Raw genomic sequence first — 72089 nt, 5'->3', positions numbered from 1 at the left:
ATAATGAAAAAGATATCTTTTTTGGGTGTTAGTTCTAAAAGGTCTTGTAGGTCTTCATAGAACCGTTCAACTTCAGCTTCTTTAGCGTTACTGGTTGGGGCATAGACTTGGATTACTGTGATATTGAATGGTTTGTTTTGGAAAGGAACAGAGCTTACCAAAAATTGGATCAAAGCACACGTGGGAATAAAGAACAGCCATGAAAATGCAGCTCACCAGCCTGTCCTGACCACCTTCAGCACAGTAACCAACACAAAGGCTCTGACTGCTGCTGCCCTGGCCTTGACATATGCTGGAGTCCCCAGGTTGGAGGGGAGGGCTGTGCTGCAGGGTGGGGAGCAGCTGGTTTCTTCCCACTGCGGCCCCACAGGGACTTCCCCCAACCCCCTGTAGCCAGACCTCACTGCGTATGTGGTCACTAGCAGTCCACCGTAGGCAGCGGGCTTCCTTGTAAGGGAGGTTTTCCTGCCCAAAGACCCAGCTCCAACCTCTGCTGGACAGAATTCCAAGGGCTGAAGAGAGTGATGGAGGAGCAGTGGGGACACCCTGGAACAGACTCCTTCCCTCCCAGCTCAGCCAGGGGTAGCAGCAGGTTCTCAGCCAGGTGGCTGGGGCCTGTGGGGAGGCCTTTCTCCAGCAGGAACCCATCCAGGTCCACAGACAGCAGGTGGAACGTCTTGCAGTCACCCGGCAAGGTCTGCTTCCAGACTTGCCCTTGGCTGTCTCAGCCTGTTCTTCTGACAGCTTTTCCTTCTCTTTATCGTGGTACGCCTCAAGCCAGGTCTTCTCCAGTACCTTCTCCAGGACCAGTGAGAGGTAGCCAGGCCCTGGCTGCACACCATGGCCTCAGGTGGCTTCTCTTCACCCTGCCTCCTGGGGATGGAATCCCGGACCCTCCATGTTGGCAGGTACTGCGCAGGTGCTGCTTCCCACCCTTCTCTTTGGTGTGTCCGATGTTGCTCTGGCGTGTTAATTTTATCTTTCTATTAAATTTATTTTAGTCTTGTTAATAAAGCTGTCTGCTCTTTGAGGGCGGAACACTAGTGTGTCCACCGTCCATGTGCCTGCAGTGCACCTTGGCCACGATACAAGGTTCTCCATGGTTGCATGTTGGCTTCTCTGAAGTGGGACTGGGAAGTCCTCCAAGTTCTACTCCCTTGGCCAGGGCTGGGATTAAGGAGCCCAAACTCATTCTGCTTGTTGCTCCAGGCCAAGGAGTCCGGAGACAAGTTGTTGGAACAAGGATAAAGACTCTCGTCAGAAAGCTAGCTCACAGAAACGGCAGCCTCACCTGTCAAGAGACATCTTCCATTTGTCCGAATGTGGGCGCCTTTATTTATAGAAGGGGGCAGGGCTTACTGTGGCACTAACCAATGGCTGAAGGGGCCACTAACTGTCGCTGGTTGTCAGTTATTCACTAATGGCCTCCTGCCTGGGGCAGAGGTTTCCCGTGGCACCGGCCAACGGTGGATCAGAGCTGCCCCAGCTTGTGCCGGTCTTTTGGCCTCTGCACCCAGAGCAGAAAAGTGCCACAGCAGAAAGCAGCCAGTCAGAAGCAGCAACTGCTCCAGCAGTCGTTCTCTAGCTATCAGTGGAGCAAGTCATGCAGGCGGGAGAGGCGACAGTGGCCGCGTAGAGACAGCCGAGGTACCATCAACTGGGATCACCGTCTGAGGCAGCCAGCGCCAGGGGCTCACCCCACAGCCAGCCTGTGACCGCCAGGGTGGCCCCGGATGGGCAGCAAGAGCAGCTGGCCTGCCTGGTGGCAAGGGGGGCTGCAGGCAGAGAGGTGCAGGGAGTGGCCTTGGCCTCAGCGGAGATGAGTAGGACGGTGCAGTGGAGGCAAAAGCCCATCACGTCTCGGGTTTGGGATATGGCAGCCACCACTACACTGGTGGCCTTTTTGCTCAGAAATCCCAGCCAGGCCTGGATCTTGTATCCTCTGCAGGACCGCTCTGAGATGTGTTTGGTGGCTTGAAGAGAAAGAAAAAAAAAAAAAAAGGAGCCCTTGAAAACCAGGTATTTACTGAACAGGCCCTCAGGGGAACTCTGGTGTTAGAGATATAACAAAACCACTGCTGGCAAGGAGCTGATGTTATTTTCCTGTTCTCCTTAAATTTTATGAAGAGCAAGGATATATATTTATTCATTTGCCAGGTTTCTGTGTTAAAACTTATATACCAATGAGATGAGATAGCAAATGATTTTGGATGTGTTGAATACTGAGAAGGAAATAAAAGAAGTTAGTGTTTAGGGAATGACAGACTCTCATAGGGAGAGAGGGAACAGGGATTTCGTGCATCAGTTCGATTAGATAGAAGGGGACTGGGATAATAAACAGGTATCGTGCAAATATCTGGGAGATCCAGATAGCTAGGACGAGTTCAAAGCTGTTGGTGAGGGGAAGAAAAGGGTAAACAATGAGAACAGTTAGAAAGCTGATGCAGTAGCCCATGAGAGCAGACCAGTGCCAGGCAAAACTGAACTCTCTAACATATATTGCTTATTTATAACCTCAAATAATTCCTTGTATTTCAATTGATTACCTATGAATAAGAGGCAATCTCTAGAAAGTAAGGAGCAAGCTCATGATCAGAGAGTAAGTGAGGTATAGATGTATAACTATTAACAGAACTCAAGTCCAGGGCTAGAAACTCCACATTGTTTTTAGGGCAGCCTTCAGCTCTGCTTATCCCCTCCCCCCAAAAAAGTGTGTCAGAATGCAAATTCATTTGGTGTGAGTCAGAATTCGGGTTTGTTCCACTGAGATATAGACCCAAGTCACTTTTGTGCAGCCTTTTTCAATTGACTAAGCAAAGGGTTCCATGTTTCAGGCTTTAACAATTCCTTTAACTTAGGAGTGTTATTATTATTTAATCTCCATATGGAACAGAGAACATCAGGGTTGCAGCTGGATTCTAGGCAGCAATTACAAGGAATTTTGGGAATGCTTGTCATGAGAAGAACGATTAACTAATTATTCTTTAAAACATTTATTGAATACCTGGTCAATGCCAAAAATTGGACTGGGCCTGGTGATAAAATGGTAACAACATACAGGGTAGTCACTACCCACATGGAGTTTTCCATTTTCAGTGGTTGCGTAGGCAGAAATAAATTGTATAAGTGAGGCACACATGACACAGAGCTCATGAAGGGAGATTTAACCTAGTCAGTTAAATCTGGGAGGATTTCCCAGAGAAAACTATGCTTGTACAAATAATAGAAAATACTTTTATTATTTTTTATTGAAGTATAGTTGATTCACAATATTAATTTTAGTTTCAGGTGTACATCATGATGATTCAGCATTTTGAAAGTTTATACCCCACTAAAATTATTATAAGATAATAGCTATAATTTCCTGTGCTCTACAATTTATCCTTGTTGCTTATCTAGAAAATTATTTTTGAATGCCTCTGAAAACCCAAGGCAAAATACACTAAAGAAATGAAGTTGAAGTAATATTGAGGAAGAAAACTGGGATACTATTCCACTGTCATCAGGCCTCCTGCTGTGTTCTTTTTTTTAAATATAAATGTATTTATTTTAATTGGAGGCTAATTACTTTACAATATTATAGTGGTTTTACCATACACCAACATGAATCTGCCATGGGTGTACATGTGTTAGAACTGACTCAAATGTATTTTTTTAATGGCTGAGTGATATTCTATTGTGTATATGTACCACAGCTTTCTTATCCATTCATCTGCTGATGGCCATCTAGGTTACTTCCATGTCCTGGCTATTATAAACCGTGCTGCAATGAACATTGAGGTACATGTATCTCTTTCAATTCTGGTTTCCTCGGTGTATATGTCCAGTGTTCTTTGAACAGAAGCTCTTTCCTGCCTTAAGGCCTTTGCACTTGGCTGCTGCTACTGCTCCTTAGTCTGACTGCAGCCTCCTTCATATTCTTCTTATGGTCACTTTTCCACGACCCTCCTTATTTTGATTAGTCCCTGCTTATCGCTCTCAAAACACCCTTTTGTTTTCTTCAAATGTGATGATCTTGTGATGATCTTTTTCTTCCATTTATTTATTTCTTTCTACTAGATTGTAAGCTTCAAGAACCTGGGCTCCTGGATCTCTGGGTCACATCATCAGGCCCAAGTCTGACACATGGTAAGTGCTCAATAAATATTGAAGTGCTGGATAAATAATGAAGGATAAAAGTTTGCACAAGAAGGTTTATACTGTTAATTTATTTTGCACGATATTAATCATGTTATATTCCCTTCACCTAGCAAAATTCCAATAAAACTCCCTTAAAGATGAAGCTGCTGCACAATCCTTTATTGAAGATGAGAAATGAACTTTGCATAATCTGAGATTTAGTTTTGTAAATAAGCCCCTGGAAATTTACTTTGAAGCACATAAAAAAGATAGATTAATGGATAGAGAGACAGATGGATAGATATAAAATAAAACAAGTTTACTAAAATATAACATCAAAATTTTGATTATAGCTAAACTGATGTTCACTGATAAATTCTTTCAACACAACTGTCTTTATGCAAATTTTCATAAATGAATGTGGGAAAGAAAAAGCACCCAAGTATATTCCTCCTCTGAGTAGAGTTTATGTTTAATTTACACTTTCTGTGTCCTTCAGGTGGATGATTAGCAGAGAAATAGTCAAGAAAATTCTTTACAATATATTGTTTAAGCAACAAGTGATATATTTGGTATGATTTCCAGAAGAGAGTTGTGCACTCATATGGTTAATTGGAAGTTGGGAAAACTAGAGCCCATGGCTCACTATTCCTCTGGCTTGAGATCTGGTTGCTGGTTCCAGGGGCTTGAGTAAAGTCAGAAGTGAAAGGTGACTCCCACGTGTTACCTGTTGTAACAGGAGAAATCATTGTTTCACTTGTTACTCATAATTCTTTCATCTAAGGAAATGTGCCCTTGGCATCATTAAGATACTTCAGTGTCTTTCTGTCCTGTGAATCTATTTGTCCTTATGGCTGCTCTTGCTTTTGATGGTTCCAGGATGCGAGAAACCCTCATTACATTAATAACAATAACCAGCATGTGAATGAGTGTTCCTGGCTTATGAAAGTATTCTATTTGCCTTACTTTATTTGGTTGTCCCAACAATGCTGTGTTGCAAATAGGCCAGGTAATATTATGCACCCACCTATTTTACAGATCAAGGCAATGTGTGAGAGACATGGCCAATTTCATGGTATGGTATTGAGGAACTGAAATTAGGACTGAGGTTCTTGACTTCTAATCCAGTCAGTCACCCTTATCTAATGCCCGACTGAAAATGTAGACAATTTTTCACTACCCGATTTTATCAAAAGGAGGGAGGCTAGTTCAAGGAAATAGAGTATCAGAGAAAAGCCATAGGGAAAGTGAACTTTTCCCAGGTTGGATTCATGCTCAGTTCAGTTCAGTTCAGTGGCTCAGTTGTGTCCGACTCTTTGCGACCCCATGAATCGCAGCACGCCAGGCCTCCCTGTCCATCACTAACTCCCGGAGTTCACCCAGACTCACGTCCATCGCATCAGTAATGCCATCCAGCCATCTCATTCTCTGTCGTCCCCTTCTCCTCCTGCCCCCAATCCCTCCCAGCATCAGAGTCTTTTCCAATGAGTCAACTCTTTGCATGAGGTGGCCAAAGTACTGGAGTTTCAGCTTTAGCATCATTCCTTCCAAAGAAATCCCAGGGCTGATCTCCTTCAGAATGGACTAGTCGGATCTCCTTGAAGTCCAAGGGACTCTCAGGAATCTTCTCCAACACCACAGTTCAAAAGCATCAATTCTTTGGAGCTCAGCCTTTTTCACAGTCCAACTCTCACCATCCATGCATGACCACAGGAAAAACCATAGCCTTGACTAGATGGACCTTTGTTGGCAAAGTAATGTCTCTGCTTTTGAATATACTATCTAGGTTGGTCATAACTTTCCTTCCAAGGAGTAAGCATCTTTTAATTTCATTGCAGCATTCACCATATGAAGTGATTTTGGAGCCCAAAAAAATAGTCTGACACTGTTTACTGTTTCCTCATCTATTTCCCATGAAGTGATGGGACCAGATGCCATGATCTTCGTTTTCTGAATGTTGAGCTTTAAGCCAACTTTTTCACTCTCCACTTTCACTTTTATCAAGAGGCTTTTTAGTTCCTCTTCACTTTCTTCTATAAGGGTTTCTCTTTTTAGTTCCTCTTCACTTTCTTTCCCTCTTTCCTTTCTCCCTTCCAGCCCCCTCCCTCCTTCTCTTCCTTCCTTCTCCACATCTTCATTGAGTGTGTCTATCATGTCAGGCAGTTTCTACTCTTATGGATATTGCAGGTTACAGTGGAAGACTAATTAAGGAATCATAGAAATGAATGTAAAATTATACCTCTAGTAATTACTATGGAGTATATCACAAGGAGGCCTTGAATTAATGGAAAGACTTCCCTGAAATCTTTACCAAGCAAAGGACTCACTGCCTGAAGCACATGGAAACCAATACTATGGCACCAGCTTTTGAGAAGAGTTTTATTTTGAGGCCAACTGACAAGGAGACCTGGGAAGGGCTCAAATCTGTGTCTTTGATCTGGGGTTTTGTCAAACATGAGTTGGTGGAGGATGTAGTAGTTGGCAGAAATGTTGGTGGACCAGGTTTCAATTAGTGGGCTTTGGAACTTGTCCATTTATGATAAGATATGGTTGAGGCTTCAACATGAGATATTCTAGGAAGGAGAACACTTCACTTCTAAAAGGATTCTGGCACTCAAGTTCCAGTCATGTCCTGATCCTTTGGTTCCCTGGGGGTGGTATGGGGACTTAGTTTTTGGGTGTTATTTGAGGTAAAAAATTCTTCTCTTGTGCCTACTTTGGCTGCCTGAGGCTGAAGCTGAGGGAGGGTGTGGTATAAGGTGGGCCAGGGTTCCTGGAGGAGGGCAAATGCTGGTAATATGTTGGCAATCACCAGGTTTCAGATTGCAACTTTATTCCAGGAGCAATGGGAATCCACTGAAGAATTTCAGGTAGGACTGTAACATAACTCCCATGAGTCATTTAGTTTAAATGGAAGTCTGCCCAATTAAGCCATCTTTATTCATGTGGCCAGTGAGCAGAGGGCAGACATCATCCACAGGATTGATCATCTGAATTCTAACTCTGTGCTCAGTGATCTGGGAAATTGTGAAAGTAATGGGCCTTGGGTGTCCTCCTCTGAGAAGCTTATTGAACAAGCTGTTAAAAAACAATTTCAATTGAGTAAATTTGAAGACTTAATTGGTTTTATTAAATGACTTCTGAATCAAGCAGTATCCCAGTTAGTAAGCAGAAGGGAGTTCTGAGGGGTTGTGCAAATGGAAGGTTTTTATAGGAAGAAAGGAGAGGCAAGGAAGACATCAGCAAAGTATATTTAGGGCAGACACCTTTTTTGGGGGGAGGGGAGAGGGATTACAAGGGTTTTTATCATGCATATATATATATATATCTTCTTTCTCTGGGCCAGGGGCAGGAATGGAAAAGGAGTAAAATGCAACAGATTACCACCACATTGCCTACCCCCAAATTCCAGACTAGTTAATTAAGATTACATTTCTGGGGAAGCCTGTAACTGCAATTATGTTAGGTATTGTAGAGGTTTGGTATCATGGACTTTAGCACAAGTGACAATTTTGGGGCTTGTGGTTTTCTCTTTAGCACCTGCACATCTGCATTATATTTCTGGGTACATGCAGTAAGCCTCCTTCCAGAGGGCTCCAGACTTCTTCAGGGCCCTGCAAGAGGGGCAGACAGAATCATGAGTAGATGAGACTCAGGTCAAAGGAGCTACTTCATGGAATATTTACTCTTTTACTTAATAATTTACAACATTGTCATTTTTAGCTATATCTGAAAGACCTCATTCTATCTTGCCTGGTGGAGGGAGTCAAATACACTGACATGTTTTTGAAGGTGAGTTCACATTTTCTGTATGGAGGAGATTGAGATTTTCTTTTGTTTTATGCTTTTCTGTACTCCAAATCATCACTTTCCTTTTCTCCAGTATTAAAAGAAAAAGCTCTGCTGAAAATAAGATAAACCATATAACTATAAACCAACTCATCCTGTGTCCACCTACCTCTCCTACTTTATAAAGTGAAATATTTTTATAGGCTCTGGTGATACAACAGTGAATAGGAGTGATGAGAGTCTTGTCCACCTGGAGTTCCTGGTCTGCACTGGGAGACACATATTACCCAATATGATATTTAATCATGATTGTGATAAAGGTCAGACATGAAGAGAACCACGCATGTGACATGTTTAGTTTTGGGGGCAAGGGAGTACTGAGATGAAGGAAAGACCTTTCAGGTGAGCTTTGGAGAGTGAATGGAAATTGAGAAGGTGACAGGAGGGGTCTGGCAAGTTGGAAGATTATTCTAGGTAGAAGAAAAGGTGACCAGTGTCATGGCAAGGGGCAGGGAGTTATATAGCAACCGTAGGGAGGCCAGATATCTGGAGGGCAGGAAAGGAGGAGGGCAGTGGTAGAAAGTGAAGATGGATAACTGTTCAGGGATCAGATCTGACCAGGTCTAGCCTTGATGGCTTATTTATTTATAAGATACTGTTTTTCTTTTTCCTAATCTTAAAAAAAAAAAATCAACCAAGGTTTTGGCTGTTAATTTAATGAGCACAGGATTCTCTAGGGAACTATGAATGCTTCAGGATGAGTATGGATTCTCAATTCCTATAGGAAGAGTCACGCCTGCCTGTCCCATCAGACCCTGAAAGCATCTTAGTTTGCAACCCTGGACCAGATGATTTGAGAGTCCCTCCCACCGGTTAAGTTCTAAAGCAAAGACAAATAATACAGAATCCTGGTTTATAAGAAGCTTGAAATTTAGTAGGGCATCGAGGAATTTTCACTAGGAAGTACCTAGAAAGCAGCAGGTAAATGGTAGGAATTACTATTATCATTTATGTGTTAGTGTTGTTCCTTATAAAGCCTCATGTCCATGCTGGGCACATGAATGCTCCTTAATAAATAGCTATTGGCTGAATGATTCATAAAGCAGTGAAGAGTCTGGGGACCAGCAGTGAAGGGAAATGAGAGCTGTGGGTTGAGGGACTGTTATTAACTGACAATATCTCCAAATGCCTTCAACATGGGCTTATTCACATATTGCAGTCTATGCTTGGCACACAATGACTTCACCAGAGGTACCACCTTGTGATAATTATGGCATGGCATTGTGGGAAATAGACTGGAGAAACAGAGAAAATAGATATAAAACTTTCAGACCTAAGGAGAAACTCAAAGTTCCCATTCCCCTTTTACAAAATAAAATGGTATCAGCCATGCAAACCCAACCTTGACCTTGCACAATACTTTTGTTCTGGGAAGTTAAAAAACTTGCTGGCAGACTCATCTTATCCCTCAATCCACTACAAGTCTTGTGGTGGAAGATGTTTAGGAAGAACTAATAGAATATGTTTTAGCTCCATCAACTGTTTATTTTTGGCCTGATCAAATGAAAGTATACCTTTTAGAACTTTATACCATTTAGAACTACCCAGAGAACTGGAGATACTGAACTGCCCACCCTACCCCTACTAATCTCTGTCTTAGTCTCTGTTTTTCTAACTTCCTGAGCAAGAATAGATGAATGTATATTGCTGCTGCTACTGCTGCTAAGTTGAGTCAGTTGTGTCCAACTCTGTGCGACCCCATAGACGGCAGCCCACCAGGCTCCCCCATCCCTGGGATTCTCCAGGCAAGAACACTGGAGTGGGTTGCCATTTTCTTCTACAATGCATGAAAGTGAAAAGTGAAAGTGAAGTTGCTCAGTCGTGTCCGACCCTCAGCGACTCCGTGGACTGCAGTCTTTATATTAAGTCATGGTAAATAGCTAAAAGTCCCAGGAAAGGATTAAGAAGTGAGGAGAGATGGATTTTTAATTCCAAGTTTTCATTAGTCAGCCAGATGACCATCTTGGATGTAAACCTCTCCTTTAATAAAACTATGAGTAATAATATTTTTTGTTTGTTTTGCTGAAATTTTCAAGCCCTAATATGAGAAATAGAATGAAAAAAATTCCTTGAACAAATAAAGGTCTTGTTCCTTCTTTGACTATCATAGACTCACATGGTTTAGACAAAGAGAATGTGGAAGGCCTCTGCCCTGACACTCTGGAGAAATTGACTCTCAATGTTTTAACTTGCATCAAGGCATGAACTACCCATTTCCTCTCTGTAACTGACCCATTGGTAAAGTATTTCCAGATACCATTTAGAAATTGCAGCAGGGATTCCACTTCATTATTTATTTTGTAAACTTGGCTCTAAAGACAGATAAGTAGATATTTGAATTATAGCATAGTTAAATTTGAACACAAGTTGGTTACTCAAGTGTCCTCATTTTTCATAGGTTTTGCCAACAAAGCAAATGCAAAGAAATCAATTCCTAAGCCCATAGGAATCTGGAAACTGAGTCACTGATACTTTTCCAAGATTTCACTCCATTTACTCATAACTGTGACACTTCATTTCTTTCTTCTCTTCTTTATCATTGTTGTTAATTTAAAAATAGCATCCTTTAGAGAGTCCTGGCTCATTGTTCTCCCTTAAGATTGCAAGTCTAGTGCTCCGCTCTGGACTATGTGGAGGGCAGTTATTAGTGACAGCCCTTGCCCTTTATTGTGAACTATTTCTCTTAATCAATGGTGCTCAGTTTGGAAGTTCAAGTGCCCAGTGAACCAGTCATTGAAAAAGGACTGTTCAACATTTCAGGTGTCCAAGACCTACAAAGAAAAAGCTTACATTAGATGCCAATGTTCATCACAGCACTGTTTATAATAGCCAGGACATGGAAGCAACCTAGATGTCCATCAGCAGATGAATGGATAAGAAAGCTATGGTACATATACACAATGGAGTATTACTCGGCCATTAAAAAGAATACATCTAAATCAGTTCTAATGAGGTGGATGAAACTGGAGCCTATTATACAGAATGAAGTAAGCCAGAAAGAAAAACACCAATGCAGTATACTAACGCATATATATGGAATTTAGAAAGATGGTAACAATAACCCTGTGTATGAGACAGCAAAAGAGACACTGATGTATAGAACAGTCTTTTGGACTCTGTGGGAGAGGGAGAGGGTGGGAAGATTTGGGAGAATGGCATTGAAACATGTAAAATATCATGTATGAAACGAGTTGCCAGTCCAGGTTCGATGCACGATACTGGATGCTTGGGGCTGGTGCACTGGGACGACCCAGAGGGATGTCCTCTGGACCCCCCAGAGGGATGGTATGGGGAGGGAGGAGGGAGGAGGGAGGAGGGTTCAGGATGGGGAACACATGTATACCTGTGGCAGATTCATTTTGATATTTAGCAAAACTAATACAATTATGTAAAATTTAAAAATAAAATAAAATTAAAAACAAACAAAAGAAAACCCAAACAAACAAAAACAAACAAAAAAGATGTAAATGAACCCATGTCAAACAAGATATTTAGTTCTCTTTTTTTAATTTAAATTTATATATTTTAATTAGAGGCTAATTACTTTACAATATTGTGTTGGTTTTGCCATACATCAACAGGAATCCGCCACAGGTGTATACGTGTTCCCAGTCCTGAATCTCTTTTAATCCATCATTCAACAAGTGCTGATTGAGTATGCATTTTGTGTAACAAACCATGAGGGATAAAAATTAGTCCCAGGTCTCAGGGACCTTACAATTATAAAGGAAATAAGACATTTTGCTAAGAAGTATAGATAAGGAAATAGATATGAAGAAGTAAATAGGATTTGAGAGGACTAAGTCATTATCAGCCCTCAAAATCAGAAGACTAAGGTGTCATGAGTAAGGACTTGGGTAGATGGAAATGGGATTGTAGGACTCTGGTAGAAATGATAGGAGTTTGAATAATATTACCACAGAATAGACCTAAAGGACTTCTAAATGCAGAATAAAGCATACAAAGGCTTTAATCAAGGGTTTTGTGCATAGAAATACATTTATTAATATATACAGTAGCTTCCTTTTTAATCTAATGTATTTTATTTTATACAAAGACAGACAGATAAGAGGTTCATGGGATTCTCCAGACTACTTACAATGCTTATGAATGTGATTTTATTCAGTGTCTTTATAAGATTTAATTCTTGTTAGTGTTGTTGCCATTTTGAATGTTATTTTTGCAGTTTCTCTATGTCAGAAGTTTCTCGAAGTGTATTTTAGAGCACCTAGGGTTCCCTAGGACACTTTCAGGGGATATTCAAGGTCAAAATGATTCCCATAATACTTCTAAGACAGTATTTGCCTTTTTCATTTTCATTTATGCATGCATATAGCATGGGTTTTGCCAGAGGCTATTAAACATGGGATGATGTCATCACTCTGATGTTAACTTTTATTGGCTTTATCTTGTTATTTTAAAATTAATTAATAGACATTTTAAAGCTCTCAGTTTCAATTTCAAATACAATAAGTATCAGTGGATATAACCTCTACAAACAAAAGCTCTTTGATGTCCTCAATACATTTTAAGAGTGGTTTCTTGACAAAAAAGATTGAGAACCACTACTGTGTGGAATGTCCACTGAATTTGGAAACGAGCATGGAGAAGGAAGCAGTATGATGACTGGATTCTCCAGTTAATCATGGCACACCCGTGTCAGTCTTAGGAGCCGTGGTATTCTGAATGGTTCATAAATCTTTTAATCGTTCATGGCATTGTAGCTGAGAATGCCGAGTCTCCTCTCGGGCCCCACTATCTATACGATGAAATGAGGGGGATTCCAGGGTTCTTCCTTCTGTTGTTCTAGGAGTGTGAGATTCGTTGAAAGACTGTATCATGTTGGGGCAGGTTTAGTAAACCTTGCCTGTAAAGTGCCACACAGTAAATGTTTTAATTCTGCATCACAGCTACTCGATTCTGCTGTTTTAGGATGAAAGCTATCATAGAGAATATGTAATGTATGAGTGTGGCTGTGTTCCAATAAAACTACAAAAACAGACTGGGATAGATTGGCCCTTGGACTATAGTTTATTAGCCTTGATTAAGGGAAAAGCTTCTTAAATCAAACCGTGTTGGTTTAAAACCTGTTTCTAGGGAACTCCTACGTGGTCCACTGGTTAAGACTGTGTGCTTAACACAGGTTTGATCCCTAATAGGAGAACTAAGACCCTGCATGCCACACAGTGTGGCCAAATAAATAAAACCTGCTACTACAACTTATTAGCTGTGTGATCTTATACAAGTTATATAACTTCTTCATACGTCAATTTTATCATTTGTAAAGTGGGAATACTCTGAGCATCTAGCTACATCCCATGTCAGTTCAGTTCAGTCACTCAGTCATGTCTGACTCTTTGTGACTCCATGGATCGCAGCATGCCAGACCTCCCTATCCATCACTAACTCCCGGAGTTTAACCAAACTCATATCCATTAAGTCGGTGATGCCATCCAACCATCTCACCCTCTTGTCCCCTTCTCCTCCTGCCCTCAATCTTTCCCAGCATCAGGGTCTTTTGAAATGAGTCAGCTCTTCACATCAGGTGGCCAAAGTATTGAAGTTTCATTTTAGCCATAGCCTTGCTAGACAGACCTTTGTTGGCACAGTAATGTCTCTGCTTTTTAATATGCTGCCTAGGTTGGTCATAACCTTCCTTCCAAGGACTAAGCATCTTTTAATTTCATGGCTGCAATCATCATCTGCAGTGATTTTGGAGCCTTAAAAAAAAAAAAATCAGCCACTGTTTCCACTGTTTCCCCATCTATTTCCCATGAAGTGATGGGACCAGATGCCATGATCTTAGTTTTCTGAATGTTGAGCTTTAAGCCAACTTTTTCACTCTCCTCTTTCACTTTCATCAAGAGGCTCTTTAGTTATTCTTTACTTTCTGCCATAAGGGTGGTGTCATCTGCATATCTGAGGTTATTGATTTCTCCCAGCAATCTTGATTCCAACTTCTGCTTCCTCCAGCCCAGCATTTCTCATGATGTACTCTGTATATAAGTTAAATAAGCAGGGTGAAAAGAGTACAACCTTGACGTACTCTTTTTCCTATTTGGAACCAGTCTGTTGTTCCATGTCCAATTCTAACTGTTGCTTCCTGACCTGCATACAGGTTTCTTAGGAGGCAGGTCAGGTGGTCTGGTATTCCCATCTCTTTCAGAATTTTCCACAGTTTATTGTGCTCCACACAGTCAAAGGCTTTGGCATAGTCAATAAAGCAGAAATAGATGTTTTTCTGGAACTCTCTTTCTTTTTCGATGATCCATCCAATGTTGGCAATTTGATCTCTTTTTTTTTTCTGCCCTTTCTAAAACCAGCTTGAACGTCTGGAAGTTCATTGTTCATATATTGCTGAAGTCTGGCTTGGAGAATTTTGAGCATTACTTTACTAGCTTGTGAGTAGAGTGCAATTGTGCAGTATTTTGAACATTCTTTGACATTGCTTTTCTTTGTGATTGGAATGAAAATATCTAACATGCAAAACAGTTGACAGTGCCTGGCCCCTGGCAAGCCTCCAATAATTATTATTTGAGATAAGCAGATGGATTTGATGAACGCTTTCCCAAGAACAACATTATTACCTGAGTGCTGAACCAGTCCTGGTTCCTCTCTTTGCTCCTTTTCATTGGTATGCGGCTCATCCAGGTAACATAAGCAATCCAGGGACTTTCAAGCAAACTTTAAGAGAATAAAAGGAAGACATGATCACTCCTTGGGGAGTTTCAGTTCCAGTTACTGGGCTTGCATAGCCACTGGCAGATATGGCTGAGCATTAGAGGAAATGGCAATGACTCAAAGGCTCCAATATAGTGGTGGTTATTTGTTTTTCATCTTTGCAGACCTTTTATATCTAAAGATGACACACTAGGTATTCAGTCATACTACCTGTCTTGCAGCCTGATGTACCAGAGCAGTGTCCCCAGTATTTTCCTTAGTCATTGGTGCAAGGCTCAGAAGATACCTAGATAACTGAAGGTCAGGCTTCTCTGGTGGCTCAGTGGTAAAGATTCCATCTGCCAATGCAGGAGACATGGGTTTGATTCCTGAGTCATGAAGATCCCCTGGACAAAGAAGTGGCAACCAACTCCAGTATTCTTGCCTGTGAAACCCCCAGAGCAGAGGAGCCTGGCAGGCTGCCATCCATGGGATTGCAAAAGAGTCAGATATGACAACTAAAGCAACAACAACTTAAGGATATATGCAATGTGATTAACAGGTTGGCTATTGTCATAAAATAGAAGTGGGCACAAGTTCTGATTTGGCACTGCCACTGGCCCTTATTTGCTCTTAAATAAGTGATTTAATGTCTCTGAACTTTAGTTCTCTTACCAGAAAAATGAAATTGATACTATCTGCATTGTCTGGTTTTGCAAGTTTTATTACATTAAATAAGATAATGCATGTAAAGTGAGTGAAGTAGTTCAGTCGTGTCCAACTCTTTGCGACCCCATGGACTGTAGCCCACCAGCTCCTCCATCCATGGAATTTTCCAAGCAAGAATACTGAAGTGGGTTGCCATTTCCTTCTCCAGGGGAGCTTCCTGACCTAGGGATTGAGCCCAGGTCTCCCACAAGGCAGGCAGGTGCTTTACTGTCTGAGCCATCAGGGAAGCCCACAATGTAAAGCCTTTAGCAAATTGCCTGATGCATAGTAGCTACCATTATTGTCATGAATAGTAATGCAAATGAATGAGGAAGGAATACATTGGGAAGTTGAATAGGGTTATTCAGTTTAAAGTCATTTTGATTCAGGGAAAATTTCTAATCATAAAATAACTTTTTAAAAAACTGGCCTCCTATTATCTTTGGTAAGAATTATGATGTCCAGCTGGATTACTGTTTGAAGGACTTGGTGATCAGGCAGAATACAGTTGACCTTTGAGAAACATGCAAGTCCAGTTAAATGTGGATATTTTAAAGTAGACACACTGTACCACAAGATTAGGGTTGCTTGAATCCACAGTTGTGGAACCACATATATGGATAGATGACTTGAATATCTTTGGATTTCGGAAACTGAGGTGGGTCCAGGGACTAATCCTCCTCAGATGCTGAGGGACTACTATACTGCAATTGAGAATTAATCACGTGGGAAAAAAGGCAAAATTGGGCAAATTCAGTTTCCAAGAAACTCATTCAATTATTTCAGATGTTTGATCCCACATTTTTTTTGGAAATGTTTCAGTTACAAGAATTCAGCCAGCCATCATAATCTGCTAATCATAAACAGATCAGATAAGAAAGGTAAGAGGACCATCCAGGTAATAAGAGTAGGAGAATATTATTTTTTCCTTACTTGACTAAATATATGAGTACCATGGTTCCGAAGATTCCATAGAAAGGACCAAATGTGACGAAATAGTGGATATAAAAGCTGCTGGCCCAGGTGATATCCTGCAGGTAGAAGTGCTTGAAAGTTAAGCTAGTGGAAATAAAACCAGCTAAATCGTATATCCTAGTACTGGAAGGAAGCTGAATCTGGAAAGGACTAAGCATTTACATTTCCCCTTTTCTACCAGCCTGATCTAGTTTTAGAGAAGGAATCAAGTTACTCACCTCCCAGTACCTTCTGTGATACATCTCTTTAATGGATTGCAGGTTCAGATATACTGGAATGAAAAGGAGGGGCCAGGCTGAAAAAAAAAAAAAAAAAAAGATGATCAACAAATGAGCTGATATGATTCCTGTGGAAGCTAGTGAGAGTTAATCTCGTTAACATGCTACTCCTGGAATATTGTCCCTGAGAAGGGATGCAAGGTGGAGATCCACAACCACATCCTGGATGCTGCTGGGCTTTCAGAGTCTCTGAGGCTGAACCAGGACTTTGGTTCAAGCTCCCTTAAGGAGACTAGGGAAGCTTTGCAGATCTGAGTCATTCTTGATGAAGGCATCCTAGAAGAGCTTCTGCTGTGAGCTTTCAAGTTTTCTCAAGGTCCCTGGAATCTTTCAGTTCTTCACGATCCTTTGTGTTGGACCCTGTCACAATATGTCAAGGTGGCAGATATACAGCAGGCATACTGAGTCTGGTCAGATAATTATTTACCTGCTTCTCCCCCAGGACCAGTGAAGTTGTCTGGAGCATGTAGGAGTCATATGGAGACCCTTCATATTTTGACAGCTCCCTTTTTGATCAAACTTTAGTTAGATGCTCTGAGCCCCCTTCCTGACTAGGCTTCATACTTGACCTGTAAGCTTTCAAAGTCTGCGAACTGTCAGAACAAATGATTTTGCCCACCCTACATGCTAAGAGAGTCGCACAAATGCTAGAAATAGTTTCTAAGGACAGTTTAAAGCTATGTTCCTGGGATGACTCCAACCCCCTTAAAATTCTTGATAAATTTCAAGACTGTCCAAAGAAATTACTGCATGTTCAGAACATCCTTTTTCTTCAATCATTTGTTAGAAAACTTACAATTATAAAATTCTTACTCTGTCCCTCTGGGATGGATCTTCCCTGACCCAGAAATGTCTTTCTCAAGGACTTGGGAGTCATCCCTCTGAAGTACAATCTTTGAAGATCAGGCTCTGTCCTGCAGCCTCTGGGAGGGTAGGAGTTTGACTTTGATAAGCACCAGTTAGAAGACACACATGGCTTAACCACAGGACCAGCTTCCCCTCCCTTTATCTTCTTTCCTTAATTTCCTTTAGCATGTCCCAGTGTTCTGGAGAGTTGAGCTCAGTTTATACTGAAGTACCTTTCCCTACTACAGAAATCTGAATGAAAGCTGTCTCTCCACCTTTATGAAATGTCAAGCCTAATTTCTCTTTGACAGGTTGAGTATGACTCATTTGTACCTGTATTACTAAGTTGAAGACATTTGAAATAAAATGACAAAATGAAACAGCTCCTCAGGACAATGTGGTTTGTAAGCTGGACATTCTTCAGTGAAGCTACAATATTAATCCATTCCTCATAAGCTAAGGCTGTATTGTTTTACTACACACAGGAGGAGAATTCAGACAAGAGACTCCAACAGTTTTTTCTTATGTGAATACATATCTGTCTGGGCTGGAATAGTTACCTTTCAAACTGGGGCATCAATGTCCTCCACACCCTTTTTGGTCATGAAAGAGGGTAACTACATTAGGATAAGTCCTCAGAATTCTAGAACTGGAAGAGGCTACAGTGGTGGTCGATCCCCATGTCACAGAAAATGGACTCACAGGCTATCTTGGTCAGGCATGAGACAGATGATCACTGGTGGCCAATGTCTGGGCAAACCAGATCATCTGCAACAGTTTCTCAGTCTTAACACTGTTGGCATTTTAGTGTCAGATAATTCTTTATTGTCCAGGGCTGTTCTGTGTACTATAAGACATTTCATAACATCCCTGGCCTGTGCCCCATGGATGTCAGTACCATTACCCCCCTTTGTTGTGATAATCAAAAAAAGTATCTGTATGGTGTCAAATGTCCCACTGGGGGCAACAATGCTTCTAGGTGAGAACCACTGATCTATAGGAAATGTTTGAAATCTTCCTTAATTTGGATTTCTTTTGCAAATGAGTAAGCATGTTTTAGATGAGCATATTTTGGGGTCCTAAACTTTTCTTTGTGAACTTAGTTAACAAAGAAGTTGGACTTCTTTGTTGGACTTCGTTAAGAGCAAAATATTTTTGCTTCTAATATTTTTATTGGTATTAGCATTATTCAGCTACCTTATTTTCTCTCAAGCCTAGAACATATCCAGACCTATCTTATTATATATATATATATATATATATATATATATATATATATATATATTTGTGTGTGTGTGTGTGTGTGTGTATTCACTAAAATACCTTCTACAATTGTATGTAAGCTGTGGAAACAGTCAACTTTCTTCCACACAGAAGCTCTACAGGTGACTTTTGTTCATGAGACTCTGCTTTTTCTGGCACCTACTATCAGTGCTTGAGCATTCTTTTCCTATTTTTCCTTCCTGTCCATATACCACTATCCTTTTCTTCTTGATAAGTATTGTATTTAGTTTATCCAGGACAAGAGTAACAGTTACCAGACCCCTTGATTGGCATCCTGCCTCCCATCCTTCTTGGAACATCTCCTTCCTTGTACAGTAGCCAGAATGATGAGATGCCCATTAAGAATGCCTAATTTTTCTTCTATTTTCCTTTTCAGATTTCACCCAAGTAAGCCTGAAATAAAACATGCTGCTTTTTTGAGGCACAAGACATGATCAGATCATCTCTCTGTGGGAGGATTTCAATCATGCCTTCTGGCTTGACAACTGTTTGCTTCAAGGACATGGGATGATAAGGATTGTGGCTCCCTGGTGATTCACCCATGTGGAAGTACAGGTGCTGCTTCTCGTAGTTGAGGTGTTGGTTTTGTTCTTGCCATACTGAATAAAGAGAGAATAAAACTAAGAACAATATAGACTTCTGTTATTATACTCAAGGTTTGTGTGTGTGTGTGTAGAATCTCTATAGAAAGAGCCATCTGGTCAGAGTTCATTTACTGTCAAACTGAAGGCACTGAAGAACCAGAATTGAAGAGGGAGGAAATATTGTGGTGTCTTTTTCTTTATTTAATTGTGGGCAATTCTTGCAGGGATGGTTTATTTCATTTGACTTCAGAGATTGTGATCGTTTATTATTCTTCCCATGGGAGCCATTTTGAACTTTTTGTCCTGGTGTGGAATGGAATGATGATGGAGGAGAAATATTTCTGATAAGTTTTCAAGGTCTTCTTCAACCTATGTGCTTAGAATTCAGCTTGAAGCTCAGTCTGTTTGTATCCATTCATCCATTTAACAGATATTTTTTGAATGGGTATGTTATAAAACACATAGTCATAACCTCTAGTATCTACTTCATCTTTTCTTCTTTATTTCCATTGTGGATCTCATGCTGTGATTTATTCATTTTAAGGCATGATAATATATAATCTTACCACTGGGAATTTGAGTAATTTCCTAGGGGTCTTCTTACTTAATTTAGTCTATGCCCAAATGCACAAAGACAGCAAATATCTTGAGAGAAGGCATAGAAGTAATGGTTTATCTCTATTTCCTAAGAGGCATTTAATAAACATTTAGTTGAAGGAATTAGTGAATGAATGATAATTCAAACCTCCTCTATAATTTTACCATATGTTCAGTCAGTTAAAACACTGTGAGCTGTGTTTGATTTTTTGCTTTTCCCATTCTTTTTATACCATCACTTCTACATATTTCTTCTGTTATTTGGATATTAAACTTGACCCTTCTTTCTCTTACTATCATAAATTAAAATATATGTCATGGTGTTAAAGTTATGATAATTATTTATGATATTTAGTTATGATAATTAGTTATCATAATTAGTTATCATAATTAATTATGATACTTACTCCCAAGCTTCTGGATATTTAAGTGGTCAGAAACTTGAAAGAGGGAGTCAGTGGGAAACTTTGGAGAGTTGGTAAATGTAGGTGAAGGATTGATTTTTGAGTATTGCTCCAAAAGAGAAGTCTAACTTTTCCATAGTACGAGAATAGGACCTTGCCCTAGAGGATTTAATTAATACTTGTTAAAGGAATAAATGGTTTAAGAAAGTGGTAGAAAGACTGACAGTAAAATGGGAAGAACAGAAATGCTTAGGGCTTATCAGAATTAGTTTTGTTGTGAAACAACTGAATTTTAGAGATTAAATTATTTTAAGTAATGTGTTGTGCAGTTGCTTTGAAATTAAAGTATACAGGAACCTAAGGCTTGAGGGATATGTCTCTAGAATGATGGAGAAGTGATGATGTCTCCATCCTCTGTGAAGAGGCAGCATGTGAACTAGATACGGTTCTATAGAAGCACTTCTGGAGGGGGCCAGGCTGCCTCATGAACTCCAGTGAGACAAAGCTCCATTGCTGTGAGGGAATAAGGAGAGAAGTCAAAATGTCATAAGTTTAGTGATCAGCCTAGGAATTCACAGGGATGGTTCACACTGTAAAGAATCTGCTTGCAATGTGGGAGACCCAGGTTCAATCCCTGGAGAAGGAAATAAAAACCCACTCCAGTATTCTTGCCTGGAAAATCCCATGGGTGGAGGAGCCTGGTGGGCTACAGTCCATAGGGTTGCAAAGAGTGAGACATGACTGAGCGACTTCACTTTAGGAGTTCATAAACTTTAGAGAGCTCTGACTTGTTTGTGGGGTCATTGTGAAGAACAACTGACTGAAGACTACAATCAAAGTTTATTTCTTTCTTTTTTTTCTTTAAATCAAGACAGGAGACTTTTTTTTCCCTAATTCAAAGAAGGTTGTCTTCCAAAACTGGGAAAACCTATTTTGAGAAAGTTGCACAATTTTGGTTACCACAAAGTCCAAGCAGCAACTGACCAAGCTACACTCCTTTGTTTTTAGAAAGCTCCTAAATTCTTCCAGAAGGAGATAGAGTCTCTTCCTAAGCATTTAATTATCAGGATCCATCATTTCCTCTAGAGGGAAAATACCTTTCTGTGGTTATCCTTATACCTTCTATGTTGAAAGCAGATTCTAAACATCTTGATAATAATCCTTAATGCTGGTTTTTAAGCTGAAGTTTTAGAAAGTCAACAGCTGAGACATTCTGGAGTTTGCCTTCCTTTTTCTGTTGTTTAAGAAGTCTGAATTAGAGGTGAGGTCCTAAGTGTATTATGAGGCATTTGAGCTGAGTTTCATGTATAAATGAACCAAAATGAACCTAAACTAAAAATAGCAGCTTAGTTTCTTCCAACAGCTAGAATTTGTTGACATAACTAGATATATAGATGCTTCATGATTTAGCACTTGTTGAATGTACTGCCATGCCTTCTATGAGTGATTTAGCCTGAATGACTTTCAAGATCATGGAGTCATTCATTCCATATTTTCTTCTTTTCTTACAACACCAATTTCACTTATTTCAAATCTATATCCTGGACTTAAAAGAAGAAGAGATGATCTGAAAACATGCTTGAAGCCAGAATCTCCAGCCTGATCTCCTCAAGACAAAGGTGTAGACCTTTCTAAGAACCAGTTCCTGGAATATTTCTCTAGTGCTTAGGATTTCTAAACATACCTTGACAGGTTGTAAATCTCCAGTAACAAAAAGTGGGCCTCCATCAATATCTAGGTCTTTGGGAGTAGATGTTTGTTTTTACATGGTGTGGGAAGTGCAGGTTATTCCACCATTGGCCCTGAGGAGAAGAGAACATTCATTAGCTGCAAGATTTCTCTCCTGAAATATCTTTCATTATCAGAGTTTTCTAAAACTAAAGAAAATCAATCCTGAATATTCACTGGAAGGACTGAGGCTGAAGCCAAAGCTCCAATATTGTCCACCTGAGGCAAAGAGCCAACTCACTGGAAAAGACCCTGATGCTGAGAAAGATTCAGGGCAGGAGGAAAAGGGGATGGCAGAGGATGAGATGGTTGGATGGCATCACCAATTCAATGGACTTGAGTCTGAGCAAACTTTATGAACCAGTGAAGGACAGGGAAGCCTGGTATGCTGTGTTGAGTTCAGTCACTCAGTCATGTCCGACTCTCTGCATCCCCATGGACTGCAGCACACTTGGCTTCCCTGTCCATCACCAACTCCTGTAGTTTACCCAAACTCATGTCCATTGAGTTGGTAATGCCATCCAACCATCTCATCATCTGTTGTTCCCTTCTCTTCCTGCCCTCAGTCTTTCCCAGCATCAGGGTCTTTTCAAATGAGTCAGCTCTTCTTATCAGGTGGCCAAAGTATTGGAGTTTCAGCTTCAACATCAGTCCTTCCAATGAACACTCAGGACTGATCTCCTTTAGGATGGACTGTTTTGATCTTCTTGCAGTCCAAGGGACTCTTAAGAGTCTTCTCCAACACCACAGTTCAAAAGCATCAATTCTTCGGTGCTCAACTCTCACATCCATACATGACTCCTGGAAAAAAACCATAGCATTGACTAGATGGACCTTTGTTAACAAAGTAATGTCTCTGTTTTTTAACAGTGCTGTGTTCATGGGGTCACAATGAATTGGATGTGACTAACGTCTGAATAGTAACAATCAGAGTTTTCTGCCTACATCTCCAAAGTTTAATTAAGATATGGATTCCTGGAACATGCCACCCCCCATTCCTGGGTCACAGAATGATTCATCAGATAGAGGCTCTAAAAGCCTACAAACAATTATCTTATCCAGGAACACAAATTCCAGGCTAAAACAACTCATGATAATGAAGAAGAATAAAAGTCATTGAAATGAAATGTTTTTCCATCTTTCTTTTTATTGTCCTCCTTTAAAAAATATGAAATAGGTAGAGCAGATAGTATACTTATTTTATAAATAAAGAAACTTCAGCTCTAAAACTATTTAGTTATTGGTGGGTGGGGAATGGCCCCAGGGTTCCTACTTCAATTAATATTTTAAAGAGTCATGGATCTGAAGTCATCTCCTATGGGGGCTTGCCTCTGATCATCACATATTCAAGATTCGATGATCTCATTAAATATAAATGAGAATAAAAGTATTTTAGCTGATGCTGAGCTCATATCATCTCTGATTAAGTTGTTTAGGATTTTCTCTTTTTTGTGAAAATCTGAAGGTTTTAACAGAGAAAAGGATTTGGAAGCACATCAACTTTGTTGCATCCACTGGATGTATAAATGCTTCTGTGTGCTTTGGGGAAATTATCTTCCTTTTGATGTTCAATTTCATCTCCAGTAAATATAGTGTAATATAATGACAATTGCCTCCATGGGTTGTTTGAGGAGACATGAGATCCTGTATGTAGAATGCTGGCATATTGAGATATTCAATTTCTATTCCCTTCCCCTATCATGTTAATCATTTATAGAAGAATAAACAATAGTCATAGTTTTTGTTGCATATTTGACATCTCTCAAAAATTGATTAATAGATATTTTAGATCTGCAGTGCTCAATAGAGTAGCCATTATGTATGTGTGGCCACTGAGCACTTACTATGTGACCAGTCAAATGGAGACGGGCTATATAAATATATAATACATACTATATTCAAAGCCTCAGAACAAGAAAAAAATTAAAACATATTAATAATTTTTATATTTCTTTCATGTTAAAATGAAAATATTTTGAGTATGTACAGGAGTAGCAAAGTTGGAAGAGGGTATTTGCTGTGACCAGTGTGTTCTCTTGGCAAAATTCTATTGACCTTTGCCCTGCTTCATTCTGTACTCCAAGGCCAAACTTGCCTGTTACCCCAGATGTTTCTTGACTTTCTACTTTTGCATTCCACTCCCCTATAATAAAAAGGGCATTTTTTTTTTTTTTTGGTGTTAGTTTTGAAGGTCTTGTAGGTCTTCATAGAACCATTCAACTTCCGTTTCTTCGGCCTTAGTGTTTGGGGCATAGACTTGGTTTACCATGATATTGAATGGTTTGCCTTGGAAACAAACAGAGATCATTCTTTCATTTTTGAGATTGCATCCAAGTACTGCATTTCAGACTCTTTCATTGATTATAAGGGCTACTCTATTTCTTCTAAGGAATTTTTTGCCTACGGTAGTAGATATAATGGTCATTTGAATTAAATTTGCCCATTCTGGTCCATTTTAGTTCACTGATTCCTAAAATGTCGATGTTCACTCTTGTCATCTCCTGTTTGATCAATTCCAATTCGCCTTGATTCATGGAACTAACAGTCCAGGTTCTTATGCAGTATCGGTTTTTATAGCATCAGACTTTACTTCCACCACCTGTCACATCCATAGCTCGGCGTTGTTTTCACTTTGGCTCAAACTCTTCATTCTTGCTGGAGTTATTTCTCCACTCTTCTCCAGTAGCATATCAGGTACCTACCAACCTGGGAGATCATCTTTCAGTGTCATATCTTCTTGCCTTTTCATACTGTTCATAGGGTTCTCAAAGCAAGAATACTGGTGTACAAATGAAGCAGGGCAAAGGCTAGCAGAGTTAGTTAGACTTGGATTACTGTGATACTGAATGGTTTGCCTTGGAAACAAACAGAGATCATTCTGTCATTTGGTTTCTCAGCAAATCCTAGAACATCATAGAAAAGTTGAGATCCAGTTTAAGTCCTAATCCCCTTTATACAGTTTGACTTTTTCATTTTCTTGGGGCTCACAGATAGCTATGTGCTCATAGCAATGGCTTATGACTGCTACATGGCCATCTGCAAACCCTTGTTATATGGCAGCAAAATGTCCCGAGGTGTCTGCCTTTCTCATTGCTACATCTTATATTTATGGCTTTACAAATGGTCTTGCATAGACCATCCTGATGGCCTCTCCTTCTGTGGACTCAATGAAATAAACCACTTTTACTGTGCAGACTCACTGCTCTTAGTCCTGGCCTGCTTAGATACTTATGTCAATGAAACTGCCATGTTTGTGGTGGCTGGTTCCAACCTCACGTTTTCTCTCACCATCATCCTCATCTCCTACGTTGTCATCTTTACAGCCATTCTGCAAGGTCGTTCTCCAGAAAGGAGGTGCAAGTCCTTCTCCACTTGTGGGTCTCATCTGACAATTGTCACTATGTTTTAATGGGACACTGTTCTTTGATGTATCTGAGGCTGCCTTCTGAGGCATCTGTAGAACAGACCAAAATTGCAGCTGTTTTTTATATCTTTCTGAGTCCTATGCTAAGCCTTTTGATCTACAGCCTTCAGAACAAATATGTTAAAAGAGCAATAAGGAGAGTGATTCAAGAGAAAATTTTTGTCAAATTAGGTACACATTTGGCCAGAGGTATGTAATATATTTAACAGAGAATTTTAAATTAACGAGTCACTTTTTGTCATTGACTTATTTTTTTCCTTTTGCAATTCACTTATGAAATGTGGAAGAATCTGTCAGATCATTAGCTTGTGTCATTTCAGTGTATTTAAAATGAATAACATCCTTCTGGGTCATCCCAGTGCACCAGCCCCAAGTAAAATTAAACAAACAAACAAACAAAAAAACTACTCAATAAATAAATAAATAAAATAAAATGAATACCATATGGAAATTCAATGACAAGACCAAACAGCATTGTTATTTTTGTAATATTAGTAAAGGACAGATAATTCTGTGCACAGTATTCATAAAGGTAGAAAGTTATAAAAGACAGAATTACCAATGATGCTAAGACAATGCCAATTTGTTTGATTTTAGGGGTTTAAAATTTTCCAAATTATTTTCCAAAAGTTGTCAATCATATAAGGAGGAATGTTTTTTGCTTAGTTGGTTAGTTTTTTCCTTTGTTCACGTTGCATATCCAAGAAGCTTTTTGGGTATCTTAAATTATTACTCTAAGAACTATATTTAGATATTAGTACTGGTCTAACAGAATCCTCACTGATTAAATGTTTGACAGAAATGCCAAATTTCCTTTAGATTTTGAAAATATTTCTTTTGATTTTTTTTTTTTTTTTTAACCAATATACCTCTGGCATTAACTTATATTGGCTTTCACATTTTTTTTTTTAGTATGCACTGTTAACAGCTCACAGACAAAAACAGTGAATAATATAAAGAGCATTTTTTGAAGCATACCTAATCATCATTAAGTTTTCACACAATGACACTTTGTTTCAAATTTGCACAAATCTCCATGTCATGGACCTGACTGCACACCTTTGGCGTCTCCCCCTGGGACATACAGGTTGGGGAAGATCACAATGCTGGAAAACTCCTCAGAAGAGAGGAGAGTTGAACAGAACTTGGTTGTGTTAGGTCAATCGAGTTGATTTTTTAAAAACTGATTTATAACTGATTTGCAATTTTAAGTTTCAGGTATACAACATTTGAAAGTCACTCAATCATGTCCGACTCTTTGTGATCCCATGAACTGTAGCCTGCCAGGCTCCTCTGTCCATGGGGATTCTCCAGGCAAGAATACTCAAGTAGGTTGACATGCCCCTCTCTAGGGGATCTTTCAGACGCAGGGATTGAACCCAGGTCTCCTGCATTGTGGGCAGATTACTTAGTGTCTGAGCCACCAGGGAAGCTGGGTGTTCAGCATAGTGATTTACAATTTTTAGAACTGTTAAAGAGGCTTCTCCAGTGGCTCAGTGGTAAAGGATCTGCTTGCAGTGTTGGCGACTCAGAAAATACAGGTTTCAGAACTGGGTTGAGAAGATCCACTGGCAGAGGAAATGTTTAAAAAGCAGTAAGAAGAGTGATTCAAAATAAATTATTTGCCAAATAGCATAGACATTTTGGTCACAGGTATGAAACATATCCATATTCTCTGATCAGTCAGTGAGCACTTTAAATTAACAAATCATTTTGGCTATTGACTATTCTTTTCCTTTTGTAAATCACCTATGAGACTTAGAAGAATGTTATCAAATTGTTAATTTTGACTCAGCATATTAAAATAATACCACACATATATTAAGACACGAGACCAAACAGCACTGCCATTGTTCTATAAACTTAGCAAAAGACAGATTATTCTATCTACATTACCTATAGTCACCAAACATGTAAGCTTGTTTGTTGGATTGTTTCTTTTGTACTTTCCATTCAAATTATATAGGAATGAAGATTTTAAGAATCTCAGGTTATTACCCCAAGATGTATCTTTAGGTATTAGTACTGGTCCAATAGAATCCTCATTCATAAGATTGTTGATGTAAATCCTAAATATACTAGAGAATATTTTTATTATTTCTTTTAAGTGTTTTAAGCTATTTATATCCCTATCAGAAAACTAGTTTTGAGGTTTCATTTTTTTGTTGTTATTATGAATGATTTCCAGTAGACATCCAAAATATAAACCAACATAAAGGCTACCAGTGCCAGGATAACTAGCAATTAATATAATACACAATGCCACATTTTTCATTTTTTAAATTTTTATTTCATTTTGGAGCATAGTTGATTAACAATATTGTGTTAGTTTCAGGTGTACAGCAAAGTGACTTTGGACTGCAAGGAGATCCAACCAGTCCATTTGAAGGAGATCAGCCCTGGGATTTCTTTGGAAGGAATGATGCTAAAGCTGAAACTTCAATACTTCGTTCACCTCATGTGAAGAGTTGACTCATTGGAAAAGACCCTGATGCTGGGAGGAATTGGGGGCAGGAGGAGAAGGGGACGACAGAGGATGAGATAGCTGTATGGCATCACTGACTCGATGGACGTGAGTCTGAGTGAACTCTGGGAGTTGGTGATGGACAGGGAGGCCTGGCGTGCTGTGATTCATGGGGTCGCAAAGAGTTGGACACGACTGAGCAACTGAACTGAACTGAACAGCAAAGTGACTTAGTCATACATATACATGTATCTATATTTTTCAAATTGTTTTCCCATTTAAATTAATATAGAATATTGAACAGCCTTCCCTGTGCTATAACAACAGATCCTTTTATTTCATTGTTTTAGCAACTCAGATCCTGCATCTCTGCATATCATAGACATTTGGCATCTCTTCCTGAGGCATATCTGGGGGAGATTATGACACTGAAACATGCTTAGAAGAGATGGGAGCTGAGCAGACCAGGGTCCTATCAAGTCTGTCTAGTGAATTTTCTTTTATCAGATCTTCAGTGTCCTTACCAACAGCATTCTTCACAGAGCTAGAACAAATAATTTCACAATTTGTATGGAAATACAAAAAACCTCGAATAGCCAAAGCGATCTTGAGAAAGAAGAATGGAACTGGAGGAATCAACCTACCTGACTTCAGGCTCTACTACAAAGCCACAGTTATCAAGACAGTATGGTACTGGCACAAAGACAGAAATATAGATCAATGGAACAAAATAGAAATCCCAGAGATAAATCCACGCACATATGGACACCTTATCTTTGACAAAGGAGGCAAGAATATACAATGGATTAAAGACAATCTCTTTAGCAAGTGGTGCTGGGAAATCTGGTCAACCACTTGTAAAAGAAGGAAACTAGAACACTTTCTAACACCATACACAAAAATAAACTCAAAATGGATTAAAGATCTAAACGTAAGAGCAGAAACTATAAAACTCCTAGAGGAGAACATAGGCAAAGCACTCTCTGACATACATCACAGCAGGATCCTCTATGACCCACCTCCCAGAATATTGGAAATAAAAGCAAAAATAAACAAATGGGACCTTATTAACCTTAAAAGCTTCTGCACATCAAAGGAAACTATTAGCAAGGTGAAAAGACAGCCTTCAGAATGAATTTTCATACATGAAAATGGAGAAAGATGATGTGGATTTGCCTATTTTCTTTTGTAGTTTTTAAAACTATTGAGACTATATTATTAGGTCTTATCAAGTACTGAACTAGTATTCTTCCTTTTATCATTTATACTTTCTATCCCTTCTATGATGTATAAAGTCTACAAGTGTGATTTGTCTGATAATCACATATACTTGGATGCTTTTTGTTTGTTTTTAGTTGGTTATGTCTAGTATGCTTATTTTGACATTTTTACTTTCAGGCTTGAAGTCCTTTTGATCACTATTTCTTATTTTATTGTGGATATTGACACTTTTGAATATTTCTGACAACTTTGTGCTTTTCACAAACTTCTTTATGCTTTTTCTCTTTTACTACTGTGAATTAAATCATATTTTGCAACTTTCCCTCCTTTTCAATCCTTGTTTGACTATGACACATTCTATTTTCTATTATTAATAAGTTTCCTTAAATTGTATATGCATACTTGTCTTAACTTAGTCTTCATTAATCAGTACATCTACTTTGCTATTAAATAATAAAAGGAACATACAACATTTTAATTATGAATTCATCCTACTTCTAACTTATAAACTTTCATTTGCAGGTATAGAAAAAATCATTAATATTAAATCATTTATTAATGAACTTTAAATATCTATAAGTGAAAGAGAAGAGTGAAAAAGTTGGCTTAAAGCTCAACTTTCAGAAATCTAAGATCATGGCATCTGGTCCCATCACTTCATGGGAAATAGATAGGGAAACAGTGGAAACAGTGGCTGACTTTATTTTGGGGGTCTCCAAAATCACTGCAGATGGTGATTGCAGCCATAAAATTAAAAGACGCTTACTCCTTGGAAGAAAAGTTATGACCAACCTAGATAGCATATTCAAAAGCAGAGATATTACTTTGCCAGCAAAGGTCCGTCTAGTCAAGGCTATGGTTTTTCCAGTGGTTGTGTATGGATGTGAGAGTTGGACTGTGAAGAAAGCTTAGTGCCAAAGAATTGATGCTTTTGAACTGTGGTGTTGGAGAAGACTTGTGAGAGTCCCTTGGACTGCAAGGATATCCAACCAGTTCATCCTAAAGGAGACCAGTCCTGGGTGTTCATTGGAAGGACTGATGCTGAAGCTGAAACTCCAATACTTCGTTCACCTCATGTGAAGAGTTGACTCATTGGAAAAGACCCTGATGCTGGGAGGGATTTGGGGCAGGAGGAGAAGGGGACGACAGAGGATGAGATAGCTGGATGGCATCACCGACTCGATGGACATGAGTTTGGGTGAACTTCGGGAGCTGCTGATGGACAAGGAAGCCTTGCGTGCTGCTACTCATGGGGTCGCAAAGAGTTGGACATGACTGAGCAACTGAACTGAACTGAACTGATATTGTATATTATTACAGTTATAATTATATTAAATGGTGATTCAATGTTTGGGTTCCTTTAACTTTTGTGACATTTATCAATTTTTTTCTGACTATTATATGGCACCCACTCTTCATTTCTGGTTTAGTTTTCACCTGTGTGACATATATCCTTCATCAGTTCTTTGAAAGTCTGTCTCTATATCCACTTATCTGAGAATATCACTTGTCCATTCTCAAAGGAGAATTTATTTGGGTATAAATGTAAAAAGACAGATACTTGCTTTCAGAATTTAAAATATCTTATATTCTGGCTTCTTTTTATTTGGCTATGCAGATGGATGTATTACCAGATTATTTGTTAATTCTCTGTGGATAAGATGCTATCTTTTTCAATTTGTAATATTCAGTTTCAGTGTTTGTTGGGATTTAGTTATATTTATGTTTTTGTATTTTCAGTGCATCTTTGCTGATTTCTTAAAGTCACATCCTCAAGATATATTCTTTTTTTTGTCTTTTTAAAAATTATTATTATTTTTATTTTATTTTATTTTTTAAACTTTACATAATTGTATTAGTTTTGCCAAATATCAAAATGAATCCGCCACAGGTATACATGTGTTCCCCATCCTGAACTATTACTATTATTATTATTATTACTTTACAAAATTGTATTGGTTTTGCCATACATCAACATGCATCCACCACAGGTGTACACATGTTCCCCACCCTGAACCCCCCTCCCTCTTCCCTCCCCATACCATCCCTCTGGGTCATCCCAGTGCACCAGCCTCAAGCTTCCTGTATCCTGAATCGAACCTGGACTGGCGATTCGTTTCTTATAAGGATATATTCTTACAGTATCATATAAGTTTAATTCATAGAAATTTTAAAATTGCATTTTTAATATTATCATTGTAACTGACTCATGATCATATTATTCCCAGTATTCTCAGTGTCATGAGGGCCAGGTATAAGGTCCTTGTCTAGCTCTGCTCAGTAATTTAAAGTCAGATTTTTAATCACAAAACCTAGAATAGAGATATTCTGAATAAATATCATGTGAGTTAATAAACTATCACTACGTCCTTTGCATTATAGTTTTTGAGTAGTGAAAAGATCTACTCTTTTTCACTTTCCAACATAATTTTTATTCAATCTAAATTATTTAGAATTTTACTGTACAGTTTCCATTCCTCATGCCTTCTACCATGAAACAGAAATATTTGAAGGACAAAAACTATCTTTATGTTTTTCTTACACTTTCTCCATTGACCACACAGTGGCAAACAGAAGATTTTCTCTGAATATTTGACAACTATGTGGATGGTATGAATGAACAGATTAATTGATAAGTGAATGCCTTTATAACCAGATAATGTGCAGCATTGTGTGAACGTGCCACATTTCTATTCTAAGCAACACGATATCATTAACTAATAATCTGTTGGATCCCAGCCTCACAGTTTATTAACTGTAGGTTCCAGGGAAAGTTAATTAACCTCTACTTGTTTCCCTGGAGAAGGGAATGGCAAACCACTTCAGTATTCTTGCCTTGAGAACCCCATGAACAGTATGAAAAGGCAAAATGATAGGATACTGAAAGAGGAACTCCCCAGGTCAGTAGGTGCCCAATACACTACTGGAGATCAGTGGAGAAATAACTCCAGAAAGAATGAAAGGATGGAGCCAAAGCAAAAATAATACCCAGCTGTGGATATGACTGGTGATAGAAGCAAGGTCCGATGCTATAAAGAGCAATATTGCATAGGAACCAGGAATGTCAGGTCCATGAATCAAGGCAAATTGGAAGTGGTCAAACAAGAGATGGCAAGAGTGAATGTCGACATTCTAGGAATCAGCGAACTAAAATGGACTGGAATGTGTTAATTTAACTCAGATGAACATTATATCTACTACTGTGGGCAGGAATCCCTCAGAAGAAATGGAGTAGCCATCATGGTCAACAAAAGAGTACGAAATGCAGTACTTGGATGCAATCTCAAGAATGACAGAATGATCTCTATTCATTTCCAAGGCAAAACATTCAATATCACAGTAATCCAAGTCTATGCCCCAATCAGTAATGCTGAAGAAGCTGAAGTTGAATGGTTCTATGAAGACCTACAAGACCTTTTAGAACAAACACCCACAAAAGATGCATTTTTCATTATAGGGGACTGGAATGCAAAAGTAGGAAGTCAAGAAACACCTGGAATAAGGCAAACTTGGCGTTGGAATACAGAATGAAGCGGGGCAAAAATGAATAGAGTTTTGCCAAGAAAATGCACTGGTCAGAGCAAACACCCTCTTCCAACAACACAAGAGAAGACTCTACACATGGACATCACCAGATGGTCAACACCAAAATCAGATTGATTATATTCTTTCCAGCCAAAGATGGAGAAGCTCTATACAGTCAACAAAAACAAGACCAGGAGTTTACTGTGGCTCAGATAATGTATTCCTTATTACCAAATTCAGACTTAAATTGAGGAAGGTAGAGAAAACCACTAGACCATTCAGGTATGGCCTAAATCAAACCCCTTATGATTATACAGTGGAAGTGAGAAATAGATTTAAGGGCCTAGATCTGATAGAGTGCCTGATGAACTATGGAATGAGGTTCATTACACTGTACAGGAGACAGGGATCAAGATCATCCCCATGGAAAAGAAATGCAAAAACGCCAAATGGCTGTCTGGGGAGGCCTTACAAATAGCTGTGAAAAGGAGAGAAGCAAAGAGCAAAGGAGAAAAGGAAAGATATAAGCATCTGATGCAGAGTTTCAAAGAATGGCAAGACGAGATAAGAAAGCCTTCCTCAGCGATCAATGGAAAGAAATAGAGGAAAACAAAAGAATGGGAAAGACTAGAGATCTCTTCAAGAAAATTAGAGATACCAAGGGAACATTTCATGGAAAGATGGGCTCGATAAAAGACAGAAGTGGTATGGACCTAACAGAAGCAGAAGACATTAAGAAGAGGTGGCAAGAATGCACAGAAGAACTGTACAAAAAAGATCTTCATGACCCAGATAATAATGATGGTGTGATCACTAATCTAGAGCCAGACATCCTGGAATGTGAAGTCAAGTGGGCCTTAGAAAGCATCACTACGAACAAAGCTAGTGGAGGTGATGGAATTTCAGTTGAGCTATTTCAAATCCTGAAAGATGATGCTGTAAAAGTGCTGCCCTCAATATGCCAGCAAATTTGGAAAACTCAGCAGTGGCCACAGGACTGGAAAAGGTCAGTTTTCATTTCAATCCCAAAGAAAGGCAATGCCAAAGAATGCTCAAACTACCACACAGTTTCACTCATCTCACATGCTAGTAAAGTAATGCTCAAAATTCTTCAAGCCAGGCTTCAGCAATATGTGAAGCATGAACTTCCAGATGTTCAAGCTGGTTTTAGAAAAGGCAGAGGAACCAGAGATCAAATTGCCAACAACTGCAGGACCATGAAAAAAGCAAGAGAGTTCCAGAAAAACATCTATTTCTTCTTTATTTACTATGCCAAAGCCTTTGACTGTGTGGATCACAATAAACTGTGGAAAATTCTGAAAGAGATGGGGATACCAGATCACCTGACCTGCCTCTTGAGAAACCTATATGCAGGTCAGTAAGCAATAGATAGAACTGGACATGGAACAACAGACTGGTTCCAAGTAGGAAAAGGAGTATTAGTCTGTATATTGTCACCCTGCTTATTTAACTTATAAACAGAGTACATTATGAAGAAGCACAAGCTGGAATCAAGATTGCTGGGAGAAATATCAATAACCTCAGATATGCAGATGACACGACCCTTAGGCAGAAAGTGAAGAGGAACTAAAAAGCCTCTTGATGAAAGTGAAAGAGGAGAGTGAAAAAGTTGGCCTAAAGCTCAACATTCAGAAAACTAAGATCATAGCATCTAGTCCCATCACTTCATGGGAAATAGATGGGGAAACAGTGAAAACAGTGTCAGACTTTATTTTTTGGGGTTCAAAAATCACTGCAGATGGTGACTGCAGCCATGATATTAAAAGACACTTACTCCTTGGAAGGAAAGTTATGACAAACCTAGATAGCATATTGAAAAGCAAAGACATTACTTTGCCAACAAAGGTCCGTTTAATCAAGGCTATGGTTTTTCCGGTGGTCATGTATGGATGTGAGAGTTGGTATGTGAGGAAAGCTGAGCACCGAGGAATGATGCTTTTGAACTGTGGTGCTGGAGAAGACTCTTGCGAGTCCCTTGGAGTGCAAGGAGATCCAACCAGTCCATTCTAAAGGAGATCAGTCCTGAGTGTTCATTGGATGGACTGATGCTGAAGCTGAAGCTCCAGTACTTTGGCCACCTCATGCGAAGAGTTGACTCATTAGAAAAGACCCTGATGCTGGGAGAGATTGGGGGTAGGAGGAGAAGGGGATTGCAGAGGATGAGATGGCTGGATGACATCACCAACTCAATGGGCATGGGTTTGGGTTAACTCCGGGAGTTGGTGATGGACAGGGAGGCCTGGTAAGCTGCGATTCTGGGGTTGCAAAAATCGGCCACGATTGAGTAACTGAATTGAATATCTGCAAAATATGAATAACTTAATATATTCCCCCATCAGCTCAAAATGTCAAGACATTTAGGCTTAAGTTCAAACAAACATTGAGTCCCATTGCTTTACCATTTCAAGGGATTTGATTCCCTGATAATATTGGGGTGTGGCAAGATTTCTTGTCTTCAATGAACTTAAGATTTAAAAAAAAAGTGAAACACTTATGTTTGTTTATAGCCTGAATGATTTTCTATGAAAAATAATTGAACCTTAGGGAGCTGGTCCTTCTGTGACATTCTGGTATAAACTTCTCAGAGTCTTCACATCAGTGCTGTCCCTGGGAAATCATTCTCCTTTCACAGGTAAGACTTGGTATTGTTAATATATATATTGGATATTAGAAATAGATACTTTAATCAATAAAAATAAAATTGTGGCCTGAAATGTACTCTCATAATTTAGCAAATGCTTTTATAAACAATTATAAAATGAATCAATAAAATAATCTGAGTTTGCATAAAAAACAGCAGCACATATTTAGAATAAATACAATGTGAGAAACATTATTCATTGAAAGTTGTATGAAAATCATTATTTTATAAATTAGGCAATGTTCTTTTTTAAAAGTATTCTTCTCTTTCTGTGTAATGTGGGTAAAAATGTATTAGTGGTACCTAGATCATCAGCTAAGTAATTACTGCTATTGAGTACTTTCTACTATGAAAGTGAAAAAAAAAGTGAATGTGCTTATCACTCAGTCATGTGCAAATCTTTGCATGGACCAAAGCTCACCAGGCTCCTCTGTCCATGACTTATTGAGCTAAGAATACTGGAGTGGAGAGGGTCTTCCCGAACCAGGGATTGAACCCATGTCACCTGCATTGCAGGCATTTCTTAACCATCTGGGCCACCAGTGTAGTCCACTTTCTCCTATGTTGCCCCCTCTAATTGCCACTAACTTTCACCTGATGCAAGTGATATGCTATGTTTCCCCCACAAAACGGGATGCCATAAGCACACACATCATATGTAAGATACAGTTCAGTTTGACAAATGTAAAATGTGACTCTCAGATTCAGGAGTCATTTCTAAGTACTGGACTAATTGTTTTGGACACTTACCTCAGACAGGTAAGTGTGAGAACTTATTAAGTGAAAATTACCACTCTCATTAACATACAGATGAAAAAAATAAGCAGGTTTACTTTTTTTTTCTATTTTCTCATAGTACAAATATTTATAAATGTACCTTGGAGTGGTATCATAATGGAAAAAGAAAAATAGATCAAAGACCACATGGCAGAGCTCAGCATGAGGGTGATTGTCCAGAGTACAAAGCTTGTTAGACTCCAGAGCCATCTCTGCCCACTTCTCTCTGAGTTTTCCTTGCCCCATCATGTAGGATGTTGTGCTCTGTTTTTGTGAAGGAACGTCATAACCATGAAGTATTCAAGTAAATGATCTAACATGTTGACTGCTTGCACTGTCTCATTTCTGCACAGTAAATATGGAATGGAGATGTTAATTATTTGGGGGTCTTATTGATGATTTAATAAATATAGAGATTAAAGAAACAATCCAAAAACAAAATAATGTTTGCTTGTTATGACAATAACTATAAGCATCAGTTCAGTTCAGTTCAGTCACTCGGTCGTGTCCAACTCTTTGTAAGTCCATGAATTGCAGCACGCCAGGCCTCCCTGTCCATCACCAACTCCCAGAGTTCACCCAAACTCACGTCCATCGAGTCAGTGATACCATACAGCCATCTCATCCTCTGTCATCCCCTTTTCTTCCTGCCCCCAATCCCTCCCAGCATCAGGGTCTTTTCCAATGAGTCAACTCTTTGCATGAGGTGGCCAAAGTACTGGAGTTTCAGCTTCAGCATCATTCCTTCCAAAGAAATCCCAGGGCTGATCTCTTTAGAATGGACTGGTTGGATCTCCTTGCAGTCCAAGGGACTCTCAAGAGTCTTCTCCAACACCACAGTTCAAAAGCATCAATACTTTGGCGCTCAGCTTTCTTCACAGTCCAACTCTCACATCCATACATGACCACAGGAAGAACCATAGCCTTGACTAGACGGACCTTTGTTGGCAAGGTAATGTCTCTGCTTTTGAATATGTTATATAGGTTGGTCATAACTTTCCTTCCAAGGAGTAAGCGTCTTTTAATTTCATGGTTGCAATCACCATCTGCAGTGATTTTTGAACCACCCCAAAATAAAGTCTGACACTGTTTCCACTGTTTCCCCATCTATTTCCCATGAATTGATGGGACAAGAAGGCATGATCTTCGTTTTCTGAATGTTGAGCTGTAAGCCAACTTTTTCACTCTCCACTTTCACTTTCATCAAGAGGCTTTTTCATTCCTCTTCACTTTCTGCCATAATGGTGGTGTCGTCTGCATATCTGAGCTTATTGACACTTCTCCTGGCAATCTTGATTCCAGCTTGTGCTTTTTCCAGCCCAGCATTTCTCATGATGTACTCTGCATATAAGTTAAATAAGCAGGGTGATGATATACAGCCTTGACGTCTTTCTTTGCCTATTTGGAACCAGTCTGTTGTTCCAAGTCCAGTTCTAACTATTGCTTCCTGACCTGCATATATGTTTCTCAAGAGGCAGGTCAGGTGGTCTCGTATTCCCATCTCTTTCAGAATTTTCCACAGTTTATTGTAGCATAAGTGCTTATAAAAGGAAACCAAATGATGTGATTTCATTAATTTAGATGACTTTGGCATGGGCTTCCCTTGTGGCTCAGCTGGTAAATAATCTGCCTGCAACGTGGGAGACCTGGGTTTGATCCCTGGGTTGGGAAGATCCCCTGGAGAAGGTAAAAGCTACCTACTTCAGAACTCTGGCCAGGAGAATTCCATGGACTGTATAGTTCATTGGGTCACAAACAGTTGGACACGACTTAGTGACTTTCACTTTCAGTTTCAATTTACCACTCTGGTCAATAAATTCAAATATCTCAGTAGGATAATGAAGTAGTGTAAATGCGTGAGAAAGCAGGGGTGGTTCTTCATTTACAAAGTGCTTTAAACATGATCTGTGTCCATCCCTGTACTGTAGCTTTTAATAAGAGTTGTTATAACAATGACCTACTACTAGGTTTTTCCTGCTACTGAACAAAAGTATAGATTCTTCCAGCACTGCCTTTATGGTCTCCTTTATCATTCACAAAAGTTGAAAAGTGGACCTTATGATTTTTCACATAATATCACAATTTTGTAGGTAATATGATTATTATTATCAGTGTGACCATTTACATGTTTTAAAGAACTTGAATCAAATTTCTATCATAGAATTTATTCTTACCCTCTGTAAGAGTTAAAATGAGGGGTAGTTTCAGCAAAATCATTACAGTTTGGGGATGTGTCTGACAATCATTTTAAAATAATTGTCTTCTCCCCCAAGAGGAAACTTTTCATATGATATTTTCCCCTAATTAGGCCCTCCTTTATTATTTAGTATCAGTGATATAATATGTGTGTTTGTATAAAAAGCTACACATATTTTTGTGTAATGTATACTTATCTATTTTTATAGAAAAAAGAACTGACTTACATTTGTGTCCCATGAACCAAATTATGCCCTCAATAATTGGCTATAATAAACAAAACTAAGGATATCCTGAATGGTCTAGTGGTTTTCCCTACTTTCTTCAATTTAAGTCTGAATTTGCAATAAGGAGCTCATGATCTAAGCCACAGTCAGCTCCCGGTCTTGTTTTTGCTGACTGTATAGAGCTTCTCCATCTTTGGCTGCAAAAATATAATCAATCTGATTTCGGTGTTGACCATCTGGTGATATCCATGTGTACAGTCCTCTCTTCTGTTGTTGGAAGGGGGTGTTTGCTATGACCAGTGCATTTTCTTGGCAAAAGTCTATTAGTCTTTACCCTGCTTCATTCCATATTCCAAGGCCAAAGTGAGAAATAGATTTAAGGGCCTTGATCTGATAGATACAATGCCTGATGAACTATGGAATGAGGTTCGTTACATTGTACAGGAGACAGGGATCAAGAACATCCTCATGGAAAAGAAATGCAAAAAAGCAAAATGGCTGTCTGGGAAGGCCTTACAAATAGCTGTGAAAAGAGGAGAAGCAAAAAGCAAAGGAGAAAAGGAAAGATATAAACATCTTAATGCAGAGTTCCAAAGAATAGCAAGGAGAGATAAGAAAGAGGTCCTCAGCGATCAATGGAAAGAAGTAGAGGACAACAATAGAATGGGAAAGACTAGAGATCTCTTCAGGAAAATTAGAGATACCAAGGGAACATTTCATGGAAAGATGGGCTCGATAAAAGACAGAAGTGGTATGGACCAAACAGAAGCAGAAGGTATTAAGAAGAGGTGGCAAGAGTAAACAAAAGAATTGTACAAAAAAGATCTTCACGACCCAGATAATTATGATGATGTGATCACTGACCTAGAGCCAGACATCCTGGAATGTGAAGTCAACTGGGCCTTAGAAAGTATCACTATGAACAAAGCTAGTGGAGGTGATAGAATTCCAATTGAGCTATTTCAAATCCTGAAAGATGATGCTGTGAAAGTGCTGCACTCAATATGCCAGCATATTTGGAAAACTCAGCAGTGGCCACAGGGCTGGAAAAGATCAGTTTTCATTCCAATCCCAAAGAAAGGCAATGCCAAAGAATGCTCAAACTACCACACAATTGCACTCATCTCACACGCTAGTAAAGTAATGCTCAAAATTCTCCAAGCCAGGCTTCAGCAATACATGAACCGTGAACTCCCTGATGTTCAAGCTGGTTTTAGAAAAGGCAGAGGAACCAGAGATCAAATTGCCAACATCCACTGGATCATGGAAAAAGCAATAGAGTTCCAGAAAAACACCTATTTCTGCTTTATTGACTATGCCAAAGCCTTTGACTGTGTGGATCACAATAAACTGTGGAAAATTCTGAAAGAGATGGGAATAGCAGACCACCTGACCTGCCTCTTGAGAAACCTATATGAAGGTCAGGAAGCAACAGTTAGAACTGGACATGGAACAACAGACTGGTTCCAAATAGGAAAAGGAGGACGTCAAGGCTGTATGTTGTCACCCTGCTTATTTAACTTATATACAGAGTACATCATGAGAAACGCTGGACTGGAAGAAGCACAAGCTGGAATCAAGATTGCTGGGAGAAATATCAATAACCTCAGATATGCAGATGACACCACCCTTATGGCAGAAAGTGAAGAGGAACTAAAAAGCCTCTTGATGAAAGTGAAAGTGAAGAAGGAAAAAGTTGGCTTACAGCTCAACATTCAGAAAACTAAGATCATGCGTTCTGGTCCCATCACTTCATGGGACATAGATGGGGAAACGGTGGAAACAGTGTCAGACTTCATCTTTTTGGGCTCCAAAATCACTTCAGATGATGACTGCAGCCACAAAATCAAAAGACACTTACTCCTTGGAAGGAAAGTTATGACCAACCTGGATAGCATATTGAAAATCAGAGACGTTATTTTGCCAACAAAGGTCTATCTAGTCAAGGCTTTTCCTGTGGTCATGTATGGATGTGAGAGTTGGACTGTGAAGAAGGCTGAGTGCCGAAGAATTGATGCTTTTGAACTGTGGTGTTGGAGAAGACTCTTGATAGTCCCTTGGACAGCAAGGAGATCCAACCAGTCCTTTCTAAAGGAGATCAGCCCTGGGATTTCTTTGGAAGGAATGATGCTAAAGCTGAAACTCCAGTACTTTGGCCACCTCATGCAAAGAGTTGACTCATTGGAAAAGACCCTGATGCTGGGAGGGTTTGGGGGCAGGAGGAGAAGGGGACGACAGAGGATGAGATGGCTGGATGGCATCACTGACTCGATGGACATGAGTCTGTGTGAACTCCGGGAGTTGGTGATGGACAGGGAGGCCTGACGTGCTGTGATTCATAGTTTGCAAAGCGTTGTACATGACTGAGCTACTGAACTGAACTAAAGGATATCCTGAGATGTCTTAAAAGTGAAACAAGTTTTGGTGATGTGAGGGCCACCTTAGGCAGGCAAGAGTGGATGAAGTGAACTGGCATCACTTTATGTTGTGATGTGAGGGATTAACTTAAAATGTCCCTGAGGTTAGAGTGGCAGGTAGACAGACACTTGTTCTATAAGTATCTATCTGTTCTACTTCCTTAAGTCCATTCAGCTCAGAAAATGCATGAGCTATTGGCTGATTTTTTAGACACTGCACCAAAATTATACTGAAAACAAACATCACAATTTCAAAGAAAAGCAACGTTTAAGAGGAAATGTCAGTGACCAATTCTTGAGAATGAATTGGAGAAAAGATAAAAGATTTTCATATAGGAAAAGACTTGTGCAAAAGCATTGGAAAATATGACTACTTTTATGTAAAGGAACTCTACATTAACTATTGAAAACATCAAATACATGTTTACTAGGATATTTCTGTGCTTTTTTAAAAGAATTTTTCTATGTGGACAATGTTTAAAGTACTTACTGAATTTCTCATAATATGGCTTCTGTTCTATATATAGAACATGTCAATGAGACATGTGGGATCTTAGCTTCCTATGTGGAGATCCAACTCTCACCCCTTGGATTGTAGCACCACTGGATTCCCAGAGATGTCTCTTAGGTTACTTTAAAAAAATAATAATTTACTTATTTTAATTGGAGACTAATTACTTTACAATATTGTACTAGTTTTTGCCATACATTGACATGAATCAGCCATTTATACGACATGTATTTAGAAGTTTGAGAGAGGTAGGCATCAGATGACACCATGTGAGTAATGGAAAAAAGACAAAGGACCAATTAATTTTTATTTCCTTTATTTTTGAAGTCATTGGAAGCTGAGCAAACACAGTGTTAAAGAAAACTAAACAGATGTGACTGAATTTATCCTCCTGGGACTGACAGATTGAGCTGAGTTGCAGCCTGCCCTTTTTGTGGTCTTCCTAGGTTCGATCCCTGGGTTGGGAAGATACCCTGGAGAAGGAAATGGCAACTCACTCCAGTACTCTTGCCTGAAAAATCCCGTGGACAGAGGAGCCTGATAGTCCATGGGGTCTCAAAGAGTCGGACACGACTGAGCGACTTCACTTGCTCGCTCGCTCACTAGTCATCTATCAGATCACAGTCATCAGCAATGTGAGCATGATTTTGTTAATCAAACTGACTCAAAGTTTCACACTCCAATGTACTTCTTCCTCAGCCACCTCTCCTTTGTAGATCTCTGTTATACCACCAATGTCACTCCTCAGATGCTGGTTAATCTCTCATCTAAGAAAAAAACATTTCCTTCCTTGGTTGCTTTATACAATTTGACTTTTCCATTTCCTTGGGGCTCACAGATAGCTATATGCTCAAAGCAATGACTTATGACTGCTACATGGCCAACTGAAAACCCTTGTTATATGGCAGCAAAATGTCCTGAGGTGTCTACCTCTCTCTCATTGCTGCTACTTATACTTATAGCTTTGCAAATGGTCTTACCCAGACCATCATGATGCTCCACCTCTCCTACTGTGGACACAATGAAATCAACCACTTTTACTGTGTGGACCCACCTTTCTTAGTCCTGGCCTACTCAGATACTTATGTCAATGAAACTGCCACGTTTGCGGTGGCTGGTTCCAACCTCATGTTTGCTCTCACCATCATCCTCATCTTCTACATTGTCATCTTTACAGCCATTCTGCAAGGTTGTTCTCCAGAAGGGAGGTGCAAGTCTTTCTCCACTTGTGGGTCTCATCTGACAGTTGTCATTATGTTTTATGGGGCACTGTTCTGGATGTATCTGAGGCCACCTTCTGAGGCATCTGTAGAACAGATAAAAAATTCAGCTGTTTTTTATGTCTTTGTGAGTCCTTTGCTAAACCCTTTGATCTACAGCCTTCAGAACAAAGATGTTAAAAGATCAATAAGGAAAGTGTTTCAAGAGAAATTAATTGTCAAATCAGGTACACATTTAGTCAGAGGTATGTAATATAATTGTATTCTCTGACCAATTAGAGAAAAATTTTCAACTAATAAGTCACCTTTTCTGATTGACTTGTCTTTTTCTTTTATAATTCACCTGTGAGTCTTGAAATAGTTTCCAGTCATTAGCTTGTGTTACTTTACTGTATTAAAATGACTAAAACCTTAAATGGATAAAGAAATGGCAACCCACTCCAGTATTGTTGCCTGGAGAATCACATGGACAGAGGAGCCTGGCAGGCTACAGTCCATGGGGTCTCAAGAGTTTGACAGGACTTAGTGACTAAACCACCACCACCCACCATGCTGAAATTCATAAAGCATTGCTATTGCTCTGTAAAATTAATATATGTCAGATAATTCTACCCATAGTACTCATAATGGTAGAAATTTATGAAAGACAGATTTACCAAATGATGCTAAGGCAATGACAATTTGTTTGATTTGGAGGGCTTAATAATTTGCAAACTATTTACCAAAACCTGTCAACCATATCAGGAAGAAAGGGTTTCCTTTCCTTGCTTCTTTTGGTTGGTTTTTCCTTTGTTCACCTTATATATCAGTTAAGATCATTGGGTATCTTAAGTTATTATTCTAAGAAATATATGTAGATATTAGTATTGGTGTAATGGAATCCTCATTCATAAAACTTTTGAAAGAAATCCCAAATTTCCTTTAGGTTTTTTAAAAACTTATTTATTTTGACTTTTGTTTGTTTGTTTTACCAATATACTTTCCACTTTAAAACTGATACTGTGTTTTTAGTATTTTTTTTTATGAACTCCTCACAGTCAGAAGTAGAAAATAATGTAATGAGCACTTGACTATGCATAACTAATCATCAGTAAGCATTCACACAACCACACTTTTGTTTAGGATTTTCACACATCTCCATGTCATGGACCCCATTGCTCACCTTTGGCATTTCCTCCTGAGGTGTACAAGTTGGGGAATCTTATGGTGCTGGAAAAATCTCAGAAGAGATGGCAGTTGAGCATAACATGGTTCTATTTGGCCAAGTTAGTTGATTTCTCTGCTTTTTTCAGATCTTCAGTATCCCCACACGTGTTTATTATTTCATACATAAAACATGAGAGAGAAGTGTGTGGATTTTTATCTTTCTTTTCATGATTCTTTAAATATTGAACTTAGAACTGCCTTATGACCCAGCAATCCCACTGCTGGGCATACACACCGAGGAAACCAGAATTGAAAGAGACTCATGTACCCCAAAGTTCATCGCAGCACTGTTCATCAGCCAGGATATGGAAGCAACCTAGATGTCCATCAGCAGATGAATGGATAAGAAAGCTGTGGTACATATACACAATGGAGTATTACTCAGCCATTAAAAAAATACATTTGAATCAGTTCTAATGAAGTGGATGAAACAGGAGCCTATTATACAGAGAGAAGTAAGCCAGAAAAAAAAAAAACAACACCAATACACTATACTAATGCATATATATGGAATTTAGAAAGATGGTAACAAACCCTGTATACGAGACAGCAAAAGAGACACTGATGTATAGAACAGTCTTTTGGACTCTGTGGGAGAGGGAGAGGGTGGGATGATTTTGGAGAATGGCATTGAAACATGTATAATATACATGAAACGAGTCGCCAGTCCAGGCACGATGCACAACACTGGATGCTTGGAGCTGGTGCACTGGGACAACCCAGAGCAATGGTACGGGGAGGGAGGGGGGAGGAGGGTTCAGGATGGGGAACACGTGTATACCTATGGCGGATTCATGTTGATATATGGCAAAATCAATACAATATTGTAAAGTTAAAAAAAAAAAGAAAAAAAAGTAATAAACTAGTATTATTCCTCATATCACTTATAGTTTCTATCCCATCTCTGATATTTAAAAATTTAAAAATTGCTTACGATAATCATAAATCCTCAGCGGCACTTTTTACTGTTTTTCAGTTCAGTTTAGTCACTCAGTCGTGTCCGACTCTTTGTGACCCCATGAATCGCAGCATGCCATGCCTCCCTGTCCATCACCAACTCCCGGAGTTCACTCAGACTCATGTCCATCGAGTCAGTGATGCTATCCAGACATCTCATCCTCTTTCATTCCCTTCTCCTCCTACCTCCAATCCCTCTCAGCAAAAGAGTCTTTCCAATGAGTCAACTCTTCGCATGAGGTGGCCAAAGAACTGGAGTTTCAGCTTTAGCATCATTCCTTCCAAAGAAATCCCAGGGCTAATCTCCTTTAGAATGGACTGGTTGGATCTCCTTGCAGTCCAAGGGACTCTCAAAAGTCTTCTCGAACACCATAGTTCAAAAGCATCAATTCTTTGGCACTCAGCTTTCTTCACAGTTCAACTCTCACATCCATAGATGACTGCTGGAAAAACCATAGCTTTGACTAGACGGACCTTTGTTTGCAAAGTAATGTCTCTGCTTTTCAATATGCTATCTAGGTTGGTCATAACTTTTCTTCCAAGGAGTAAGTGTCTTTTGATTTCATGGCTGCAGTCACCATCTGTAGTGATTTTGGAGCCCCCCCAAAATAAAATCTGACACTGTTTCCACTGTTTCCCCATTTATTTCCCGTGAAGTGATGGGACCACATGGCATGATCTTCGTTTTCTGAATGTTGAGTTTTAAGCCAACTTTTTCACTCTCCAGTTTCACTTTCATCAAGAGGCTTTTTAGGGGAAAAAAAAAAAAAGAGGCTTTTTAGTTCCTCTTTACTTTCTGCCATAAGGGTGGTGCCATCTGCATATCTGAGATTATTGATATTTCTCCCTGGAATCTTGATTCCAGCCTGTGCTTCCTCCAACCCAGCATTTCTTAAGATGCACTCTGTATATAAGTTAAATAAGCAGGGTGACAATATACAGCCTTGACGTCCTCCTTTTCCTATTTGGAACCAGTCTGTTGTTCCATGTCCAGTTCTAACTGTTGCTTCCTGACCTGCATATAGGTTTCTCAAGAGGCAGGTCAGGTGGTCTGGTATTCCCATCTCTTTCAGAATTTTCCACAGTTTATTGTGATCCAGTCAAAGGCTTTCGCATAGTCAATAAAACAGAAATAGATGTTTGTTTCTGGAACTCTCTTGCTTTTTCCATGATCCAGCAGATGTTGGCAATTTGATCTCTGGTTCTTCTGCCTTTTCTAAAATGAGTTTGAACATCTGGAAGTTTACGGTTAATGTATTGCTGAAGCCTGGCTTGGAGAATTTTGAGCATTACTTTACTAGTGTGTGAGATGAGTGCAATTGTGCGGTAGTTTGAGCATTCTTTGGCATTGCCTTTCTTTGGGATTGGAATGAAAACTGATCTTTTCCAGCCCTGTGGCCACTGCTGAGCTTTCCAAATTTGCTGGCATATTGAGGGCAGCACTTTCACAGCATTATCTTTCAGGATTTGAAATAGCTCAACTGGAATTCCATCACCTCCACTAGCTTTTTTCGTAGTGATGCTTTCTAAGGCCCATTTGACTTCACATTCCAGGATGTCTGGCTCTAGGTAAGTGATCATACCATCGTGATTATCTGGGTCGTGAAGATTTTTTTTTTTTTTGTACAGTTCTTCTGTGTATTCTTGCCACCTCTTCTTAATATCTTCTGCTTCTTTTAGGTCCATACTATTTCTGTCCTTTATCGAGCCCATCTTTGCATAAAATGTTCTCTTGGTATCTCTAACTTTCTTGAAGAGATCTCTAGTCTTTCGCATTCTATTGTTTTCCTCTATTTCTTTGCATTGATCGCTGCAGAAGGCTTTGTTATCTCTTCTTTCCATTCTTTGAAACTCTGCATTCAGATGCTTATATCTTTCCTTTTCTCCTTTGCTTTTCACTTCTCTTCTTTTCACAGCTATTTGTAAGGCCTCCCCAGACAGCCATTTTTCTTTTTTGCATTTCTTTTCCATGGGGATGGTCTTGATCCCTGTCTCCTGTACAATGTCACAAACCTGCGTCCAATAGTTCATAGGCATTTTGTCTATCAGATCTAGTCCCTTAAATCTATTTCTCACTTCCACTGTATAATCATAAGGGATTTGATTTAGGTCATACCTGAATAGCCTAGTGGTTTTCTGGAATCAAGATTGCCGGGAGAAATATCAATAACCTCAGATATGCAGATGACACAACCTTATTGGCAGAAAGTGAAGAGGAACTAAAAAGCCTCCTGATGAAAGTGAAAGTGGAGGGTGAAGAAGTTGGCTTACTGCTCAACATTCAGAAAAAAAAGATCATGGCATCTGGTCCCATCACTTCATGTCAAATAGATGGGGAAATGGTGGAAACAATGTCAGATTTTATTTTTGGGGGCTCCAAAATCACTGCAGATGGTGATTGCAGCCATGAAATTAAAAGATGCTTACTCCTTGGAAGAAAAGTTATGACCAACCTAGATAGCATATTGAAAAGCAGAGACATTACTTAGCAAACAAAGGTCCGTCTAATCAAGGCGATGGTTTTTCCAGTGGTCATGTATGGATGTGAGAGTTGGACTGTGAAGAAAGCTGAGTGCCAAAGAATTGATGCTTTTGAACTGTGGTGTTGGAGAAGACTCTTGAGAGTCCCTTGGACTGCATGGGGATCCGACCAGTCCATTCTAAAGGAGATCAGCCCTGGGATTTCATTGGAAGGAATGATGCTAAAGCTGAAACTCCAGTAGTTTGGCCACCTCATGTGAAGAGTTGACTAATTGGTAAAGACTCTGATGCTGGGAGGGATTGGGGACAGGAGGAGAAGTGGATAACAGAGGATGAGATGGCTGGATGGCATCACCAACTCGATGGGCATGAGTTTGTGTGAACTTCGGGAGATGGTGATGGACAGGGAGGCCTGGTGTGCTGCAATTCATGGGGTCACAAAGAGTAGGACACGACTGAGCGACTGAACTGAACTGAGGTTATTTCTTTATTTCACATGTATTTGCAAGTCTGAAAGAAGGAATAAGTATTAGATCACATGATGCAGGAAATGGAAAAATGATAAAAGACAAATGAATTTTATTTCCATTGCTTTAGCCATTGTTGGAAGCTGAGCAACATGATGTTAAAGAAAAACTATACAGAGGTGAGTGACTTTATCCTCCTGGGACTGACAGATTGAACTGATTTGCAGCCTGTTTTTTTCATGGTCTTCCTAGTCATCTACCTGATCATAGTCATTGCCAATGTGAGCATGATTTTGTTAATCAGAACTGACTCAAAGCTTCAGACTCCAATGTACTTCTTCCTCAGCCACCTCTCTTTTGTATATCTCTGTTATGCCACCAATGTTCCTCCTCAGATGCTGGTCAATATTTTTTCAAAGAGAAAAAATATTTCCTTCCTTGGTTGAGTCATACAATTTCACTTTTTCATTGCCCTGGTGATCACAGATTATTATATTTTGGCAGTGATGGCTTCTGATTGCTATGTGGCCATCTGCAAGATGTCCTGAGATGTCTGCCTCTCTCACGTTGCTGCTCCTTCAGCTTTGCAAATGGTCTTGCCCAGACCATTCTGATGCCCTGTCTCTCCTTCTGTGGACCCAACGAAATCGAACACTTTTACTATGCAGACCCATCTCTCCTAGTACTGGCCTGCTCAGATATTTATGTCAAAGAGACTGCGATGTTTGTGGTGGCTGATTTCAACCTCACGTGTTCTCTCACCATCATCCTCATCTCCTACATTTTCATTTTCACAACCATTCTGCATTTCCACTCTGCAGAAGGGAGGCACAAGGCCTTTTTTACCTGTGGGTCTCACCTGACGGCTGTCACTATATTTTATGGACACTGTTCTGCATACATCTGAGACCCCTTTCTGAGACATCTGTAGAACAGGGAAAAATTGTAGCTGTTTTTTGTATGTTTGTGAGTCCTATGCTAAATCCTTTGATCTACAGCCTTCGCAACAAAGATGTTAAAAGAGCATCAAGGAAAGTAATTCAAAGGAAATTGTTCACGAAATAGGGCAAATATTTTGGTCACAGGTATTTAACATATCTGTATGCTATGAGCATTTATTGAACATTTTAAATTAAGTCATTTTTTTGTCTTTTGTAATTAGCCTATTATATTTACAAGAATTTGTCAAATTATTAGCTTGTGTTGCCTTAATTTAGTTAGAATGAATACTGCACAGAAATTAAAATACAAGACCAGACAGATTATTATTGCTCTATAAAATTGATAAAGGACAGAAAATTCTATTGGCAGTACTCAGAGGGATATGGATAAGGCAATGGCAACCCACTCCAGTACTCTTGCCTGGAAAATCCCATGGACAGAAGAGCCTGGTAGGCTGCAGTCCATGGGGTCGCTAAGAGTTGGACACGACTGAGCGACTTCACGTTCATTTTTCACTTTCATGCATTAGAGAAGGAAATGGCAACCCACTCCAGTGTTCTTGCCTGGAGAATCCCAGGGACGGGGGAGCCTGGTGGGCTGCTGTCTCTGGGGTAGCACAGAGTCAGACACGACTGAAGAAACTTAGCAGCAGCAGCAGAATACTGATAAACATGACTCAAAATTTTCAAGAATAAATCCATTCATTTCTTTTAATTTGTCCATAGGCAATGCAGACTGGTCTAAGTCAAGGCAATGCCAAATTTCACAGATGTGACAGAATTTGTTCTTCTAGGGTTGACCAGTCATCAGGAGCTTCAAGTTCTCTTTTTTGTGGTGTTTCTAGTAGTTTACATGATCACTCTGATAGGGAACATTGGTATGATTATTTTGATCAGCATCAGCCTCCAGCTTCAGAGCTACATGTACTTTTTCTTGAGTCATTTGTCTTTTGTGGATGTGTGGTTCTCTTTCAATGTCACTCTGAAGATGCTGGAAAACTTACTATCAGAGACAAAAACCATTTCCTATGTGGGGTGCTTGGTGCAGTGTTACTTCTTCAGAGCCCTTGTCCACGTGGAAGTATATATCTTGGCTGTGATGGCCTTTGATTGCTACATGGCCACCTGCAACCTTCTGCTTTATGGCAGTAAAATGTCCAGGACTGTCTGTGCTCATCTCATCTCTGTGCCATACGTCTATGGGTTCTCTGATAGCCTAATCTGCACACTGTGGACATATGGCCTGTATTTCTATGGAAACTTTGAAATCAACCACTTCTATTGTGCTGACCCTCCTCTTATCAAGATTGCCTGTGGAGGGGTCCACATTAAAGAATACATCCCAGGGATGCAAGGATTCTTCAATATCCACAAATCAATCAATGTAATACACCACATTAACAAATTGAAAAATAAAAACCATATGATTATCTCAATAGATGCAGAGAAAGCCTTTGACAAAATTCAACATCCATTTATGATGAAAACTCTCCAGAAAGCAGGAATAGAAGGAACATGCCTCAACATAATAAAAGCTATATATGACAAACCCACAGCAAACATTATCCTCAATGCTGAAAAATTGAAAGCATTTCCTCTAAAGTCAGGAACAAGACAAGGGTGCCCACTTTCACCATTACTATTCAACATAGTTTTGGAAGTTTTGGCCACAGCAATCAGAGCAGAAAAAGAAATAAAAGGAATCCAAGTTGGAAAAGAAGAAGTAAAGCTCTCACTATTTGCAGATGACATGATCCTCTACATAGAAAACCCTAAAGACTCCACCAGAAAATTACTAGAACTAATCAATGACTATAGTAAAGTTCCAGGATATAAAATCAACACCCAGAAATCCCTTGCATTCCTATACACTAATAATGAGAAAACAGAAAGAGAAATTAAGGAAACAATTCCAGTCACCATTGCATCAGAAAGAATAAAATACTTAGGAATATATCTACCTAAAAAAACTAAAGACCTATATATAGAAAACTATAAAACACTGGTGAAAAAAATCAAAGAGGACACTAACAGATGGAGAAATATACCATGTTCATGGATTGGAAGAATCAATATAGTGAAAATGAGTATACTACCCAAAGCAATTTATAGATTCAGTGCAATCCCTATCAAGCTACCAACGGTATTCTTCACAGAGCTAGAACAAATGATTTCACAATTTGCATGGAAATACAAAAAACCTCGAATAGCCAAAGCGATCTTGAGAAAGAAGAATGGAACTGGAGGAATCAACCTACCTGACTTCAGGCTCTACTACAAAGCCACAGTTATCAAGACAGTATGGTACTGGCACAAAGACAGAAATATAGATCAATGGAACAAAATAGAAAGCCCAGAGATAAATCCACGCACATATGGACACCTTATCTTTGACAAAGGAAGCAAGAATATACAATGGATTAAAGACAATCTCTTTAACAAGTGGTGCTGGGAAATCTGGTCAACCACTTGTAAAAGAATGAAACTAGAGCACTTTCTAACACCATACACAAAAATAAACTCAAAATGGATTAAAGATCTAAACGTAAGACCAGAAACTATAAAACTCCTAGAGGAGAACATAGGCAAAAAAACACTCTCTGACATACATCACAGCAGGATCCTCTATGACCCACCTCCCAGAATATTGGAAATAGAGGCAAAAATAAACAAATGGGACCTAATTAACCTTAAAAGCTTCTGTACATCAAAGGAAACTATAAGCCAGGTGAAAAGACAGCCTTCAGAATGGGAGAAGACAATAGCAAATGAAGCAACTGACAAACAACTAATCTCGAGAATATACAAGCAACTCCTACAGCTCAACTCCAGAAAAATAAGTGACCCAATCAAAAAATGGGCCAAAGAACTAAATAGACATTTCTCCAAAGAAGACATACAGATGGCTAACAAACACATGAAAAGATGCTCAACATCACTCATTATCAGAGAAATGCAAATCAAAACCATTATGAGGTACCATTTCATACCAGTCAGAATGGCTGCGATCCAAAAGTCTACAAGTAATAAATGCTGGAGAGGGTGTGGAGAAAAGGGAACCCTCTTACACTGTTGGTGGGAATGCAAACTAGTACAGCCACTATGGAGAACAGTGTGCACATTCCTTAAAAAACTGGAAATAGAACTGCCTTATGATCCAGCAATCCCACTGCTGGGAATACACACTGAGGAAACCAGAAGGGAAAGAGACACGTGTACCCCAATGTTCATCGCAGCACTGTTTATAATAGCCAGGACATGGAAGCAACCTAGATGTCCATCAGCAGATGAATGGATAAGAAAGCCATGGTACATATACACAATGGAGTATTACTCAGCCATTAAAAAGAATACATTTGAATCAGTTCTAATGAGGTGGATGAAACTGGAGCCGATTATACAGAGTGAAGTAAGCCAGAAAGAAAAACACCAATACAGTATACTAACGCATATATATGGAATTTAGAAAGATGGTAACAATAACCCTGTATGCGAGACAGCAAAAGAGACACTGATGTATAGAACAGTCTTATGGACTCTGTGGGAGAGAGAGAGGGTGGGATGATTTGGGAGAATGGCATTGAAACATGTAAAATATCATGTATGAAACGAGTTGCCAGTCCAGGTTCGATGCACGATACTGGATGCTTGGGGCTGGTGCACTGGGACGACCCGGAGGGATGGTATGGGGAGGGAGGAGGGAGGAGGGTTCAGGATGGGGAGCACATGTATACCTGTGGCGGATTCGTTTTGTTATTTGGCAAAACTAATACAATTATGTAAAATTTAAAAATAAAATAAAAAAAAAATAAAGAATACACCCACATGTGGGTCCCACCTGACAGCTGTTACCATGTTTTATGGGACTCTCCTCTTCATGTATCTCAGGAGGCCCACTGAAGAGTCTGTGGAGCAGGGGAAGATGGTGGTTGTGTTTTACACCACAGTGATTCCCATGCTGAATCCCATGATCTACAGTTTGAGGAACAAAGATGTGAAAGAGGTGGTCAACAAAGCAATCATCAAGGCAAACTTGAGGCAGTGAACCTGCAGGACATAATCCCGTGTATACCACTTCCTGTTATAAATGTCCAGGCATATAAATTCCCTGTTTAAAATAGACTGTGTACAGGCGACACTTAAATATGCTAAGAGGTCCAGTCTAACACAGCGATGGCTTATCCATGAATGAACTCTCAGGACTAGGCCTCCTTTATCTACATATGCAAACATACTAACACTGCCCTATTACTGTTAGTCACAGTGTATGTAAAATTATGCTAAGTGTAGTCATCAGATAACTCATAAATACTCATAAATATTTGGATAAGCACATGTTAATTTGGAGGCATCTTTGTAAGAGTTGAATATGATTTCTTAAGATATTTTCTATATATAATTGCTCTTCACTTGTTTTACAAGTAATATATAATTTCATGAGAAAATATTAAGACTTCATCACTTTTCCATGAATATAAAAGTTGGTGTATCCTCATTTACCAAAAATGCTTTCAATAACATTCATACATGCATGGACTTTTGAAAACAAAAATGTATTCAGAATCTTCAACTAGTGCCATGAATCAATCAGAAGGTTAATTCTCAGAATGTATTGCTCTATAATTAACACTATTTGTGTTTCAAACAATCTGTTGACTCACTGTAATTCTACTCTTTGGTTTGGATTTGGCTAGTTGTTTTTCTCTTTATTAATTTAAATAGGTGAAAAATTTTGACTAAAGCCTATCATGTCCTTCTCATAGTTTAAAAAGATGAAGCAATATGGATTTTTGTCATTTAAAATCTAACTTCTATGCACTGGCCTTTTCATTAGAGGATGCTAATTTATTGTGAACCATGTTGATCAATCAAAAGAAAATAAATTTGACATATTCTTGTGTTAAAAAAAAAAAAAATAAAATAAAATCTAACTTTTGATCAGAAGAATGTCCTATTAAACATTTGATTGCTATGATGAAGCTATTGTTTGATTCCAAATTCTTGTCACTAACATTACATTTTTAGGTCTGTGTTTAGTTGCTTAATTCAAGCTTTTAATAACTAGTGTGGATCAACCAGATAAGAATCTCTGTAAAACCAAATGCCATTGCACCAGACATGTGTTAAAATGTGATCAGTGCAGCTCAAACTGATATCCGTTGGGATCTGATTACAAGTTTACTATTCAATTTATGTTGATTGGTGTCCACTTAATCTACCTTCATTCTTAATATAAGTAGAATATTTTTTTTGTCCCTGTTGACTCTTGTTAATAATACCAGCATAAAAGCAAGTCAGAAGCAGAAGTAATTTCTCATTGAATGATTTGTATTCTTATTTAAGGGCTAATCCAATTAAAAGGGGTGCACAATTGAACATGTGTAGAAAGACTTTGAGAAGTAATGTTTACTTGTGGTAATATCGCTGGAAAGATGTATTCATTTAAGCCCAGAAAGTATTGTTACTCAGGCTAATTTACAATTGCCTACAAGCAACATTTCCTCAGATTGGTTCTGAGAAAAGGCAGATGGTGGTAGGAGAGTTCTTTTTCATAACTTTAGGTTCTGAGCAGGAAGAAAATGTACCATTTTATTAGTATTGCAAACTACATTAACAATTTTTTTAATGTTTTCAAATCACCCAAGTTTGCTTCTAACAAGTTGGTGTCAAGTATGAAATGATAGGCTGTTCAAGAAACAATTTGACAGAGATCATTATAACTTGACCCTTTAAGATCACATTTTCTGTATCCTTATGGCAGACATATTCCTCAGTGTCCACTATTTTATATTTTATTTTATAAGTAAAACATCTGTCATCCAGCTGTTAACCACCGTTCCCATTGTCCCTTGTCAGTGAGGTACATAATGTTATCAAGTCTTGGCAATGAGCCATCAGTAGAAAGTGGTGCCTGAAACCTAAAAATCATCTTCTCTATGTTAAAGCCATTAGATACAGACTTTTTTCTCCTTCTTCCCACTCGAAAATGTTGCCACCGAAATGATCACTTTTTAGACAAAGATGGAAACCATATATTGAGGGTCTAATTGCCTTTCCCAAATCCCTTAACTCATACTGCTGCCTGAGAAAGAAATAAATTATTTTATCAAGTCACTGCATCTTGGGAGTTCACTTAGCTATAGTGCTATATTTGCTCTTATAATACTTTCCATAAACATATCCTTGGCACTTCACCTCTCCATCTTACCACTCACTAGGATGATTTTTACCTGAGAATGATCAAGTCTCTTCAGAAACTATTCTGGTATTGAGAGCAGGGCATCTTGTCTTCTGTCTTGACCAGAAGGAGAAAAACTCAAGCTTCTGATCTATATTAGATATTAAGTTATATATACCTTTGTCCTAACTACTTGATGAGTTCTTGGGCTTGTTATGACCTTTAAGTCTCCAGTTGTCACATTAATTTGTTTTGTATTCCTTTTGACCCACCATCTAGGCCATTTCACTAGCCTTTTTAGGTACTTACAAGCCTCTTTCTTAAGCTTAGGAAATCTCAGCTATTTTTTTTTCCTGCACTGTGCTTGCAGGTGCAGATAAGGTGTGTTTTCACCAGACATTTGAGCCAGCACATCTTTAACTGTCTTTACTTATTAGTGGGGCTTCCCCAATGGCTCAACAGTAAAGAATTATCTGCAAGGCAAGAGACACGGTTTCAATCCCTGGGGGGAACATCCCCTGGAGAAGGAAATGGCAACCCACTCCAGTATTCTTGCCTGGAAAACCCCATGGACAGAGGAACCTGGCAGGTTACTGAGTGAGTGAACAGCAACAAATAGTTTTACATTAATTATTTTCAACACATAATCAGGAATGCTTTCTAAATTATCTGGCACATTTTTAGTGTAACAATAGCATGCACTCCTGCAAAAAGGTAGCCATCTCTTTGGCAAGAGAAATAGCAATTATATGGAAGTGGTACTCTTATCATGATGTTCAACTTGCATGATGTGGTTTTTGAGAATTCTATACCTCTTTTCACTTCTGAGGCTAAAGAAGATAACTAGCTAATTTTAATTTCAAGAGTAAAGTTAAAAAAAAGAAAACCTCTCACCATAGCAAATTAAAATGAAGTGTGCAAAATAGAAAGAATAACACCTTACTTTCCCCCTAAACATTTTACCCAAAGGGAAGCTTCGTTTCTTGTTGTTGTTTTTTAACAAGTTACTGTGAGTAGTCAGAAAATGTGTCCTTTTAGTTTTTCCTCCTCTTTCTCAGCTTAATGCAATGACTTGTACCTAATGTGCTTTCCAGAAAAAAACAAAACAAAAACATATATACGTGTGTGTTAAGTTACTTCAGTTGTGTCTGACTCTTTGTAACACTATGGACTGTAGTCTGCAAGGATCTTCTGTCCACAGGATTCTCCAGGCAAGAAAAGTTCAGTGGGTTGCTGTGCCCTCCTCCAGGGAATCTTCCCAACCCAGGAATCGAAACTGCATCTCCTTTGGCTCCTGCACTGCAGGCAGGTTCTTTACCGCTGAGCCACTGGAGAAGCCCATATAAATATATATATATATATATATATATATATATATATATATATATATATACACACACACACACACACATACATGCACATACATACATACATACATACACACACATATATACATACATACATATATGGTAAATCATCCACCTGCAATGCAGGAGACCCAAGTTCGATTCCTGTGTTGGAAAGATCCCCTGGAGAAGGAAATGCCAACCCACTCCAGTATTCTTGCCTGGAGAATCCCATGGACAGAGGAGCCTGGCAGGCTACAGTCCATGAGATCGCAAGAGTCGGACACAACTTAGTGACTAAACCACCACCATATACATATATACATACATATGCATATATACAAACACACACATACTTACACAGAAGTACATACATAAAATATGACGTGAAAGCTGTTTTCCCCCATTCATTTATTTTCCTCTCGCTAGAGGCAAAACCCAGCTTGTGAAAGATATGTTTCAACTAACTTATCTTCCTGAACAGACATCTTAACAGAGCTACTGGCACTACAGCTCACCATTCTGGCAAAAGAATGGAAAAAATGATAAAATATTGATCTGAACATCATTTACCCATTTCCATGATGGTCATATAATAACTCTAGTCTCAGTTTGGTCTTCCATGATAAATATCAATTTTAATATTTTAGAGGTAATTAGCAGAAATTTTGATACTGAGTTACTTTTCTATGAGCATACATTTAAATCAGACTTGTTTTTTTTAATATTTCTTCTTTGTAATAAAAGGAAAAAGATGTCAAATCCACACAGCCTCATCAATTTTGAAAAAAAGAGAAAAAACTCCCTCTTTTGTGAATTACTTTCAGCCACAAATGTCTCTTTTTACATTTTTTTAAACGATCAAAAGTTTCTCCTGAGAGAAAGACAACACTCATACATAAAAATGCTCTTCTTCCTTAGGAATTGGCTTCCACACTTTCATCAACAAAGTGTTTCCTTCTAAAGGAAACCCAAGTCTTTGGCAGAAGTCAAAGAGGATATTTTATTTGGAGTGGGCTAAGAAAGTATTCCATTATTGTGTATACATGTCAGCTACATCCAGTTGGAGCAGAGTTAGACAGGGTCATCTACTTTCCTTTAAATGGTGAAAAGTGGAGAGGCTTGGAAAAGGAGGGTTATGGAAATGACTGACAGTACCTCTTAATCTACTTGGTTGTGGAAGAAATCTTCCCCTGAAGGTTGGAATACTGAGGTTACCTGAATGTGTGAAGTAGGCCTTTATAAAATGCAGTCTCTATTCCTTGGGGAGTTAATTCCTAATATTAACCAGACATAACTGAACCAGGTTCACTGACCCTCCAGGGTGCAACTGTGATTAGAAAGCTTCAATTAGATTCATGTTGATATATGGCAAAACCAATAAAATATTGTAAAGTTAAAAAATAAAATAAAAAATAAAAAAGTCTAAAAAATAAAGATAACAGTAGGTCTTATTTTAAACTTAGAATGTTGTGAAGTAATTAGTCTTCAATTAAAATAAATAAATAAATTTTTAAAAATAAGAAATATAAATTATAATGATGTCATCATAAAAACACTAATCCTTGATTCAGTTCAGTTCATTCATTCAGTTATGTCCAACTCTTTACAGCTCCATGGACTGCAGGATGCCAGGCTTCCCCTATCCATTACCAACTCCTGGAGCTTACTCAAACTCATGTCCATCAAGTCAGTAATGCCATCCAACCATCTGATATTCTGTCAGTCCCTTCTCCTCCCACCTTCAATTTTTCCCAACATCAGGGTCTTTTCTAGTGAGTCAGGTCTTAGCATCAGGTGGCCAAAGTATTGGAGTTTCAGCTTCACCGTTGGTCCTTCCAATGTGATTCAGGACTGATTTACTTTAGGATAGCCTGGTTAGATCTCCTTGCTGTCCAAGGGATTCTCAACAGTCTTTTCCAACACTACAGTCCAAAAGCATCAATTCTTCAGCTCTCAGCTTTCTTTATACTCCAACTCTCATATCATTCCATGACTACTGGAAAAACCATAGCTTTGACTAGGACCTTTGTTGGCAAAGGTCTGCTTTTTAATAGGCTCTCTAGGTTGATAATAGCTTTTCTTCCAAGGAGCAAGGTTTTTTTAATTTCATGGCTGCAGTCACCATCTGCAGTGATTTTGGAGCCCCCAAAATAAAGTCTGTCACTATTTCCATTGTTTCCCCATCTATTTGCATCAAGTGATTGGACTGGATGCCATGATATTTGTTTTCTGAATGTTCAGTTTTAAGCCAACTTTTTCACTCTCATCTTTCACTTTCATCAACAGGCTCTTTAGTTCTTCACTTTCTGTCATAAGGGTGGTGTAATCTGCATACCTGCTGTTATTGATATTACTCCCAACAATCTTGATTCCAGCTTGTGTTTCATCTAGCCTGGCATTTCTCATGATGTACTCTGCATATAAGTTAAATAAGCAGGGTGACAATATACAGCCTTGACGTACTCAATTCCTGATTTGGAACCAGTGTGTTGTTCCATGTCCAGTTCTAACTGATGTTTCCAGATCTGCAAACAGATTTCTCAGGATGGCCACCAGTTTAGGTGGCCTGGTATTCCCATCTCTTTAAGAATTTCCACAGTTTGTTGTGATCCACACAGTCAAAGGTATTGGCATAGTCAGTAAAAGAGAAGTAGATATATTTCTGGAACTCTCTTGCTTTTTCTATGATCCAATGGATGTTGACAATTTGATATCTGGTTCCTCTGCCTTTTCTAAATCCAGTTTGAACACCTGGAAGTTCACAGTTCACAAATATTTGAAGCCTGGCTAGGAGAATTTTGATCATTACTTTACTATCGTGTGAGATGAGTGCAATTGTGCGGTAGTTTGAGCATTCTTTGACGTTGCCTTTCTTTGGGATTGGAATGAAAACTGACCTTTTCCAGTCCTGTGGCCACTGCTGAGTTTTCCAAATTTGCTGGCATATTTACTGCAGCACTCTCAGAGCATCATCTTTTAGGATTTGAAAAGTTCAACTGGAATTTCATCACCTCCATTAGCTCTGTTCGTAGTGATGCTTCCTAAGGCCCACTTGACTTCACATTCCAGGATGTCTGGCTCTAGGTGAGTGATCATGCCATAGTGATTATCTGAGTCATGAAGAGCTTTTTGTATAGTGCTTCTGTGTATTCTTGCCTCCTCTTCTTAGTATCTTCCGCTTCTGTTAGATCCATACAATTTCTGTCCTTTATTGAGCCCATCTTTGTATGAAACATTCCCTTGGTATCTCTAATTTTCTTGAAGAGATCTCTAGCTTTTCCCATGCTAATGTTTTCCTCTATTTCTTTGCATTGATCACTGAGGAAGTCTTTATTTTCTCTCCTTGCTATTCTTTGGAACTCTACATTCAAAGCAATGTATCTTTCCTTTTCTCTTTTGCCTTTAGCCTCTCTTCTTTTCTCAGCTATTTGTAAGGCCTCCTCAGCAACCATTTTGCTTTTTTGAATTTAGTTTTCTTGTGGATGGTCTTGTTCATTGCCTCCTGTGCAATGTTACGAACCTCTGCCCACAGTTCTTCAGGAACTCTGTCTATCAGATCTATTCCCTTGAATCTATTTGTCACTTCTGCTATGTAATTGTATGGGATTTGACTTAGGTCATACTTGAATCATCTGGTGGTTTCCCCAACTTTCTTCAATTTAAGCCTGACTTTGTCAATAAGGAGTTCACGCTCTGAACCACAGTCAGCTCCAAGTCTTGTTTTTGCTGACTGTATAGAGCTTCTCCATCTTTGGCTACAAAGAATATAATTCAATCTGATTTTGGTATTGACCATCTGGTGATATCCAAGTGTAGAGTCTTCTCTTGTCTAATTGGAAGAGGGTGTTTGATATGACCAGTGAGTTCTCTTGGAAAAACTCTATTAGCTTTTGCCCTGCTTCATTCTGTACTCCAAGGCCAAACTTGCCTGTTACTCCAGGTATCTCTTGGCTTCCTACTTTTGCATTCCAGTCTCCTATAATGAAAAGGACATCTTTTTTGGGTGTTAGTTCTAGAAGGTCTTGTAGGTCTTCATCAGTTCAGTTCAGTCGCTCAGTCATGTCTGAGTCTTTTACCCCATGAACAGCAGCACGCCAGGCCTCCCTGTCCATCACCAACTTCCAGAGTCTACCCAAACCCATGTCCACTGAGTCAGTGATACCATCCAACCATCTCATTGTCTATAGTCCCCTTCTCCTCCTGCCCCAAATCCCTCCCAGCATCAGGGTCTTTTCAAATGAGTTAGCTCTTTGCATCAGGTGGCCAGAGTAGTGGAATTTCAGCTTCAACATCAGTTCTTCCAATGAAGACCCAGGACTGATCTCCTTTAGGATGGATTGGTTGGATCTCATTGCAGTCCAAGGGACTCTCAAGAGTCTTCTCCAACACCACAATTCAAAAGCATCGATTCTTCTGGGCTCAGCTTTCTTTATAGTCCAACTCTCACATCCATACATGACTACTGGATAAACCATAACCTTGACTAGATGGACCTTTGTTGACAAAGTAATGTCTCTGCTTTTTAAAATGCTGTCTAGGTTGGTCATAACTTTCCTTCCAAGGAGTAAGCATCTTTTAATTTCATGGCTCCAGTCACCATCTGCAGTGATTTTGGAGCCCCTCAAAATAAAGTCTGTCACTGTGTCCACTGTTTCCCCATCTATTTGCCATGAAGTGATGGGACCAGATGTCATGATCTCATTTTTCTGAATGTTGAGCTTTAAGCCTTCATAGAGCTGTTCAACTTCAGCTTCTTCAGCATGACTGGTCGAGGCATAGATTGGTGTTTTTTTTTTTGTTGTTTGTTTTTTTTGTTTGTTTTTTAATTGTGATATTGAATCTTTTCCTTTGAAACAAACAGAGATCATTCTTTCATTTTTTGAGATTGCATCAAATACTGAATTTTGGACTCTTATGGAGTATAATGGCTACTCCATTTCATCTAAGGGATTCTTGCCCACAGTAGGAGATATAATGGTCATCTGAGTTAAATTCACCCATTCCAGTCCATTTTAGTTCACTGATTCCTAAAATGTTGATATTCACTCTTGCCATCTCCTGTTTGAATGCTTCCAATTTGCCTTGATTCATGGACCTAACATTCGAGGTTCCTATGCAATATTGCTTTCTACAGCATCAAACTTAACTTCCATCACCAGTTATGTCCATAACTGGGTGTTGATTTTGCTTTGACTCTGTCTCTTCATTCTTTTTTTTTGAACTTTAATTTTATTTTATTTTTAAACTTTACATAACTGTATTAGTTTTGCCAAATATCAAAATGAATCCACCACAGGTATACATGTGTTCCCCATCCTGAACCCTCCTCCCTCCTCCCTCCCCATTCTGGAGTTATTTCTCCACCGATCTCCAGTAGCATATTGAGCACGTCCCAACCTAGGAAGTTCACCTTTCAGTGTCCTATCCATTTGCCTTTTTATAATGTTTATGGGGTTCTCAAGGCAAGAATACTGAAGTGGTTATCCTTGATTGTGCATATCCAATTCAGTTGCTTGAAACAAAACAAGAAAAAGCAAAAAAAAAACAAAAACAAAAACAAAAAACAAAGTGGTAAACTATTTAAATATCCCAACTGTTTCCAATGCATTGTCATCATTTGTTCACATTTGTCTCTTCCATTCCCTGTGACTTTCCTAGTTGAGGGAATTCTGATTCAAATTATTTGCTTTACATCTACTAACTGTTTTTCACCTAGATGTTGTAAATCATAAGTTGTTTTCTTTATTCTTTGCTATGTGTAGACATAAGAACAATAAATACCCTCTGTCTACATCATATATCATTAAAATTCAACTTTTAAAATTACATAGCATTAATTTGTTGTGTGACCTGTGGCAAGAATCTAAGCTATTGTTTTTCCACACAGCAAACTAACTTCCCTAACATTATTAATTTAATAATCATCCCTTTCTTATTAATTTATAATTAACATGATTTTAAAAATATTGCCTCATTTACTAAAATAACTCAATAAAATCCATGAGTTTAGAGTTTCAGAAAACTTGATAGGTATAGGGCATTTTTATATATGCTTTACTTTATGAAAAGAAAATGTTTTTTTAGAACATAAATAAAGTATAGTTGACACCTGAACAATACAGGTTTGAACTGTATGGATCCACTTATATGCCATTTTCTTTTCAATAAATACTACTAGAGTCCTACTTTATTCAAAGTTGGTTGACTCTTCAGATGAAGAACTGCATATCTAATGCAAAATTGAGGCAAATTGTACAACAAGTGGGGTTTATGTCCCTAATCCTACATTGCTCAAGGGTCAAATATATATGTATGCATCATAATAAAATTTGATATACAGAAAAATATGAAAAAAATATACAGTATAGATCATACAGTACAGGTAACTACTCTTTAAGTTTGAAGACAATTCATTTTCCTTCATATTTTAGGTACTTTATTAAAATATGCTCATAGAGTATATGATGATTTACTACTTATACTGCCCCCCCCTTTTTTTTTCCCAGCCAGTCAGTCATTCATCAATATCCAGGGAGGAATGGTTCTAGGACAACTTTCCTCCCTCCCCACCAAATGCAGGGGTGATCAAGTCCCTTATACAAAATGGCATAGCACAGCACAGTTGTCCCTCTAATTCAGAGATTCTGCATCAGTGGATTCACCAACCATGGTTCCTGGATGAATTGCCAAATTCAGGGTCCTCATATATAAGAGCCTGATGATATAGCAAGATTCTGGGCTTCCCTGGTGTCTCAGATGGTAAAGAATCTGCCTGTAATGCAGAAGACCTGGGTTCAATCCCTGGGTCAGGAAGATCCCATGGAGAAGTGAATAGCAACCCATTCCAGTATTCTTGCTTGGAGAGTCCTATGGGCAAAGTAACCTGGCAGACTATAGTTCACAGAGTTGCAAAGAGTTGGACACCAGCTATTAACACTACTATTACTACAATATCAGGATTTTATATACCATGTAAGATTATTTCCAAAATGTTTCTAATACTCTGTTATATATCCAATTTTAATATTTTGTCACTTTTTCTAGTTAGTAAAATGCTTCCCTGGTGGCTCAGTAGTAAAGAATCCACCTGCCAATACAGGAGACATGAGTTCTATCCCTGGGATAGAACCCAAGGAGAAGTAAATGGCAGGGAGATCCACTGGAGAAGGTAATGGCAACCCACTCCAGTATTCTTGCCTGGAAAATTCCATGGAGAGAAGTTGCTAGCTGACTACAGTCCATGGACATGACTTGTCACCAAAAGAGTCAACATGACATCGTGACTAAACAACAACAAATTAGAAAATACTAATCCTATGATAAATTGTCTTACTCAAGATTGGTTTAGAATGATCCAATATTTTTAAGATTAAATAATGAAAATTAGAAATGCTGAATAAAACAATAAGTCTACTTTAACATTTTCCTGTTGTTGTTCAGTCACTAAGTTGTGTCCAACTCTTTTCAACCCCATGGACAGCAGCTTGCCAGTCTTCCCTGTCCTTCACTATTGCCAAGAGTTTGCTCAAACTCATGTACATTCAGTCAGTGATGCCATCCAACCATCTCATCCTCTGTCACCTCCTTCTCCTCCTGCCCTCAAACTTTCTCAGCATCAAGCTCTTTTCCAATGAGTTGACTCTTCACATCAGATGGCCAGATTACTGGAGCTTCAGATTCAACATCAGTCCTTCCAATGAATATTCAGGGTTAATTTTCTTTAGGATTAATTGGTTTGATCTCCTTGCAGTCCAAGGACTCTTAAGAATCTTCTCCGGCATTATAGTTTGAAAGAATAAATTCTTTGACCCTCAAGCTTCTTTATAGTCCAACCATCTCATCCGTACATGACTACTGGAAAAAACAAACAAATACACAAACAGACTTTTACTTACTTTGCTGCAAAATTATCTTTTTTGCAGCACTGTTCTTTGCAAAGTTGTTTGTGTTTGTATGCTGCCTCCTGTGTATGTCTTCCCACTCCTCATGAAATCATTCCAGTCATCCTTTTATTCCATTATTCAATATAAAGTCCACTTAACAAGATCATGCTATTTAATCTATCAGCCATATTTGCCATAGTTTTTCCTTCCTTGATGAATTTTCTTACATTTGAATTTTCATGCCCCCTGAATTTCTTTCTGAATGTTCATCCTCAGTTTCATTGCTGGTTTCTCTTCATTGCCTTGACCTCTAAATGTTGGACACACATAAGTTCAAGTCCTTGTAAATTTCATCTGATTATATCTACACATTTTCCTTTACTTGTTAATTTCATTCAGTCTTATTCCATTTAACAGTGCCCATATGCAAATTGTTCCTAATATAACTCTTCACCTTAGTACATTCTGAATTCTAAACTCTCATATTCAACATCAGATTGATGTCTTTACATGGTAGTGCACTAAGCATCTTAGATTTAGTGTCCAAAACTGAGTTTCTAATACCATTCTCTTTCCTTTCTCAAGTCTATTCTTCTCAAACTCCTCTGAATCCTGTGGTTGCTCCAGGCAAATACCTTGAGTCACTCTTGACTTGGAGGAAATCAGATTGGTGCTTTATTCCAATTTATCTGGCATCGAACTTATTTTACCAGCTAGAATGCTACTCCATGTTTTTATCCATCATCCTTTCAGCTAGCTTCCCTGTTTCCATCCTTTCTCTCTTCAGTTGATTGTAAAGCAGAGTAATTTGTTTAAAGAGGAAATTAGGTTATCTCACTCCCTGGTACAGAATCCTCCAACAGTTGCCCATTTCACCCAGTATAGAAATCAGATTCTTTTTTATTTTTTTTTCAAATTTATTTTGAATTGGAATATAATTGATTTACAATGTTGTATTGATTTCTGCTTTGCAACAATGTTAATCAGCTTTAAGTAGACATATATCTCTTTCTCTTGAGTTTTCCTCCCAGTTTTCCTCTTCATCCCATCCCTCTAGGTCATCACAGAGCACCAAATGAGCTCCCTGTCCTCTACAGCATTTTCCTACTAGCTATCTATTATATACCTGGTGGTGTATACATCTCAATGCCACACTCTCAATTTGCCCCACTCTCTCAGATAGGCAGATGACACTGTTCTAATGGCAGAAAGCAAACAGAAACTAAAGAACCTTCTGATGAAGGTAAATGAGGAGAGTGAGAAAGCTGGCTTCATACTCAGTATTCAAAAAATTAAGGTCTTGGCATCCAATCTCATCACTTCATGGCAAATTGATGGGGGAAAAGTGGAAACAGTGCTAGATTTTATTTTCTTGGGCTCCAAAATTTCTGCAGACTGTGACTGTAGCCATAAAATTAAAAGATATTTGCTTCTTGGGATAAAAGATAATAAATCTAGACAACTTCTTAAAAAGCAGAGACATTATTCTGCTGACAAAGGTCCATATAATCAAAGCTATGATTTTTTTCAGGGGTCATGTAAGGATGTGACAGTTGAACCATAAAGAAGGCTGAGCACTAAAGAATCAATGCCTTCAAATTGCGTTGCTGCAGTAGACTCTTGAGAGTCCCTTGGACTGCAAGAATATCAAACCAGTCAATCCTAAAGGAAATCAACACTGAGTATTCATTGGAAGGACTAAGGAAGAAGATCCAATGATTTGGCCCCCTGATATGAAAAACTGACTCATTGGAAAAGACCCTGATGCTTGGAAAGACTGAGGGCAGGAAGAGAAAGGGGTGACAGAGAATGAGATTGCTGGATGGCATTACTGACTCAATGGATATGAGTTTGAGCAAACTCCAAGAGATGGTGAAAGACAGGGAAGCCTGGCATGCTGCAGTCCATGAGTTTGAAAAGAGCTGGTCATGCTTAGGGGCTGATCAACAACTACTTCTCCTCCTGTGTCCACAAGTCCCTTCTCTAAATCTGTCTCTATTCCTGCCCTGCAGATAGGTTCATCAGCACCATTTTTCTAGATTTCATATATATGCAGTAATATATGATATTTATTTTGATTTTTCTGACTTACTTCATCCTGTATAACAGGCTCTAGGTTAATCAACATCACTTCAAAAATTTTACAAGGGTCCACAGAACAGGGAATGATTAGGCTGTATATGGCTTTCTGACTACACTTATCTTAATTCTTCCCCCTCCCCCATTCCCTTTTTTCTATCTATCTATCTTTCTATCTTTGGGGCATGCAAGCTTGCATGTGTGTGTTCTAGGTTCTTCTGTCCATTGGATAATCCAGGAAAGAATACTGGAGTGGGTTGTCATGCCCTCCCTCAGGGGGAATCTTTCCATCCCAGGGATCAAATCCATGTCTCTTATATCTCCTGCACTGGCAAACTTGTTCTTCACCACTAGAGCCACTTGGGAGACACCATGTTTGCATTTGTTCCCTCTGCCTAGGATACCTTTCTTTGACATCTCAATCTTTCAGCCCCTGGACACTTTCACAGTGTGAAATGTGAGAACACTAGAGTTAGATTATCTAGGCCCAAATTTTGGCTTTGTTGGTATGAGTCATGACAATACTTATTCACGTAACACCCTATGTTTTGCTTTCAACATCTCTGAAACAAAATGGACATAGTAACTGCTTCTGGTGTGGCTTTGAGGATTAAATGTGTGTGTGAACTATGCAAATATAAAGGATATAAATTGTGTAAAAGATCTAGAATTATGTCTGTATTATCATAAATGCCACATCAGCATTAATTGCTAGTACACTACTTCTCTTCCCTAATTTAAGTTTTTTTCCCCAATATCATTTATCATTATACTAAACTTTTAGTTGGTTTGTTCCTTTGTCTTCTCTGTTATTTATCATATGGGAAGAAGTTTTGGTCTCTTATCAGCCTCTTTATATGTGTTTGTTGACACAAACTGGAGACTCAGTGAAGATTCTCAACAGAGTTGTAAGAGTTTATTTTTTTTTTCTGCATTAACATTAATAATTATATATATAGTTTTCACTTGCCAAGCTCATTCTTTAAAAATAATATTTTCTCTTTTATGTCTATTAAATCATTGTTGTTGTTTGGTTGCTATGTCATTTCCAACTCTTTTGCAACCCCAAGGACTGTAACCCACTAGGCTCCTGTGTTCATGTGATTTTCCAGATAAAAATATGAAGTGGGTTGTCATTTCCTTCCACAGAAGGTCTTCCTGACCCAGGGATTGAACTTGTGTTTCCTTCATTGGCAGGCAGATTCTTTATCACTGAGCCACCAGGGAAGCATTAAATCTTTAGTAAATTGTATGTTAATCATTAGTAAAATTTAAATTTTACTAATAATTAAATAAATTAACATAAAAGAGGAAACATCCTTTGAAAATAATGAGATTGGTATTGTTGGGAGTCAAACTGCCAAAACAGTTATGTCAGGAACTACAGATAAAGTGGCTCAAAAATGTTGTCTTTTTGTTGTTGTTGTTTTAATTTCTAAATCAAGTTACATAAGGCTTTTTATTTTCTTTGCCCAGTTTTTGGTACTTAATTTCTAATATATATAGGTTCAATCTTTCTTATTTAACTATGAAGGAGGATACTGCTATTCATGAATAATTCTCTACATATACCTTCATTTGTATTCTTTTAGCTTTTATTTCGGAGAAGCCAATGGCAGCCCATTCCAGTACTCTTGCCTGGAAAATCCCATGGACGGAGGAGCCTGGTAGGCTGCAGTCCATGCGGTCGTGAAGAGTTGGCCACGACTGAGCGACTTCACTTTCACTTTTCACTTTGATGCTTTGGAGAAGGAAATGGCAACCCACTCCAGTGTTCTTGCCTGGAGAATCCCAGGGACGGGGGAGCCTTGTGGGCTGCCGTCTACGGGGTTGTGCAGAGTCAGACACGACTGAAGCGACTTAGCAGCAGCAGCAGCAGCAGCTTTTATTTGGGCTTCCCTGTCAGCTCAGGTGGTAAAGCATCTGCCTGCAGTGTGGAAGACCCTGGTATTAAACACACACACATACACAATTATTTCTCTGATATTTTTAAGCTGAAAATTTGACTTATTCCTTGAAGCAAGTTTTTTATTTGTTTTCACAGAGTAAGTTGATTTGAGGGCTTCCCAGCTAATGATAAAGAAAATGCCTACCAGTGCAGGAGATGCAACAGACACAGGTTCAATCCCTCAGCTTAGAAGATTCCTTGGATTAGGAAATGGCAACCTACTCCAGTATTCTTGCTTGGAAAAGTCTATGGACAAAGGAGCTTGGCAGGTTACAATTCACGCAGTAACAAAGAGTTGGACACAACTGGACACTGGGCACTGGCCCTGACTGGACTTTATTTGGTACCTTCATTATCTTGTTTTTGTTATGATAAGATTTTTGTGCCCTAATTTCTAAAAAAATGATCAAACGATAAATATGAGAATTTTAATCATATTTTGGTTCATAATTTCTATTATAGAGTTATGAAGAAACCAAAACTTTGTCTAATTATTGCAGCTCACACACTATCACCTAATCCAAACTACGCACACATGGTATATGGCATCTTACATTGGTAGTACATATATTTTACATTAGCTATTTCAGTCCTATCTCTGAGTTAGCTTTTACCTAGCTGACTCTTTAGGATTTTTTTTTTTTAATCAGGGAAGTATTAAACCCATTGGTATCCTTTAATGCATTCTAGCAATACCTTCTCTCATATGTTAAAAATCTGAATTATGAAATAAAAACATAGTAGCAGCATTGAATTTGAAAAAAAAATTAATCAGTGATTCTATTACTAAAGTATTTGGTGTTCGTGAATATAAAGTATCTCACCACAAAATTTACAAGTTCCCAAGTACTTATTGCTTGCTCATAATATATAATATGAAAGAAATTAGTTTAATATTTCCATTTCTAGTCAGGTTGCAAAAATTCAAAATATCTGGGAAAACTAAGAAAAATATATATGTTTTTTGTAGCTACCATTCTTTACTTGTCTATTTTAATTGAATAATTGCTGATCATTAAGTAAAGAGAAACTGAAGTCAGAGTGTGCTTAAGTTTCAGTGATGAAACTGTCTCTCTGGGTCTTATTACAAAACTCTTCCCTGCAAACAGAATTCCCTACTGTAATTGCTAAAGGTAGATTTACCTTTTAATCAGTTTCAAGGAGACTTATTAAAATTATGTTTCTCAGCTTTTTCTTGGGGATTTATTAACAGAAACCAATTTCAACAAATAAAGTTTCAACTCAGGATTAATGAATATGGAGTGCAGTTTGAACGTGCTGAAGTAATCGTCTGATTCCTCAGGGATGACTATGTCCTCAGCCTTGAAGCATCTTCCTTTAAGAGATCAAACTGCAGACTGCAGTGGGAAGATTACAGATTTTGGAGCAGGATGTAGGTTTGACTCAAGTTCATCAATTACCTCCCTACACACACTTGGGAAAATCATAAACTCTGAGTCCCAATTAAGAAAGAAAAATACTTATAACACCAGGCACTTTTGATGAGTAAACCTTTCAGTTCAGTTCAGTTGCTTTGCAAACTGCAAATTGATGCTGCTATAATAATTGCAAGTAGAATGATAGTAATGATGATAACTGTGACTAAGATTTATTGGGTCCTAATTATGTGCCAAGCAAGGTTCTAAAAAATCTACATACTTTATATTGTTATTCCTTACAAAACACAATGGTGCAGGAAAAATACTCCCATATATTAGATAAGAGAAACTCAGATAATTTAAATAATTTGTCTCAAGTCATAGCTGATTAAATCATTAGCTAGTATCAAGAATCAAGGTCTAACTGCAGAATGGCTATATATTTCAAAATTAATGCTATCTAAAATTCACAAAAATGCTATTATTGTGTCCCTTTCAGAATGTCTAACAAAATTCTTGGATACTTTAGTCATTTGTAGTAGTATATTAGATAGATGATAGATAGACAAATACATATATACATATATATATCATTAAATTATTTTAAATATCTCAACCAAAGAAATTATTTTTCTTTCCTCAAAAAGAATCCCACTATAAAATCCCTTATCACACCAACATAAACCAGAGAGCAATAAACTGTGAAAGTACATCTCTAAATTCTCTTGTTTTTGAAGTACACACACATCATCTATAATATATATTTTTTTCATTTTGAATTCCATTTTTTCTATCACATTCAGAGCTAACAACTGTAAAGGACAGTTTGAAGGTATATATGTATATATATTTTTTCTTGTGTAAAGATTTGCTGACCTGTATGATACTAGTTTTAATAAAGATGTATTAGTATTTCAAACCACAGGCTGAAACAACTACTTACAGACTTTCAACGATTTTTATCTTTTTACTAAAAAACCTAACTATCATGTAATCAGGTTTTTTGCTATGGAAATTTTCAAACCTCTACATAATTACAAGATTTGATACAATAATTTCCTCCATAAAACCTGCCAGCTTTAACATGTCTGTTCATTGTTAGATATGTTCCATCCATACCTCTTGTTGTTCAGTGGCTCAGTTCATCTCTATGTCCATTCATGTTGCTGAAAATGGCATTATTTCATTTTTTATTTATGGCTCAGTAGTAGTATTCTATTGTATATATTTTAATTGTAAGGACATATAGAATGGATAAACAACATGTTCCCACTGTATAGCACAGGGAACTATATTCAATATTCTGTGATAAACCATAATAGAAATGAACATGAAGAATATATATATTCAATATTATATATATTATATTATATATTCAAATATATTATTATTAAATATTATATATATTGCATGTTTATATATGCTATATATATTATATTATATATTATCAGTTCAGTTCAGTTCAGTCACTCAGTCATGTCCAACTCTTTGCGACCCCATGAATCGCAGCACACCAGGCCTCCCTGTCCATCACCAGCTCCCAGAGTTCACTGAGATTCACGTCCATCGAGTCAGTGATGCCATCCAGCCATCTCATCCTCTGTCGTCCCCTTCTCCTCCTGCCCCCAATCCCTCATAATATATATATTATATATATAATATATAATTACATATTATATATTATTCAATATTATATATATATTGCATGCTCAATATTTATATATATATATATATATATATGTATATATATGATGCATGCTCAGTGACTCAGTCATGTCCACCTCATTGTGACCCCATGGACTGTAGCCTTCCAGGCATTATATCTATATCTATATCTATATCTGTGTGTGTGTATATATATATATATATATATATATATATATATATATATATGAATCACTTGGCTCTGAAGAAATGTCAACTATCCTTTAATTAAAAATGAAAAGAAAATGTGGCATATACATACATAGGAATATCAGTCTTAAAAAGAAAGAAATTCTGCCATATGTGACAACATAAATGAGCCTGGAGGATATTATAAGTAAAATAAGCCAGTTAGAGTAGGATAAATTGCTCATTATTCCACTTATATAATGTATCTAAAATAGTCCTTCAAAGAAATGGTCAAATGGTGGTTGCCTGGATCTGGGGGGAGGGGTGAATAAGAGCTGTTTAGGAAAGAAAAGTATCAGTTATACAAGATGAGTAGCTCTAGAGATCTTCTGTACAACACTTTGTCTGTAGTTAACAATATCTTATTGTGTACTTAAAAATTAAAGTGGGTAGATCTTATGTTAAGTGTCCTTACTACAGGTAAAAAAAGAAAAAGAAAGAAAGAAACAGGGACTTTCTTGGTGGCCCAGTGGTTAAGTATCTGCCTGCCAATGCAGCGGACATAGGCTCTATCCCTGGTCTGGAAAGATCCCACATGTTGCAGAGAAACTGAGCCTGTGCAACACAAACTCACAAATTACTGAAGCCAACAAAGGTCCATCTAGTCAAGGCTATGGTTTTTCCTGTGGTCATGTATGAATGTGAGAGTTGG

General features: G+C 38.5%; 3 pseudogenes; all 3 read left to right on the top strand.

Annotated features, from left to right (window-relative positions):
• The first annotated feature begins 25042 nt into the window (after positions 1–25042).
• On the top strand, positions 25043–42929 carry LOC129637075 (olfactory receptor 1030-like; annotated as a pseudogene).
• A 5013-nt stretch (positions 42930–47942) lies between these two features.
• Positions 47943–48852, top strand: LOC129636987 (olfactory receptor 1030-like; annotated as a pseudogene).
• Positions 48853–49479: 627 nt separating this feature from the next.
• LOC129636895 (olfactory receptor 5M9-like) lies at positions 49480–52773 on the top strand (annotated as a pseudogene).
• The last annotated feature ends 19316 nt before the right edge of the window (positions 52774–72089 follow it).

The sequence above is a fragment of the Bubalus kerabau genome, chromosome 22 (assembly GCF_029407905.1).
Source record: "Bubalus kerabau isolate K-KA32 ecotype Philippines breed swamp buffalo chromosome 22, PCC_UOA_SB_1v2, whole genome shotgun sequence".
Lineage (NCBI taxonomy): Eukaryota > Metazoa > Chordata > Mammalia > Artiodactyla > Bovidae > Bubalus > Bubalus kerabau.
This window is presented reverse-complemented; position numbering and strand designations above follow the sequence as displayed.